At 34.5% G+C, this 69,485-nt stretch overlaps 7 protein-coding genes and 1 non-coding gene across 15 annotated transcripts; 4 read left to right on the top strand and 4 right to left on the bottom strand.

Moving 5' to 3' along the window:
* Positions 1 to 15,115: 15,115 nt before the first annotated feature.
* On the bottom strand, positions 15,116 to 20,513 carry SPHK1 (sphingosine kinase 1). The gene is made up of 10 exons (XM_088208007.1): positions 20,068 to 20,513; positions 19,630 to 19,752; positions 19,440 to 19,540; positions 18,652 to 18,724; positions 17,912 to 17,998; positions 17,714 to 17,791; positions 17,472 to 17,542; positions 16,170 to 16,454; positions 15,806 to 15,928; positions 15,116 to 15,622 (listed from the first exon to the last, which is right to left on the bottom strand). Exons 1-10 carry the CDS (start codon positions 20,411 to 20,413, stop codon positions 15,431 to 15,433), a joined length of 1,479 nt encoding a protein of 492 aa, XP_088064133.1. The 5' UTR covers positions 20,414 to 20,513; the 3' UTR covers positions 15,116 to 15,430.
* A 1,252-nt stretch (positions 20,514 to 21,765) lies between these two features.
* LOC110817738 (ribosomal RNA-processing protein) lies at positions 21,766 to 25,226 on the top strand. The gene is made up of 4 exons (XM_088208067.1): positions 21,766 to 21,959; positions 22,094 to 22,199; positions 23,886 to 24,009; positions 24,665 to 25,226. The coding sequence occupies exons 1-4, from the start codon at positions 21,841 to 21,843 to the stop codon at positions 24,925 to 24,927; spliced, it is 612 nt and encodes a 203-aa protein (XP_088064193.1). The 5' UTR covers positions 21,766 to 21,840; the 3' UTR covers positions 24,928 to 25,226.
* Positions 25,227 to 28,082: 2,856 nt separating this feature from the next.
* LOC110817938 (calmodulin-binding protein 60 B-like) lies at positions 28,083 to 33,409 on the top strand. 2 transcript variants are annotated; one of them, XR_015813066.1, is made up of 9 exons: positions 28,083 to 28,671; positions 29,279 to 29,354; positions 29,628 to 29,686; positions 30,310 to 30,803; positions 30,899 to 31,059; positions 31,144 to 31,347; positions 31,652 to 31,868; positions 32,046 to 32,945; positions 33,082 to 33,409. XR_015813066.1 is itself a non-coding variant. In XM_088206929.1 (8 exons), exons 1-8 carry the CDS (start codon positions 28,559 to 28,561, stop codon positions 32,600 to 32,602), a joined length of 1,881 nt encoding a protein of 626 aa, XP_088063055.1. In that variant the 5' UTR covers positions 28,083 to 28,558; the 3' UTR covers positions 32,603 to 33,409. The 2 variants fall into 2 exon arrangements, 1 of the variants encoding a protein (XP_088063055.1); XM_088206929.1 differs by having other exon boundaries at positions 32,046 to 33,409.
* A 1,184-nt stretch (positions 33,410 to 34,593) lies between these two features.
* Positions 34,594 to 45,914, bottom strand: APC4 (Transducin/WD40 repeat-like superfamily protein). Its single transcript, XM_022046534.2, has 20 exons — positions 45,677 to 45,914; positions 45,508 to 45,578; positions 45,252 to 45,363; positions 44,777 to 44,868; positions 44,069 to 44,152; positions 43,408 to 43,647; positions 42,717 to 42,797; positions 42,471 to 42,592; positions 42,065 to 42,225; positions 41,870 to 41,970; positions 41,656 to 41,730; positions 41,095 to 41,274; positions 40,888 to 40,970; positions 40,720 to 40,818; positions 40,184 to 40,288; positions 39,691 to 39,829; positions 39,241 to 39,468; positions 39,007 to 39,159; positions 36,338 to 36,419; positions 34,594 to 34,829 (listed from the first exon to the last, which is right to left on the bottom strand). Exons 2-20 carry the CDS (start codon positions 45,574 to 45,576, stop codon positions 34,735 to 34,737), a joined length of 2,301 nt encoding a protein of 766 aa, XP_021902226.2. The 5' UTR covers positions 45,577 to 45,578; positions 45,677 to 45,914; the 3' UTR covers positions 34,594 to 34,734.
* A 131-nt stretch (positions 45,915 to 46,045) lies between these two features.
* TRNAD-GUC (transfer RNA aspartic acid (anticodon GUC)) lies at positions 46,046 to 46,117 on the bottom strand. The gene has a single exon. It is a non-coding gene; the product is annotated as a tRNA-Asp (tRNA).
* A 530-nt stretch (positions 46,118 to 46,647) lies between these two features.
* LOC110817866 (fumarate hydratase 1, mitochondrial-like) lies at positions 46,648 to 53,624 on the bottom strand. Its single transcript, XM_088206778.1, has 19 exons — positions 53,483 to 53,624; positions 52,929 to 53,093; positions 52,631 to 52,791; positions 52,294 to 52,411; positions 51,925 to 52,074; positions 51,055 to 51,165; positions 50,778 to 50,861; positions 50,288 to 50,386; positions 50,141 to 50,191; positions 50,001 to 50,050; positions 49,111 to 49,192; positions 48,880 to 48,974; positions 48,732 to 48,798; positions 48,605 to 48,655; positions 48,343 to 48,438; positions 47,727 to 47,825; positions 47,587 to 47,616; positions 47,436 to 47,501; positions 46,648 to 47,091 (listed from the first exon to the last, which is right to left on the bottom strand). Exons 3-19 carry the CDS (start codon positions 52,771 to 52,773, stop codon positions 47,005 to 47,007), a joined length of 1,479 nt encoding a protein of 492 aa, XP_088062904.1. The 5' UTR covers positions 52,774 to 52,791; positions 52,929 to 53,093; positions 53,483 to 53,624; the 3' UTR covers positions 46,648 to 47,004.
* Positions 53,624 to 57,983, top strand: FMN/FHY (riboflavin kinase/FMN hydrolase). 5 transcript variants are annotated; one of them, XM_088206780.1, is made up of 12 exons: positions 53,634 to 53,765; positions 53,855 to 54,198; positions 54,739 to 54,858; positions 55,116 to 55,302; positions 55,708 to 55,838; positions 55,935 to 56,004; positions 56,103 to 56,168; positions 56,310 to 56,464; positions 56,556 to 56,651; positions 57,150 to 57,301; positions 57,380 to 57,463; positions 57,580 to 57,983. In XM_088206780.1, exons 3-12 carry the CDS (start codon positions 54,771 to 54,773, stop codon positions 57,727 to 57,729), a joined length of 1,179 nt encoding a protein of 392 aa, XP_088062906.1. In that variant the 5' UTR covers positions 53,634 to 53,765; positions 53,855 to 54,198; positions 54,739 to 54,770; the 3' UTR covers positions 57,730 to 57,983. The 5 variants fall into 5 exon arrangements, with proteins under 5 accessions (XP_088062909.1, XP_088062907.1, XP_088062906.1 ...); XM_088206783.1 differs by lacking the exon at positions 53,855 to 54,198 and having other exon boundaries at positions 53,624 to 53,765; positions 54,745 to 54,858; XM_088206781.1 differs by lacking the exon at positions 53,855 to 54,198 and having other exon boundaries at positions 53,625 to 53,765.
* A 3,043-nt stretch (positions 57,984 to 61,026) lies between these two features.
* On the top strand, positions 61,027 to 67,480 carry LOC110817805 (Transducin/WD40 repeat-like superfamily protein). 3 transcript variants are annotated; one of them, XR_015813017.1, is made up of 15 exons: positions 61,027 to 61,391; positions 61,486 to 61,548; positions 61,788 to 61,843; positions 62,142 to 62,222; positions 62,334 to 62,407; positions 62,670 to 62,752; positions 63,361 to 63,467; positions 63,645 to 63,787; positions 63,861 to 63,908; positions 65,431 to 65,483; positions 65,885 to 65,969; positions 66,072 to 66,138; positions 66,240 to 66,350; positions 66,943 to 67,039; positions 67,184 to 67,480. XR_015813017.1 is itself a non-coding variant. In XM_088206779.1 (14 exons), exons 1-14 carry the CDS (start codon positions 61,171 to 61,173, stop codon positions 67,282 to 67,284), a joined length of 1,287 nt encoding a protein of 428 aa, XP_088062905.1. In that variant the 5' UTR covers positions 61,028 to 61,170; the 3' UTR covers positions 67,285 to 67,480. The 3 variants fall into 3 exon arrangements, 2 of the variants coding, with proteins under 2 accessions (XP_088062905.1, XP_021902199.1); XM_088206779.1 differs by lacking the exon at positions 66,943 to 67,039 and having other exon boundaries at positions 61,028 to 61,391; positions 63,867 to 63,908; XM_022046507.2 differs by lacking the exon at positions 66,943 to 67,039 and having other exon boundaries at positions 61,030 to 61,391.
* The last annotated feature ends 2,005 nt before the right edge of the window (positions 67,481 to 69,485 follow it).

Raw genomic sequence — 69,485 nt, 5'->3', positions numbered from 1 at the left:
ATATTGGACATTTGTCAGAAATTTACTTTTTTATATATATAGATTCCCAACTTTTGATATTTTTTTAAATTGATTATTCACTTTTCATTTTATTTATAATATAAAGTTATTCTATTAATATATTCTATTAAATATTAATAAAAATTGTTACATGATTCTCACGTTATGAATTCTATAGTTAGTCAAAGAAAAATAAAAATTAATAAATTTCTTATCAACTTATGCAAGCATAATTTTTATAAATAACAGGGATGAAACTCTAGGTTAAGACGCACGTATATATATATATATATACATTCATGTATTTATTATATTATCTAAGTTACAAAAAATATTTTAATTTAATATATATATCAATCATTTTGATATTTGTGTGCATGGATGAAAGAATTTGAAATAATATATAATTTTAAATTTAGTTATTGAACCTAAATATATGATTCTTCTATTTTTTTCTTATTTTTTATTTTTAAATTTTAATATATATATATAAATAAATTATATATTTTATAAGTTAGCAGTAACCAATTTATAATATTACATTTAGTAAAATTAAAATTTTAATTTATTAATGTATTAATAAAATCTGAATAATTAAATTGGATTAAATTTATTAAATTTACGGATAAAAATAATATTTTATGACAACTAAATTTTTTTATTTAAATCGTTATAATAGATCAAAAATTTTATTTAATATTTTTAATTATCAAAAGCAAATATACCCAAATTTATTGGTAAAATATTCATAGTGTAAAAGTTAAAACTACTTTTTATATTATTTATGTTTTTTAATTTTTTTTTTAAAAGATCAAATTAGATTTAAATGATATAAAATATTTTTTTATTTAAAAATATAATTTAATTTAATCACTGCATAATATCATAGGTGCTAGTTTTATATATATTAGAACACTGTAAGTAAATAGTTTTGTTTTTATTATTATTATTTAAATAATTATAAGGATGAAAGGAAACATGTCATACACTGGAGCTTGAGCTGAACTTAGCAGAATTGCAATGGAGTCTGCTCTTTCATTAACTCTGTCTCTTCAAGTATGGAAGGCAGCCAGTACTCTGTTCGCGTTGTAAAAGAAATAAAATGATACGATGTGATTTGAATCTCTTTTTTATATTTTATAATTCGATTCAATCGATCATAGTATTTTTATTAATATTATTTTATAGAATTCACAATAATTTAATGTTTAAAAGAATTTCGACTATTTTAATTTTATGAAAAATACTATAATATCTTGTATTTATTTATTACAAAATATGTTAATGTTATACGATAGAAAATATATCTTAAAATATTTCAACCCTTAATTTTGAAAAAGATATAAAAAGTTATTTCATTTTTACAAAATTAAGTTTGTACTTAAATATGCATGTATATATATATATACACACACATATTGTTATGTTCTATGATTTCTTTGAATATAAAATTTTAGTTATTAGCAGCATTTTAAGCTTTAAAATACTCCTCCCATATAAGTATATACATATATATATATATGTTGATCAATATGCAAGCCTGTGTGTGTGTGTATACGATTGTGATGATCATCATATATAACTTTTGTTTTCTTATTTCATTGGTTTTATTTGAAAGAGGCATATGATCATCGTGCTTCATTTAGATCGTGTGGGTGTGTGTATATATATATAATATATGTATAATTCAAGACAAAAGTACACAAAGAATGAACTAGTTACGTCGAGAATTTGAACAACTATATAATTATCATTGACAGTTTATAATTTGCAAAGAATGTTTGAGTAAAAAATCGAGTAATTAAAAAAAAAGAGAGAGATAAGAAAAAACGAGAAAATTTCAGCGTGATATAGATTGCATGAAATTAACTAAGCAGAAAATTTCACTTACTAAGTAATTATATGTGCACTGTTCATATATATACATATATATATATATATGTAGATGCACCCATGCAGTACACGTATCTTACTGGCTTTAAGATAAGCTTTGTGGCAACACAAAGTGATCGGCAGAGCAAGGAAAGTTTCATCTACTCGCCCTCAGGGCTTCACACCTCGCCATCCCATGTATGTATATATAATATACATACATATACGCATATACGCAGGTGGGATCGGTCACGAGGGGGAAGCCCTTGAGGGAGAGTACATGCAAAATGCCTTGTAACTCCATGAAAGCTTTTTCTTCTTCTTCTTCTTCTTCTTCTTTGGCTGATCATCTTCAAATTCAGAATGAAAATTTTGGACCCAATCACTTGCTTTTATAGTTGGAGAATTGCACCTCATCAAGTAGGTAATTGATCATAAGGGAAGCTTTCAATTCAATCCAAGATAGTTTTCAGATCACATGCATAAAGAATAGATTCTTTGGATCACCTACTAGTAATAAATCTGAGCATATATCATAATTTTATGCCAAATGACATGACCATATATTGTATGTAACACATATATGTAAATAATTATTGAATTAGGGCAACAGTTATCCATTTTGTCTGTAACTCTATGTATTGTGTTATTCTTTTTGTTATATGTATAAATATTTTTATCACACTCTTACTAAGATATTTTAAAAATTATTTTACTTGTATTTATAGTGTTGTTTTTATACAACATTATTTATATAATAATAATAATATTTACGAAAAAGATATATATCATATAGTCCCAACATGTCTTAGCATTTTTCTAAAAGGTAACGAGAATCAAAAAATAATCTGTGGCTCATAACCTATCTCCATTACCTTCAAATTGTATGTATGATGAATTTATATGGTAAGTTCAAGACCAACACTACAAGAAAAATATCTTTTAGTAATTTATAATATAAATATAATAATTAAATTTTGATAATAGAAAATATGTATAAAGATACAAAATATTTTTATCACAGACTATCTATTTGTATAGATCTAATTTATACAAACTATATATATTATTAGACAAAGTGAATAATTTTTACTAGTAAATAAGTTCTATTTGTATATAACTTATATAAATCATGTGAAATAAATGAACCTAAGAAATCAACATTGTTATTATGATCTAATTATTATCGTAATTTTTTTCATACTCTTATATATAAGATATTTCGTCATACGTAAATAATAAATAAAAATAAAACACAAACAAATGAAATTAAAGTCTATATTATTAATTGAATAATAATTATTCATAAGTATACAAGCAATGCTATAGTTATGCCATGGAACTAGCATGAAGATATATAACCTCTACCCGAGCTACACCAAAATTAATTAATACATATATACCACACATGATACAAGATATATACAGACCTGATACATTGATATAAATAATTAATTACACGACAGTCTCCAGACCTTATGCAAAAGTTGAATATCAACAACAATCGCATCAAGAATTTGTTTGTTTTAAATTACGTATAATTAAAATAAGAGTTAAACTTAATTTATTAAATTTTAATATTAAAGAATTTTAGTGTCAAATCCAATTCATATCTTTTCTATTTTATATAATTTAATATAATAATAAATATACGTACATAAAAATATAATTCTACAGTTTATGTATTTGAGAATTGTACCGTATTATACGATAAATATAAATACGTAAATATATTAACCTATCTTTTTAGATTCAATATAATGTAATTATTTGTTTAGATTTGTTGGAATCTCATTTGAAATTCTACTAATTTGGAAGGTCGGTTTGCCTCTTGAACGAGCTTAGAAGCTGGTAGGGAATATATAAAGGGTGAGAATACTAAGTTGACATTCCAATTTAAATCTCCATTATTGACAATAGGTACATTTGGAAATGTGATAATAGATTCTATGCTTAATCAAGGACCACAATGTAAAAAGATAATGTAATTATTTTTGTATTTATTACAACCATGCATGCTTTTAGTTTCCATATATATTATCATATATATACATATATGTTGAGGACTTGGGAAGTCAATGCACATTGAATTAGTGGTACCAAATTATGAACATATTCCTCCAACTAGAACTACTAAAAAAGTCAAATAAAAGGCCATTTGAGAAATAACAAAAATGGAATTTTTTGATATCATAGAATGAGCAAGCATCATATACATATACATATACATATACATATATGTATGTATAAGCCAAAAAGATGTACTTGGTCTAAGCAAAAGGTCAAGTAGGAAAGAGCCTTAATTAATTCAAGGAAGCACAATCACGCCTAGTTTCCCGTGTAGATTCTAAATTTTTCAATATATATATATATATATATATATATATATGTATATGGCTTGCTCCTAATCCTCGGCATGAATTTTGTTTAAATTTCAATTTGATAAAAATATAATAAAAATAGAAATATTTTAATAAAAATAAAATTTGAATTAGGTCAATGATATGTTTGTGTACTTCATTTTATAGGGAGGAACATAAATTTATTATTTTCAAACTAAAAATATGAGTAGATTTATGTATCTTAATTATAATTAACTTCTACATATTAAATTTAAAACTTTAAACATTAAATTGGAAGAATAAACTTGAACCAATGAAATATTTTTTTTTTTAAATATATTTTTCTACCACAACTAAATGTAATATTAAAATTTTTTTAAGGTAAAATACACTACTGAAAATAGTTTTATGTTTCCTATATGGTTTAAAACAACTAATTATAAAGGTTTTTCTTAATATTTTTTTTAATTATAATTTAATCTTTTAGATTTTTCAAATGTTTCAAATAACTTATTTCTTTTTATTTTTTAATAAAAAATTAAAATAATTAAATTATATTTAGATGCTTTAAAAAAGTAAATTTAACAATTTAATTATATTAATAATGGGTTTTTTTTATTTTTTAATAAAATAATTAAGTTATATTTAAATACTTTAAAATAATTCAAAATAATAAATTAATAATAAAAAAATATATTATTAATTTATTCATTTAATTAAACAACTATACTCATTCTTCTGAGTTGTTTTATAAAGCATTAAGACATAATTTAATTATTTTAGTTTTTTATATTATAAAAAAAAAATTAATGTTTAAAATAAATATAAAAATGTTAAAAATCAAATTTAAGATTGTAACGGCCCCATAAATTAAAAGAAAATGTATATATTTATTTTAAGTGCGGAAGCGAAATAAAATAAATTATGATTAACATCCCTTACACAATAACCAAAACAAATTAAACGTATGAAAGAATAAACTAACTTAAAGAAAATCCTATGAATAAATGTTATAAGGAAAACTAATAAATTCTTTAGCTTCTACTCGCCGTCTTCCTGCAGAACGGGCTCAGAAATCAAGTCCTCCTGATCTGAAATGGTTAAGTAAGGAATGAGCTACACTATCCCAGTAAAGACATCACACTATCTCACTCTCACATAAGTAAAGATTGGTAGAAAACAAAAACGACCAATTGAGCATAATTTATAACAAACTCATTTATCAATAATAAAAATCTTTACTGTCTACTTACCTCAATGAGATTCATGAAAACAACTTATGAGAAACAATAATATCATAAATATCATAAGATCATGCACACTCTGTAACATAACACATATTATACTTTTGTATTTCAATTATCAGACAACAAATTTCCTCTTTTATCAGCCTACTAGTATCCATGGGGATCCATAGGGGGGTCTCCGCTACACGTGAACCATTCACATTAATAACTTCATTCTAGGGCTATCCCCATACTCCGTCCGGTATGAGCGCCAAAACCATAAACCTCAATACCCTATTCAGTATGAGGGTGAAACGGGCCGTCCCCATACTCCGTCTGGTATGGGCGCCAAAACACATAAAGTCTCTATACCCCGTCTAATATGAGAGACCACGTTCTCGGTAGGATTTTCTATGGACCCGGTGCGTCCACCATCTCCTAGGATATCTAGTCAGACTGTCGAACATTATCAATTTATCAATTCACATACCTTTTTTTTCTATTTTTTCTTAATCACAATTATCCAATCAAACATAAACACGTAAACCAGTAATAGACACCAAACAAGGCAACACAATATCAGGTTCACAATAATTCAAACCATAATAAATAAAACCGTGATTCATGCATTCAAAACCAGAAAATAAATAGATCAGATACCATAATGCATTTAAAACTATAAAATAAATCAAACAAGAACAGACCAACAAATACATTAGGTTCGGGCCCCATTAACAATCTTAATTAATTATACATATCTATTAATTCATAAAATACAATTTTATCATTTATTAAACTTTAATGTCGTGATAGGAAATAAAATGAGGGATCCTTACTTGTTTCGGAGTCTGAAATCGAGTTCTTACTGCGCCTACGGGCAGTCTCTAGATTTCCTGAAATTTTTCTTGGAAACTGAAACACACTTTCGGTACCTGCACATGTCCCCAAAAAATCTCAAATCAGACCAAGGGCCCTTTCGGCCAATTTCAGAATTCCAGCATGGCGGCTCCGCCGTGCTCCGGCGATGGCGCCGTTGCCAACGGCGGCAATCCGCCTCGGGTTGGCCGTTTCTAGCCATTTTTGGCCGAATTTGGCAAAACTTGCATTGGTTACTATGATAAAACACCCCTATGGCCCTCGGTGGGCCAAAAAAATTTTACAAAATCGAGACTTACCAGCGGCGAAGCTCTCGGGTGCGGCAGCTCCTCCGGCGCGAGTTACGATTTGGTATTTTGCTCCGGTCAACCTGTAGAGAAAAGGACAGTAGTCATAGTAGTATAAAAATTACATCAAACGGGAACCGGAGAATGCCTCATTGGAGGCAAAAACTGAGGAAACCCGCGGCGGCACCGCTAGACTTCAGCGGTATTTTTCGGCCAACAGCCGGTAGTTTGGCTCCAATTTGACCACAGGAAGGTTCAGCATCAAAAAATGAGCCAATTGGAGAAATTTTACCTCGTTTGGCGGCCGAAAAATCCTCCGGTGCGACAGCGGGTGGCGGCGGCGGCGGGTTCCTCAGGTGGCTGGGTCATCTTCTCCGGCGAGGGTTCTGGCGGCTAGGGTTTGGGGTTGGGTGTAGATGTAATTATTTATAACCTTCTCCTTTTAATCTGAGCCATCCATCATGATTTAATCTGGACCATCCGATCGCGATTAAATTAGAAATAAATCTGGACCGTCCATGCGTGATCAAATCTGGATCATCCGCACGCGTGAGATTTGGGCCGTCCATGCACGTTTTTTATCTGGGCCGTCCGTGCGCGCGGAAACGAATATGGACCGTCCGATCGCGATCACGCGGATCGTCCACGTGTCTTCATCCCGCATGGCTTCCCGCGTCAGCGTCCCTGCCACGCGGCGTGTCCTGGTTGGCCGGGGCTGCTGACATGGTACTATTTTTCTAAATTGCGTTTTGACCTCCAGTTTTCGATTTTCTTTTCAAAAACACCCCCAGAATCCAAATTTTCACCCCATTTTCCCAAAATCAATTTTAATTAAATTCTAAAAATAATTTTACCCTATTTTATTATTATTATTTTTATTTCTATTAAATTAAATTAAAACTTTATAAATTAGTTATTAAAATAGAATAAAATTAATCAAAATTCTAATAAAAATAAAAATAAAATAAAAATAAAAATAAAATAAAATAAAATAAAAATTTTGGGTGTTACAACTCTCCCTCCCTTAAAGAAATTTGGTCCCCCAAATTTGTCTCTTACTCTTGGTCGAATAAATGGGGATATTGCGCTCTAAAGTCTGATTTTAGCTCTCATGTAGCCTCCCTTGGCAAGTGGTTATGCCACACTACCTTTACAAATGATATTTCTCGGTTGCAAAGTATTCTGCTCTTTCGGTCCATGATACCGACTGATACTTCCTCATAAGATAAGTCCTCTTGGAGTGGAAGCGGTTCATGAGCCAAGACATGAGAGGGGTTGGGGCTGTACTTACGTAGCATGGATACATGGAACACATTGTGGACATTGGAGAGCTCTTGAGGCAGTGCTAGTCTGTAGGCAGCAGTACCAATCCTGTCTAAAACTTCATATGATCCAATAAATCGGGGGTTCAGTTTTCCCCTCCTGCCGAATCTACTAATTCCTTTGAAAGGAGTTACCTTAAGGAACACCTGGTCGCCTTGTTCAAATGCTAATTCTCTCCTCCGGGTGTCCGCATAACTCTTCTACCTGCTCTGAGCCATCTGAATATTCTTTCTGATTTTAACTATCTTAGACGTGGTCTCCTCTACTAACTCCGGGCCGAACAATTTTCTGTCGCCCACTTCTTCCCAACAAATCGGTGATCTGCATGGGCGCCCATATAACGCCTTATACGAAGTCATGCCAATGCTCGCTTGATAGTTGTTGTTGTAGGTAAATTCTATCAGGGGTAGATGGTCGTCCTAATGGCCCCTAGAGTCAATGACGCAAGCTCGAAGCATATCCTCATGTGTACGGATTGTCCTTTCTGACTGTCCATCAGTCTAAGGATGGAAATGAGTACTGAGAGACAGTTTTGTTCCCATGGCCTGTTGAAAGCTACTCCAAAACCGAGAAGTGAATCTGGGGTCCCTGTCGGATACCACTGTCACTGGAACTCCATACAATCTGACTATTTCCCGGATATACATTCTTGTCAACTTGTCCAAGGGATCAGTCATTCTGATGGTTAGGAAGTGGGAAGACTTAGTAAGCCGGTCAACAATTACCCAGATGGCGTCATGTTCTGAATGTGCCTTGGGTAATCTCGTTACGAAATCCATGGCGATATGTTCCCACTTCCACTCTGGGATCGGTAAGGGCTGAAGTAACCCGGCTGGGCGTTGATACTCTGCCTTGACCTGCTGACATACCAAGCATTTAAATACAAAGTCAGCTATATCCCTCTTCATCCCATTCCACCAAAACCGGGGTCGCATGCTTTGGTATATTTTGATGCTTCCGAGATGTATGGCAAACTTGGAGCTATGGGACTCTGTCATGATGTCTCTCTTTAACTCACTGTCGTTTGGGACGCACACTCTGTCCTGAAACCGAAGTAACCCATCGGCAGATATTCGAAATTCTGAACTCACTCCCTGTTCTGCATCATTCTTGCGAGCTACTAGGGCGGGGTCGACTGATTGGGCTTCCCTTATTCTCTGTATTAACTCGGGCTGGACGATCAAACGGCCCAAAAATGCGACTCTCTTCAGGTCCTGAAGCCGAACTTGTTGTGTGGCCCCAATTTGTCTGCGTTCTGAAACCATTAAATGACTTAAGATACCTGCACTTTTCCTGCTGAGAACATCTGCCATCACGTTGCCCTTACCCCGATAATACAAGATATCACAATCATAGTATTTAAGGAGTTCCATCCACCTTCTCTGACGCATGTTGAGATCCTTTTGAGTGAATATGTGCTTCAGACTCTTATGATCAGTATAGATCTGGAAGGTCTCTCCGTATAAATAATGGCGCCAGGTTTTCAAGGCGTGTATGATTGCGGCAAGTTCCAAGTCATGGGTGGGGTAATTCTTCTCATGATTCTTTAACTGTCTGGACCCATAGGCTATGATATTCCCGTGCTGCATCAGGACACAACCCAGGCCTAGATAAGAGGCATCACTATAAACTGTATATCCCCCCGATCCACTCGGTAAAGCAAGTACGGGTGCAGTGGTCAGCCATTCCTTTAATTCTGAAAAACTCCTCTCACAGTCCTCATTCCACTCAAACTTGGCATTCTTATTTGTGAGCCGGGTTAGGGGGGCCGCTAGACTAGAGAATCCATCGACAAACCTGCGGTAATAACTTGCTATTCTCAAGAAGCTACGGATCTCCTTAACTGATGTCAACTTCTCTCAGCCAAGTACCGCTTCAACCTTTTCGGAATTTACTGATACTCCTTCCTTCGATATGATGTGTCCTAGGAAGGCAGTCTGCTCAAGCCAGAATCCATACTTACTCAACTTTGCATATAGCTTCTTTTTTCTGAGGACTTGCAAAACTTGGGCTAGATGGTGAGTATGCTCTTCTCTGCTTTTTGAGTATACCAAGATGTCATCGATGAACACAATAACAAATTGATCCAAGAATCCTCTGAAGACCCTGTTCATCAGATCCATAAAGATGGTCGGGGCGTTGGTATGCCCAAATGGCATGACCAGGAACTCATAGTGTCCGTACCTGGTTCGAAAGGCCATTTTGAGGATGTCTTTTGTTCTTACTTTCACCTGATGGTAACCTGATCGTAGGTCTATTTTGGAGAAGACCTGCACACCCTGCAGCTAATCGAAGAGGTCGTCAATTCTGGAAAGGGGATATTTGTTCTTGATTGTGATATTGTTCAATCCTTTGTAATTAATACACAGTCTTAACGTTCCATCTCCCTTTTTGGCAAATGTGACTCCGGCACCCCGAGGAGACACACTGTGTCTAATAAAACCACTGTCCTGCAATTTAGTGATCTGTTTCCTCAATTCTTCCATCTCAACGTGGCTCATGCGGTAAGGAGCAACCGAAATGGGATGGGTGCCTGGTTGCAAGTTTATAGTGAAATCAACTTCCCTGTCCACTGGTAATCCGGGCAGTTCGTCCGGATACATATCTGTAAAGTCTCGAACTACCAGAATTTCTTGGATACAAATTTCCTTCTTGGGCTTGCCTAGTTAGAGAAAATAACAAGGTTAAAGTACTTGAAAACTAAGAAAACTTGCCATTAAGGAATAAGTATCAAATGATTTTATTAATTTGTAAATGGCTCCTCATTAGGAGGATTAAATACAACCTTCTTGTTAAAGTAATCTATAGTGGCGTGATACACCGCTAGCCAATCCATCCCTAAAATTACATCAAAATCCCCCGTGTCTAACCCTATTAGGTCTACACTCAGTTTTCTATTTGTAATTCCCACGGCACAAGCCCTGTAGACAACTTCCCCTAATAGTGTTTTACCCCCAGCAGTAGACATAAACAACATTGAATCAAGTTTATCAGGTGATACATTAAGTTTGGATACAAAAACATGTGAAACAAATGAATGCGATGCACCAGTGTCAAATAAAACATGAGCAATATGGTCACAGATAGTGTACATACCATGTACCACGTCCGGGTCGGCATCGGCATCCTGCTGTGTGAGGTTGTAAACCCTGCCCTGAAAAGGAGATCTTCCTTGGTTCTGGTTCCTTAGGCACTCTCTCGCGTAGTGCTGGGCACTACCATATATGCGACAGATGTTGTTGAGGCGATAACATGGTTGGTCCCCGTGATCCCTGCCGCAGTGCTGACAGATCTTACTACGTGCTGCCCCTGGAGCCTGAGGGGGGGCCTGGATTGCCGGTCTGGGCCTCTTATTTTGTTGGACAGGCGCAGTAGGTGCTGGTCTGCGAGGTGGAGCTGAGGGTCTGTGACTCCCTGCTGACTGGAAAAGGGTGTTGAAACTCCTGTCCACGATCTGCGCGTTTGACAGAACGGCTGAATATGTCTTAAGCTCTAGTACCAATAAGTGTCGTTTGATCTCTGGGCGGAGGCCCCACTGGAACCTCCTGGCCTTTCTACCCTCATCCATCAATGTCTTAGGGGAGTATCAGCCCAGCTCTAGGAACTTACAAGCATATTCCGACATCGTCATGTTTCTCTGGACTAGCTGAACAAACTCTGTCTCCTTTAAATGTCGGATGTGCTCGGGGAGGTACTCCGCATGAAAGACTGCTAAGAACTGTTCCCAAGTGACTGGCGTAGGCAGGGTGGTCTGCTTGAGCTCCCACTAACGATATGCTTGCCCCACCAGCATGTAGGAAGCAAAAGTAACCCTCTGCTCAGGAACTACTCCTATGGTCTTGAAAGCCTTCTCTGTTTCAGCCAACCAGTACTCGGCATCTTCGAAAGAGGACTCCCCTGCAAAAGTGGAAGGGTTTAGTCTCCTGTACCTCTCTACGTAGCCCGGGTCAATTAGGGAAGGAGCTGGGTCCCGTGGAAGAGGGACTGGGCCGGGCTGAGGATATATGGGGGGCTCTATGGTGGCACCTACTGATATAGTGGGGGCACCGGATCATATTGTGGCGGTGTCGGGCAATACTGTGGCTGAGGCACCGGATTATACTGCGGCAGTGGTGCCGGGTGGTACTGTGGAGGAACAGGCTCTTGTCGGGGTGGCTCGGGATCTGCTCGTTGCAGCGGTGGCTCAAACTGTGGTAGTGGGGGAGGGTCGGGTAATTCTCTTCTCTCCTCTCGACCTTGTTGAGCAGCAATAATCCTTTCGAGCATCTCAAATATTCCGTCAACATCCTCCCGAAGCGAATCATCTCAGGCTACTCGGTTTAGTGGGGGTCTTCCTCTCCTCATATCTCTGCACCTGCATTTCATAAGGAATGGTTGAGTAATAAGTCTCAGTTTGGTATTCCTCTAAGTATTATTGTGTAAGGGACGGGTCCGAAGAACCTGTCTCTAATACCAACTGTAACAGCCCCGGAAATTAAAAGGAAATGTATATATTTATTTTAAGTGCGGAAGCAAAATAAAATAGATTATGATTAACATCCCTTACACAATAACCAAAACAAATTAAATGTATGAAAGAATAAACTAACTTAAAGAAAATCCTATGAATAAATGCTATAAGGAAAACTAATAAATTCTTTATCTTCTACTCGCCGTCTTCCTGCAGAACGGGCTCGAGAACCCAGTCCTCCTGATCTGAAATTGTTAAGTAAGGAATGAGCTACACTACCCCAGTAAAGACATCACACTATCTCACTGTCACAGAAGTAAATGTTGGTAGAAAACAAAAATGATCAATTGAGCATAATTTATAACAAACTCATTTATCAATAATAAAAACCTTTACTGTCTACTTATCTCAGTGAGATTCATGAAAACAACTTATGAGAAACAATAACATCATAAACATCATAAGATCATGCACACTCTGTAACATAACACATATCATACTTTTGTATTTCAATCATCAAGCAACAAATTTTCTCTTTTATCAGCCTACTAGTATCCATGGGGATCCATAGGGGGTCCCCGCTACACGTGAACCATTCACATTAATAACTTAATTTCAAAGCCGTCCCCATACCACGTCCGGTATGGGCGCCAAAACACATAAAGTCTCCATACCCCGTCCGATATGAGAGACCACGTTCCCGGTAGGGTTCTCTATGGACCCGGTCCGTCCACCATCTCCCAGGATATCTAGTCAGGCTGTCGAATATTATCCATTTATCAATTCACATACCTTTTTTTTTCCATTTTTTCTTAATCTCAATTATCCAATCAAATATAAACACGTAAACCAGTAATGGACACCAAACAAGGCAACACAACATCGGGTTTACAATAATTCAAACCATAATAAATGAAACCATGATTCATGCATTCAAAATCAGAAAATAAATAGATCAGATACCATAATGTATTTAAAACTGTAAAATAAATCAAACAAGAACAGACCAACAAATACATCAGGTTCGGGCCCCATTAACAATCTTAATTAATTATACATATCTGTTAATTCATAAAATACCGTTTTATCAGTTAAGCTTTAATGCCGTGATAGAAAATAGGGTGAGGGATCCTTACTTATTTCGGAGTCTGAAATCGGGTTCTCACTGCACCTATGGGCAGTTCCTAGATTCCCTGAATTTTTTTTCAGAAATTGAAACACACTTCCGGTACCTGCACATGTCCCCAAAAAACTCCAAATCGGACCTAGGGCCCTTTCGGCCAATTTCGGAATTCCAGCACGGCGGCTTTGCCGTGCTCCGATGACGGTGCCGCCGCCCATAGCGGCAATCCGCCTTGGGTTGGCCGTTTTCGGCCGAATTCAGCTAAACTTGCATTGGTTCCTGTAATAAAACACCCATAGGGCCCTTGATGGGCCAAAATAATTTCAGAAAACTGAGACTTACCGGCGGCGAAGCTCTCGGGTGCGGCAGCTCCTCCGACGCGAATTGCAATTTGGTGTTTTGCTCTGGTTAATCTATAGAGAAAATGACGGTAGTCACAGTGGTATAAAAATTACATCGAACGGGAATCGGGGAGGGCCTCATCGGAGGCAAAAATCGAGGAAACCTGCGGCAGCGCCGCTGGACTTCGGTGGTGTTTTTCAGCCAATCGACCGGTGGTTTGGCTTCGATTTGGCCACATAAAAGTTCAGTATCGAAAAACGAGCCAAGAGGAGAAATTTTACCTCTTTTGGTGGCTAAAAAATCCTTCGGTGCAGCGGCGGCCGGTTCCTCCGGTGGCTGGGTCGTCTTCTCCGGCGAGAGTTCTGGCGACTAGGGTTTGGAGTTGGGTGTGGATGCGATTATTTATAACATTTTTCTTTTAATCTGAACCGTCCATCATGGTTTAATCTGAGCCGTCCGACCGCGATTAAATTGAAAATAAATCTGGATTGTCCATCGCGATGCGATTTGGGCTGTCCGTGCGCGTGGAAACGGATCTGGGCCGTCCGATCGCGCGCACGTAGATCGCCCACATGTCTTCGTCCTGGATGGTTTCCCGCATCAGCATTCCTACCACACGGCGTGTCCTGGTTGGCCGGGGCTGCTGACCGGACTGCTGACGTGACACTATTTTTCTAAATTACGTTTTGATTCCCGATTTTCGATTTTCTTTTCAAAAACACTCTCATAATTTAAATTTTCACTTTTTTTTTTTCAAAATCAATTTCAATTAAATCCTAAAAATAATTTTACTCTATTTTATTATTATTATTATTTTTATTTTTATTAAATTAAATTAAAACCTTATAAATTAATTATTAAAATAAAATAAAATTAAACAAAATTCTAATAAAAATTAAAATAAAATTAAAGAAAAATTTTGAGTATTACAAAGATAAAAAAAACAATAGTAATAAAATTATAATCAATATCAAATTTCGAAAACTAATTTAATAATTTGTCCAAACAAGAGGTGAAAATATCGATAAACAAGAAATATAAACTAAATGCTTAGTAGTAAACAATAAAAGATCAAATATCAAAACTTCAGCTTTAACTGGCAAAGAAAAAGCTTGTGCTCGTCGCCGAGTGTTGACTACGAAGTAGACAACATCAGTTCTCGAACTCAAGTTTATAATCTGCCTAACAGGCATCAATCATACTACTGAACAAGGCTTTTGACACGTTTTTGTGCTAAGAAGATGAACCCAGAATTTGACATAATAAACAAATGCTTACACACAGATCGGCTGCTTAAGCTCCGTATTCATGTCAAAAGTATAGTAATACTGGAGTACAACCACTTGAAAATCTTTTCATCTGACAAGACAAAATAATCAACTTGGTATTACTTTGATCGTATACCATAAAATACTCACAAGTAACACTTGCACATCAATGTTTTTTCGGTTTCCCTCTATTTTCAGTTCTCTTCTTCATGTTTTGTTGGTTTTGTACATAGGAAAATAAAAGAAAGAAAACCTGTGGAAATTCGTCTTTGTAATTCAGTATGTGGAACTGTAAATTCAAATTTGAGATAATTGGCAATCTTATATCGGGGAAAACAGAGTAGCTAAACCTTGCTCCACTGTAATCTGAAGCTTGTCGTAAGACATGATGCCCTTTTGGACAAACTTGTATGTTCCCTTTCCTCTGGCCAGAACTTCGCCATCTGAATCTATAATACCTTCTCTGTTAGGATCCTCTGTGCATGGACCAGGCTCCAAAATAAACGCTTTTACCTTCAGTTTGTTGCAGAACAAAGAGAATAGGTTTCACAAATTAAATAGGCATACTAAAATCTTGGAATAACAGATAAGGAAACTAAACACCAGCCAACAAGAAGCAAGAATATAGATTTTTTATACAACTAACAGGTGAAGTGTGAGAACAAGCCCAGATGGTCATCATCTAAACGTACTCACCTTAATGTAGATAACATATGGTGATTTGACATGATCTCCGGTCTTCAACTCCGTCATCAATGCTAGCAAGGACAACTTAGGGCAGTCTCTAATCATGATCAAGTCTAGAAAACCATCAGAGAACTGCACCCAAAGAAAAACGAGAAAAAAAAATATCCTTTATACTCGAAGAAAGATAAGTAATTGAGATGTCAATATCTACAGTGTGTTTTCAAGAGTTTGTAAACAGCTTTCAGATGGCAAGAGGATGAATGAAACAGACCCTATTCAAAGAAGAGTCAGGGGAGGAGGGGGGGATGAGAGGAGGGTGGTGAAATTATTTAGCACTATTATACACTCAAAGGTGAGTACAAAGTAAAACAACCTTAGCATTAGGTGCAGCCATGGTGTCTTCACCACCCCATGGAACATTATGAATCCATATGGAAATAAATGGACCACTAATTGTCCTCCAACCAAGATTCTCCAAATTAATATCAGCTCCCTGATAGCCCTGCTGTTGAACTTTAACTGGAAGTTCCTTGCTTGTATTGTCTCCAGTAGGATCAACATCATAATTAGTTGGCTCCCCATAAGCTTCAAAGCCAGGTGCAGGCACAAATGAAATGTGGCCATCATAATGCCTCAGGTGAAATATTCTTTGAAGAGCCTACACAGAAGGAGGCGGAGGAGATATCAATAGTTATTCCTCTAATGATCTTTAGCCCATAACCTTGCATATATTGAACGCATAATGGAAACAAAAATTTTCTAAACGATCATAATCATTTGCCTTCAGTTTCCACCTACAGAGATGAGGATGACCACAACTTTTTACCTTGCCTAATAAGCAGAAAATTAAATATGAAAATCAAACTATGGTGAAATTAAAGAGAAGCAAACAGAAAGTTAAATGGTTAATCCATAGGCTGAAGCCTTAGAATACATATGACAGAAATTGCTTGGAGCTGTTGGTGATTTTACGAAATTAGCCTTGTAAATTTACCATTATAGATTGCTTTTAATTAGGTTTAAATGTTCCAATAGCACAACACAGAGTCAGCAGCCAAGTGGCATCTCTTCCACCTTAAAACAGTTCAAACCATTAAGTAATTTGTTCCCCCTAGAGTTGTTTTTTTTTTTTTGCATGGGAAGCAAGTAGAGAATGCATTTTGACAATTGACAATTTAATTGTGGGGGCTGGATATTCCCAACAGATGTTACTTATGTATGGCTGACGCAGAAAGCTGCAGGCAAGTTTTGTTGTGGTGTCCGGTGGCCTTTGGGTTGTGGAGTGCTATTTATAGTATGATTGGAGTTTGTTAGGTGATGGCTGGGTATATTAGGGAGGAATTGTGGGCTTGGGAAGGGATACAATTAGATAGAAAATTGAAATATATTATTCCATTGTCCTTATTTTGGATTCTATGGAAGGAAAGAAATTTTAGAGTTTTTGAGGGTAAACCAACTGATTATGAAAGGAAAGAAATTCTCGAGTTTTTGAAGGTAAACCAACTGATTTGGTTCAATGCATCCTGCCACTGCCAATGTTCAAAAAAATGAAAAAAAAAAAAATAACAATGCAGACATGCAAAACTGATATGAATGAGGAAGTACACATGCGAATGGGTGCGAAAGTTGTACTATCTGAAAAGATAAAGAACAGTGATGTCTAAGTGAACATTACATAGAAGTCGATACGAGCACTTCCCATGCACCTATATTTTTCAGACTCAATGTCTATATCTGCCACCAGTCCTGAAATGAAATAAAATGTGTTCATGAGATTTTAAAAATGTTACAAACTAATTGCAATGGTCTAAATCACTCTCATCTATCATAATACGTCTGCCAACAATTACCAAAGTGAGTAGCAAAATGTAGAAATTTAATCACAAATCTGGCAAACATAAATTTCTATCTATATACCCCATGCAAGCATCAAGATGCTGAAGAATCTAGTCTTCCCTTGTAAAATAGTTGCCACATCCAGAGAACATTTGTGACCTGTTAGTAAGAAAAACATGAAGTAGAAAAACTTATCAAAGAGAAAGAACAATATTGGATATAAAAGGCAAAAGTCCTTCTATTCAGAAACCAATTCTACTAATTAAAATTATCATTTACCTCGAATAATTGACAGAATGGCATTAAATGCAGTGCAGGAATGACCAACTAAATGCAGTAATGATTTCGCCATACCATTTCCAGTGCCTGCATAAAGGAAAAACCGGTGTCAGACATCAAGGGGAATGGAGAGAAGTTTACATTGTTGAGAATTTTGAAGAAAATAATGAAGGGTCTAGAGTCCAAAGTCAAAACAAGCACAATGAAGACCATTGAACAATTATGAATGATAAGTTTGGCGATAAAAAATTATCGAAAACATTTTCATAGGATGCCATGTTGTCATTGAGAGAAATGAATGAAAATCAATTCAGGAAGGAAGATCCGAAAAGTATGGCATCATGACAACAAGGAGCCTTGTTTCAACCAATGTGATGAGTAAAATATGCATGCCAAATATCCAAATATTACTCAAGCACAGCACTGATCATTTTTTCTTTGACGGTAACAAGAAGACAGCAGTCACAGTAACTATCATACAGTATAAGGAAACGAAGGGTATACAATTTAATCTTTCACCAGCATTATCTTCATGAATATTTAATCTTCTCATCATTATATAGTTACATGTTGTAGAAAGACACAAATAACAAGATTTCTTTTTCTTTTGCTTTGAACTTCAGATTGTGTATGTAAGCAGAGAAGGGCTTCTAGGGGGCAACTACTCCCAATCCTCTGACCCTCAACAGAGCACTTGTGCGAATAAAATAAATATACAAATACAATAAAGAGAAATAAACCTGCAGGAACAATGCCAAGCGGAATTTTTATGGCATCTCTCCAATCATCTCTTTCAAGCAATCCATTTACCACCTACTAAAATGTGCAAAAATTGTAAAGGAAATGTATTACAATAAATTCAAGGTTTAAGAAAACAAATGGAAAACAAATATTCTGAACAGAAAATCAAAAAGGCAGACTTGTGTGATCCCAAATGATAACCATGGTTTAGCTTAGTAATTTCACCTAAATTTATAGGTTTGTCAATGCTAGAAATCTCCAGGGCCAAATTCACACAAGTTGGCCAATAAATAGGTCTATTTTTTCTCTCTGTTTTTTTTTTTTTCCTTTCAGAGAAAGCTAGAAAAGTCAGAATGAGGAATAACGAATGATGGACCCTAGTTGAAGTCCCATAAACAGCATTCCTTTTAAAGAACGTAACTACAGTTTACTCTGAGGTAAATACAACACAGGGAACATAACTTGGGAGCCGCAGATTCTGCAAAGTTTCTGACCAGAAGCAAAGCAACTATAAAAGGAATATATTCATAGAAGTTTAAGAAATAAAAAATGTACATCAAAGTAGATTTCTTTCCTTTTTTGTGGAAAAGTAAAAGAGACTTCTAACTTAGACCTAGTAGAGTTTGAATGAACTTATTCTCCTCAACATGCTGAATCACAACCATCCCATTCACAGTCATCATAATAAAACCCACAACCATTCCCCCTTCCTCCATTATCATTGGAACATTAAAAATGAAAAAGCACATGATACTACTCGTACAACAACTGAGTATAGCCAACTGACCTCACCAAGGACACCATCTCCACTAACACAAACAATACCATCATATTTGGAGAGGTCCAGATTGTCAACAACTTCCTTTGCATGCAGCTGGTGCTTAGTTTCTGAAAGTCACATAGCCTCAAAATGCATAACAACAGTTCTTAACCGAGGTAAAAAATCGAAACTCTGTTCACATAGAAAGAGACCGAACCTTGCAAAGTAAAATTGACATCTGCGTCTTCAAGGAGTGGCTTCACTTCATTAAAGAAAAGCTTGGATGCCGATTTCTTCCCACCAAAAGGGTTCAAAATTATAAACAACCTCTTTGGTCGACCTGATAAATAGCAGCAACAACAATAAAAAATGCAACCGATTCAGTGTCTACACAAGATATCGCATTAAACTGGTGTCTTTTGACCAGATGGAGTTTCATAAGCTCTTAATTATTCAAAGAGACAGAATAGTTTCACGCCTTTAAGATTAACATGTTGACGAGCATACATAATTATACTATACTCTGCTGATTTAACATTGGAGCAAACAAAGACTGAGAAATTTCCATGAATTTCTCTTCCGTTCCATATTTGAACATCAACCAAACAAAAGTAAGTCAATTGAAACCAGAAATTAGTAATAAGCAAAAATATACCGAGGGAATCAATATATTCACGGAGTTTTTGAGACCATAGCGTCCGAGAATCGTGAGAAAGAGGCTCGAAAATGAAGTCCTTCCTCACCAAATCCCCCGTGCTGCCCACGCAGCAGATTCCATTTCCTCCCTCGACAAGAGCCCTGACTCTCACCGTATTACCATCCATAGAGAATCCGAGAACCTCCTTCTCCACAGACAAACATCGTTGTCCCTTCTCCGTCCATCGGAGCAACCCGTCGCCGGTTAGCGTCAATGGTGTTACAACTCCGTTGACGATAACTCTGTCAGCTATTATCGCCGGTTGTTGCCGCAGCTGCTGTTGGTTCTCGGATTGATGAGCCATGTTTGGCTGCTTCAAAATCGGGAGAGCAGGGCCCAGAGTGGTGAGCCTTTGACTTTGGCGCTATGTTCATACAAATGTTCAATGGAGGATATTTGGGTTCTGGAAAGTTGACGGTTCGGTCCGGTTCGGTTAGGTAGAGAATCGAACAGTTGGTGTTGAATATTAGTGCGACCTTGGTTGGTACGACTGACCCCTCTGTCGTTTTTGTTATCGTAATCAATCGCGTTGTTGTTACCGCCACGCGCCTTGTAGGAATTTTTTTAAAATTTAATCCTATGTCCTCTTTAATTACTACTATTTAATTATACTTTATTACTTTTTTATATATTTGTTAATTTATTAAGTACCAAATTTAATTATAATAAATATATAATTAAATTAGCAATAAATAGTGATTAAAGTGTCATTAAGATTAACTTTATATTAAATTTAATGCTAAATTAAAATAATACACACTATAAATTTTGATCAAATTTTTATTTGAATTTATCTTTCTATTAATTTTTATATTATTTTAGTTAATCTTTTACATAATTATTCTAAATAAATCTATCAATAATTTTCACATAATCCCAATCTAAACTTGGATTAAAAAAAATAAAACAATGTAAGTTGTACAAGTGTGGAATCATCATTATGTGGAATGTCACATGACTATCTTTTGCTTTGAGATAAGGCTTTACATAACATGGTGTGGTTATTAGTAATTTAATTATAAGTTTGTTTGCTATATATTTTTAGTAAATAAATTATTAAAATATTTATGTCTATATTAGTATTTTTTTTTTCTTACAAAACAAAAAGAAAAATAATGTATAGTTAAACAAAGATAAAATATCATAATCAAAGTACGTTTTTAGTCTTATTTAACTATAAAAATAATATATATATGTATAAAATCTCTAATAATTATTCGCATATGTAATAATGGACGATAATAAATAAAAATAATGATAATGATAATAAATTCGGTGATAATAATAACAATTTTAGTAATTATAACGATAGAAGTGATAGAAAAAGACGATAAGAATGTTAAATATGAAAATACGGAGAGACGATAATATTTATATTAGTAGTAACAGTAATAAAATTAAAAATAAAGATAAATAATTGTAATTGTAGTAATAATTTATCGATGGTGGAAAAAATATTCTTATTAAGATATGATGGTGGAAAAAAATATAAATGACATTTTATATAATAATTATCTTTGAAATATTAATAGGAAAAAAAATTAAGTATTTCTTACCCATAATACTTGAATTGGGCCTTAGAAGTATCCGGAACTGGGCCCAAATAATCCACGAAGGCCCAATAGAACAAAAGAACCGCCTTTTCGGGAAAAACATAACAGAAAGAGAGATGAGAAACCTAGCGATGGTGGTCAGAAACCTCCCGGACCAAAAACCTCTGACACAGCTGTAATGGAGGAAGACTTGGAGGAGGGAGCACCACAACTTCCACGACCCAGAGGTCGTCATATAAGGAAGAGAGCTCTCAAGAACAAAGCTCTATCGGTTTCGTTCAATGAGAAAGATCTCAGGTGCTGCATCAAATTTCTTCAAGTATAGTCATAGCACTTGTTTTCTTCCCTGCAAAAATCATAGTTAATAAACTAAACTGGAAGTGGCTCTTGTTTTTCTTGTTCTATTTTTGCTTTGTTTTGGGTTTTGGAAGGGATTATGTGGGTGGATTTCACAAGAGGAAGAAGAAAAGGAGAAAGGAAGCCCATAAGAAGCAAGAGGAAGCGCAACGTCGCAAGCGTATTGAAGGGCGTAAAAAGGTTTGGATTCTACTTAACTGTGTTTTGTTGTTGTTGCTCCTGTATTATGCGGAATTAGAATCAGTAAGTAGCCATAGTTTATAGTAATAATTCTTATGGTTCTAATTGCTATAATTTTCTTTGTATGCGGCTTAGAATCAGTCAGTAGCCATAGTTTTTTTTTAAATTTTTTTTCTATATTATGTTTTATCTTTTTATGATATAAATGTATAATGGAGATGATGATGATGATGATGATTGGCTAGTTATATTGCAGAGTGACTGTGGAGTACAGTGGGCGGCTACAAAACAATGAATTCTTTATCTTGGATTCAATTTTGAGATCTTGGTGAGAGTTGAAGTTTGGATTTATCAGATTAAGTGGGAGGAAACACTGTTTATTGCTTAATATGTAAACTTTGTTGTAGCTTGGAATGATTAGATGATTGAATCATTATAAGGCCATTTTCTCTATATAAAAAAGGAGTCTGCTTGAGGGTTTTATTTTGGCTTCTATTCACTATTCAGTTTTCCATTGTATCAAGTGAACTCAAAGCATCAGGATACCAAGATAGTCTACATTACAGTGAAATGGCATTTGGAGTTGCTACTGACTCAGCATTTAGGTTTCCATATAACAAAGTTTGCACTGTCTTTTCGCACGTAGGCAACACAGCATGCTATTGGTAATGATTCTACCACAGTGGCACAACTTTGCAAGTCCTAAGTGATTGTTGTTGTTCACCACTGGGTTCTGGAGGAACTATTTCATCAGGATTGGGGAATTGCTGTGATTCTTCTTGAATAGCATGGGAGGATGTGACATAGATAGTTGTGGTTGCCTTCACTTGGGAGCTCTATGCCCCCTATTATAGTAAGGCATGCTTTCAAAACTAGATTCACTCAGTTTTTGTCTCTGGAAATTAACCTATTCCAGAACAGTCTGGTTATTGGCCATTTAGGTAAAGTAAATGTTAATATGTATGGGCAGTATTATCAAGAGAATGCTAGTGTTCTTTTGATATAGTCCCTGTTCTGAGTTTTTCTTTTTATGGTTAAGCCAAGACATTTCCTCGGTTATCCTCAGATGTGTGGTGAAGCTTCTGTTTAACAAATGAGTCAAACCAATCAAATTCAATTTTTGCCTGACCTCTACAATCAGGAAGAGAAAATTCCTGAAAATGCTGCATGCTAGCATAAGAAAAATCAATGACTATCGATATTATTTCTCTAATATGAAGGGGATAACAGATCGCAAATTCTATTTTTTATCCAATTGAGAAGAAAAAGCCAACGCACTGATTCTTTTTTTCTTTCATGCCACTTGATCCAAAATAGCTTTCGTCTGTGCTTCGTTGATCTGTGAATTGAAATCGCATGGTCTAATATTAAGATTCAACTTATATCAAACTGTTCATCTTAGGGGGCAAGTGAACAAATTAGGTGATTTATAATGTAGTGTATTTAACTGAGAAATGTATTGAAATAATATCGATCTGTGATATATATTAAACCTTGTTTTACTGATTGCTTTAACTGCACAGGTATGCTTCCCTGGCATGGTGATACTAATTACAGATTAATGCCTGTTTCTCCATATTTGCAAAGGAATGCTGGTTTCCTCAAATAATTTGAACGCAAATAGAATAGGTTTGAACCAAACCCAAAGTTATTTGCTTAACTATTGGCATTTTATTAATGCTGCAGAGGAAACTAGAAAGAGAATTTGTTCTATACGGTGGAGCTCCACCAGCCTCTGGCATGATGCCTGATGAAAATGATGAGGACAATGGGCAGGACAAAGAAAGAGAACCGATTCCATCAGTTACTGGTATTCCTCAAAAACTGTAATACTACTAGATTGAAATATGTATGATATACTTTAAGTTATCATCAAAGCCTCTGTTGCTGGCTTTCAAGCTGGTACTCACCAAGTTCCAGCTTCACTTTCCAATTTCCTTAGATGGGAGTCTCACATATTAATGTCCTTGCTGCCAATTAGTTGATGTGATAGTGATATTTATATTGCTGAATTATCCTCTCAAATGGACGAGATATTTCCACACACCGGTTTGATGTTTCCTCACTGCAGGACATGATGAATAAGACTTGAATAATTGTTGTCTAGATAATTTTAGGCTTTAAAGAAAAAAATGTGGAATAGAATTTAAATAATTTCTTGTTCTAAAAAAGTTAATAGGCTTTAAATAATTTCTTGTTCTACATATAGGATTTGTTTTTTTATAATAATAACCTGGCTATCCACATTATGTCATCTAATGCGGATGCAGGAAGTAATTATTTTGTATGCTTTGCATAATTGTAGTACATACGTAATTAATGAATTCTCTGTAGGTGTATGGAAGACATGAACCTGCAGTTTTTCATGCATGTGCTTATTATGTCCCTGGTTATATTTTTCATACAAGCTTAACTTCATGATTATTTTGTTGTAAAAATTCACTCTTCTTTTGAATCTATGCAAGGAACAACAATGTACGATAATGGCGACATGAAAGTCACTGTTACCACTAGTGAAATTTCCCGGGAGGAAGAGGACTTTACCAACGAAGAAAGGACATGGGCAGCAGTGCCTAGATTAACTGAAGCCTCAGCAAAGGACAAGAGCTCTATACCTATGAGTAAGAGTACATCGTTCAAGAAAGTTGCGAAGCACAAATCACGAGGAAAGCCACGCAATAAAAGAGACAAAACAAAAGGGAGGAAGAACAAAAAAAAATCACGTTAGCTGTCATTCCTTCAACCCGAATCTTCCAACTGATGGGCGCCTACAGTTTTGCAATCCAGAATCTGAACATAAACGCCTGATTCTACAATTTTTAGTGCTTATGGAGTTGTATAATGTTCAAATTCTACAATTTTGGTTGCCAACCTGATAGGAAGAGGTTGGTTTTGTTGTCTAGTTCATGTGAGTGACTGTAATATTAAGTGATTTTAATATTTTTTTAGTAAAATTTTATACATTTTGATGTAAAATGGTAAAAAGAAATTATTGCAGGCAATGGATTAAAAAACAAATTTCATACATTTTAGTAAAAGTCAAAGAGATGGGATGTGAAGCCACAATGATTGATTTCTGGATGTATTGAAGAAATTCAGTGAGTTCATCATGGACCCAAATTATTACTTGTGAAATTCATGCATATAATCTTCTGAATACAGAAGCTTCATGGGGTAAAGGTGCTAGAGTACAATACTTTATTGTATTTGTCTTCTAATGCACAATGATGTAATCTCTTAAAAGATAAATTATCTGTATGTTTTTTTTTTTTTTTTTTTAATAAAATAGAGGATCAATTATTATATTAATTTTATTTTTATATTTTAAAATTTGAGTGAATTATATATAAAATTTTATCTCACTATAACATATATAATTATAGTTATCACATTAATTTTACTTTATACTTTAAAAATTGAATGATAATGTCTAAAATTTTATCTTTATGTAATATATATTTATAATTAGTATTAACGTGTTATTTTTATTTTTCATTTAAAAGAAAAAAAGCATCATGTGACTTTTTTATATTACTTATATATATATAGACACCTAAAAGCTACCTAAAAAGTTTGTGTACGATTTTAATTTGCATTAAATTAAATATATGCTAAGTATGATATATACATTTAATTATAATATTGTATATCATGTATTATTATATTATTAATAAAGTAACTCTTTAATTTAAAATTTTTGTTGGTTTCTCGTGATACATAACATTCTTGGCGATGACTATATCTACTTGTGTACAAATAAATATTTAATTCCAAAACTTTATATAATGTTTAAAAATAACAAAAAATAAATAAAAAAGAAATGCATTAAAACCATATCTACCTTATCTTCTCACCTTATCTTATACATGCACACCAACAACAATATTTTCAATTTCTTTTTTCATATCAATTTATTTATTTTCAAATATTTTATGTGTTGCATGGTCTTATAAGTAAAGAAAATTTTAGATTCATTATCATTAATACGATGCTCATTGTATATTAAAAATGTATTGTGTAATTTAATACAAATATGAAAATATCATAAGTTTTAGATATATTATCTTTCATTTTTCTATTAATAATTTGATCAGATTTTAATACGATCAATAAAATTTATGAGATAAATTATAAACAAACAAGAAAATATTGGATAAGCAAATATCTATTATACAAAATACTTTTTATATTTTTAGCTACCTTAAATTTATAAGTTTTATAATAAGTCTTTCTTTAAATGACATAATAACTTAATAATTTATATGTAGATGACTTTTCAATATAGTTTAGATAAATCGAAGTAGAAGAAAGAATACATGTTATAAAGATATGCACAGTAACTCTTTCTGCATTTCTCGATCACTCATTTATTATTTGATGATAATAATATCATTTTCAATAAAGTTATAACAGAGAATTACGAAAATTTTAAAAACTATATTAATAGATTATATGTCAGCTTCTAACATAATTGATTAATCTGTAAAAATTAGTCATAACTTTTTCAAAAGGAATTTAAGTCTCAAGACATAGTTACATCAAATAACGATTGGCGGTAAATATAGTCAATTAACATAGTAAATATTTGAGCTTATTTACTGTGTTGGGTAAGTATTTAAAAGACACATTTAGTTTTTTTTAATAGACCAATTAGCCAAAGTTGGAAAACGAAAAGATGCAAGTAATTTTATCTTATACTATGAGTATATTGATACCTAACTTGCTATGCTTATTTTAAGTTAAGTTTTTAACCCTGTTTTAATTAAGAAAATTTCGATTGTATAGAATGTTTTTTTCGTCTTAATATGTCGTGTCTTCTTGGAGATTAAATCCATAACCTTACTGAATTAATAATTATAAATTAACTACTATCATTTTGTAATACATATATATTTTCAGTAAATTTTAAATCATAATTTTTAAATAAAATGTAAAAAATTTTAACAATTAGTTGTATATTTTGTAATTCAATTATGATTAGCAGATGTAATTTTTTAATTTTTATAAATTTAACATTTCATAATATTTGAAATACATTTTAACTCGAGTGTAATTTAAATTTTAATAAAAAATATTTTATAATTCTAACTAATTCTAAATACGAATGTATTTATTTATTTTTATAGATAAATTACAAAAAGAATTTTAGGAGTTCAATAATTGTAGAGAGTAGAGTTTGAAAATGCTGCCTTTTAAACAGCTACAAACGTTAAATCAAACGTGGGATAAGTTCCATTCCGGGCCTTAAAATAGATAATACATTTTCTTTTTTGATAAATAAAATATATAAAACTTTATGGGAAAATATTTTGACATTATATACATAAATATTAAAAAAATTAATTATATCACCACTGAATGGATAGTTGTCTCTGTCATTTTTGTAGTCACATCATTGTCTATGGCGACGACAAAGTAAACAAAAAAATAAAAAAGATAATTTATAACAATATATCTTTTAAATTAAATAAAGATTAGGGTTTTATAAAATAATTATAATTTATTTTAAAAAATATTTTATAATAATTAAATTTATTTAAAAATATGTGCATATAATTGTATAAAGGCTTAATTATATATAATTATTTTATTTTAAAAATATATTGATAATATATTGTACATAATCTGCGGACATTTCTCTATCGACTTGAATTGAAAGGCGGTACAGAGGAAAAAAACAATAATAATAATAATACTGAACTGCCAATCCAACGGCTGACACCGACAACGCCGAGATGTGCTCTGACGTGGCAATCCCATACAGAGGCATCGGGAAAGATTCCCCAAATAAAAGTCATTAAAACGGACGGCTGAGATGAAAGATTAAAGCAGACCATCAGGATGGATCGCTCGCATCGGTGACATAAGATTCGGATTGTCGTAAGTTGGTGACCGTCACTGTAGCAGCTGTAGACGGCGACAAAATATATCACCACCCCAAACAAACTCTCGAAATCTCCAAGTTACTTCCACGAACCTTCTTTCTCTGGCATCTTCATTTTTCTTTTTGGCTGCTTTTCACTTTCCCGCTTGCTCTTTTTTTTTTTTTTTTTTTTTTTCCAAGTTCTTTTCTTTTTTCTTTTCAGAGTAAATCCATGTTGATTCTGTTATTCTCTTCGGAGCTTCTTTTTTGGAAAATTATTCTTCTGGTTATTCTGTAAATTACTTGAAAAGGGAGAGAGAAGACGAATAGGAGGAAGAAGGGGACGTTTTGTTGAGGTTCATGTCTGTGTTTTAAGAAATGGAAGTTAGAGAATCAAAATGATGTAATTCCTACAGTGTGTTTGTGTCTGCGTTAGTTTTTAATTTGTTTTCTTTCGTTTTCTTGGGAACCAAACGTTGTGGTGAGGGTGGTGAGGATGCAGGCGAAGTACGTGAAGAGATCCAATAGCATGGCGAGAGAGAAGAGAGGATTAGATTCGAGCTCCAGTGAAGAAGGGCAGCCTGATAGGAAACGGCCTGCTTTAGCTAGGTAAATATTTCCTTCACGTTACTTATTGTTCCAAATTCATCCTGAAGTTGAAGGGAACTTGGTTTTTCTTCCGTGGTAGTGGATAGTTTAATTGTTAATTCAACTAAGTAGTTGCTGGTTAGAGCTACCTGTGTATTCTTATAAACAGCATTACGTTAAATCTGACTTGTCAGCTTCATTGCTGTCTCTACTCTTTTCACTTCAACTGAAGTACAAAGTTTCTATGTACAGTGAAGCTTTGAGCAAGGAAGCATGCGATCAACTGGTATAGTCATGAGAATGTTCTGTGAAAGAGAAATAATTCTTTCCTGACTGTTTCCTGAACTTAAAACAGAAAAGGAAGAAAATAAGTTGGTCTTTTATTTGTTTCAAAGTTTTTGGACGTTCACTGATTATATAAGTCGAGTTCAAAAATAGTAGTATGATAATTTAAACTCATGAAGAGCAATTGGATGAAGTTTTGAGTTTTTGTTGCTTCAGCAGGTTTTTGTTTTTTCATATAATCCGCTATTCTCTTTAAGGCAAAGTCTTCCATTCATTTTCTGTATACTACTTCATGTGGCCATGAATTATATATGTTTTTCTAAGTTACTCAATTCTGATGCAGTGTAATTGTAGAAGCTCTTAAGGTGGATAGTCTACAGAAACTTTGTTCATCCTTGGAGCCAATTCTTCGCAGAGTTGTAAGTTTGATAAGTTTCTTATGCATTTTGTTTCTTTCCATGAGCTTTTGTGATAGTTGTCTTTGTTCGATTTAGCAAATCATATTAATTATGCTTTTTTGGTCAGTCAGAAAATAAATAATCCCTTTTCCATCCATATAGAGGATGTCTGTTTGACTAGTTCATGTTTTTAGCAAACCAAATGAAGACCGGAATGCATGTCTTGTCAGTTATTTTGGACAAGCATTTGATGCTTCAGATGTTTTCTTATTTTATTATCTTAATTCTAAACAGGTAAGTGAAGAAGTGGAACGGGCTTTAACAAAATTAGGCCCTGCAAAACTTACAGGGAGGTATGGCAACTAACTTCTCTCCCATAAAAAAAAAAAAAAAAAAAAAAAAGAAAAAGTTGCCTTTTGACTGTTTGGTGTTCCCTTGCTGGAACTTGTAGAACTTTTATTTTGAAGTTTGGTATGGGTGGTTGTGATGTTGGAATATGATCATTATCCTTGTTGTATCACCAACATTGATTCATCATTAAGATAAAAAGGCTAAAAATAACTTGTTTGCTACTTTATTTACCATCAAGATAAAACATTTTTTTTTTTTGAAATAAAACTATCAAGATAAAACATTCTAATTTTATTATCTTGATGGTAGGTTTTGTTCTAATATTTTGGAAATTAGATGTTCTAGCATTAAGTTGTTTCTAATATTTTACAAATTAGATGTGCTTTATATTGTCATTATTAGTGTCTACTTAGAATTTATGGTGATGTATTTTTTTTCCTTTTCAAATAATAAGTGTAAAATGTATATTAATGAGCACCAAGAAGGTACTGCTCATATATACAATGTAGTAGTAGTATCTATGACATTTCTAAAATCATCGCACCTGTACATGTCATGACCTAACATCACTGATAATTTATGGTGATGTCTACCATCACTTGTCTGTCCATTCAACAAAATGCAGGTCTTCGTCTAAATGCATTGAAGGGCCTGACGGAAGAAACTTGCAGCTGCAATTTAGGTCCAGGTTGTCCCTCCCTCTGTTTACAGGAGGGAAAATCGAGGGAGAGCAGGGAGCTGTGATTCACATTGTCTTGATTGATTCAGGCACAGGCCATGTTGTCACCACTGGCCCTGAGTCCTCAGCAAAACTAGACGTTGTTGTGCTTGAAGGTGATTTCAATAATGAAGATGATGATAATTGGTCTCAAGAAGAATTTGAAAGCCATGTGGTTAAAGAGCGAGAAGGGAAGAGGCCGCTGCTGACTGGGGATTTGCAAGTGACTTTGAAGGAAGGTGTAGGAACACTAGGTGAATTGACATTTACTGACAATTCTAGCTGGATCAGGAGCAGAAAGTTCAGGTTAGGGGTGAAGGTTGCCTCAGGTTGTTGTGAAGGAATTCGTATTCGTGAAGCAAAAACAGATGCCTTCACTGTTAAGGATCACAGAGGAGAATGTCAGTTCTTACCTAATGCCAAACCTCTCTTCTTTGTACCTGTTTTTCCTTTCAATTTATGTACCATAGATTATTAAATTTTCACTCTATCGCAGTGTACAAAAAACACTATCCACCTGCATTAAATGATGAGGTTTGGAGATTGGAAAAGATTGGCAAAGATGGTTCATTTCACAAGAGACTGAATAAAGCTGGCATATTTACAGTTGAAGACTTTCTGCGGCTTGTAGTCAGGGATGCACAGAGATTGCGAAATGTAAGGATGTAGAATTTGGTCGGTCTATTGGAATTAATTAATATACTAATACCTTTAATTCTTTTCCTAATAAATTTGTTGCAGATTCTTGGAAGTGGAATGTCAAATAAAATGTGGGATGTCCTTATAGAGCATGCAAAAACTTGTGTACTAAGTGGGAAACTTTATGTGTACTATCCTGATGATGCAAGGAATGTTGGTGTTGTTTTTAACAATATCTATGAGCTGAGTGGGTTGATTGCAAATGGACAGTATTACTCAGCTGATTCTCTTTCTGATAATCAGAAGGTATATTATTCCTTATGTTCTCTTTCTTTCTTGACCATTGTGTATCTGATATTTTTTTAATACTATGTGGTGTTCTTTCCAAAGCCATTTCATGTTTTTCAAGCTTGCTTAAGAAGACATTAAAATCAACATTCTGTTGTATGTGGATACAGCATACAAAATTATGAATAGCATTTTTTTGTTTGGAAAAATCAGAATCATTACAAATTAAAAAGTTCCTTGAAAAACAACATGAAATAGGCAATGGTCCAGAATAAGCCGGTAAATTAAATATTGCTGGGATTAAAACTATGATATTTTGCAGGTCTATGTGGATACCTTGGTGAAGAAGGCATATGAGAATTGGATGCATGTCATAGAATATGACAGTGAATCTCTTTTAGGCTTTAAGGAAGGTAAGAGCACCGGTACTTCACAAATTGATGTTCCTATCAACACGCAAGATTATCCAAATACATTCGAGCATCAGGTTGCTCTTCCAACTATTTCAGTTCCTTCAGAACAACCTTCTATGGATTCAGGTAGAACTTTTGGAGCTATATACTTATTACGTTTCCTTTCTGCATCAAGGGAATATATGCATGTGCATGTTCACACAGATACATCCAGCTGCATTAGAGCTTTTAACTAATGCTGCCCTTCTTAAGATGAAATTGGACATTCTCATATTTTTGGTTGCTGTTGTTAATTCTCTCCAGGGTATAACGAAAGTATGGCTGCCAGCTACTCAATCCAGCCACAGAATATTAATCTCAATACTTCTCTTCGATATGATAGCACTTCATTCCCTCAACAAAACCCAATGGTCAGTTCTTTGCATCAACCTCATTTTCCAAGAGGTGATAGCATGGTGGGCCTTGGACCAGCACAATCATCCTTACCAGCTTTCCAGGCTACTAGCTCATCAAATTCTGCTACTTTTAGGGGGATTGAGGAGTTTTTTACAGAAGAGGAAATACGAATGAGAAGCCATGAAATGCTTGAAACTGAAGATATGCAGCATCTGCTTCACATATTTAACATGGGGGGACAGAACCAACCCTCCTTTAATCTTACAGGAGATGGATACCCTTATTCATCTATGTCTATGCCCAACCCATCTCAAAGCTACAACTTTGACGATGGTGCTTCCCGTTCATCAGGAAAAGCTGTTGCCGGGTGGCTTAAGCTCAAGGCAGCCCTGAGATGGGGCATCTTTGTCAGGAAGAAGGCTGCCGAGAGGCGGGCACAACTCATTGAGTTGGATGATGCATAGACACTTGTGAAAGCAAAATCTGTTTGCTCTTGGTATTAATAGGGCTCGAGCTGCTTCATTGCTTGAATCTAAAGGTTATGTTTGGAATAAATGAATTTATCTGCATAATTTATTTGAAAATCTATTTTTAATTTAAAAATGAGAGGATAAATATCTATTCCAAAATTACAAAAATTGAGTCTAGTTCTAAGTAGAACTATCTAGAATGTCAATTTTTATAATTTTGGAAGGCATAACCTGTTGTACTTTAAAAAAATGTAGATTTTCAAATAAATTTTCTTTGTTCTAAACATAACCTAAGTAAGTTGGAGCAGGGGCTAGTATAATGAGCTCGAATTGTCAGGTAATGTCTTTTCTTTTTAAGCTCCTGCTGTTGACAGCGGAGAACAACTCTGCTTGTACAGTTCTTGCCTGTACATTGAACTTTACATTAACAACTGTAAGACAGTTGTTTCTACCCATGAAGTTCTTCCCTACAGGTTATGGAAATCAATGGTGCTGAGCTGCTAAACAGGAGATTCCTGCAGACCGTGGAGAAACTTTCGGATGACACCTCTTCCGAAGCAGGAAAAAATCAGCACGGTAGAATGTCATCTGTTTCTTCGTTACTTAGACATTTTGGCTATAGCCCTTTCTCTCCCTATTTTACTGTGCTTTCTAAATTGATGTTTGTTAAGATATCTGAATCAACATAATAATGTAAGTTGTAGCATTGTAACGTGAGAAATGCAAGTTAAAATTTGTTGTAGTAGTGACATTGCTGGAGCAAAAACTGAAGTGCTCCATAATAAAGTCATATTTTGATTAGCAGATGCTTTTATAATTTATAATCAAAATTAAAAATCATCTCCTGCTTGATTACTTTAAGTTATTTTTGCTGGAAATATTACCAGCATTTTCATCGTGCAACGGTGTAAGTGGGTTACAACGTGACATCCGCTTACATTTTAAGTGATTAAACTTGGAATTCAGTTGTCAGCTTTGAGCGGTTACTTTGATTGCGGCTTCGATTCAACTGCTTGAACTTGAAGTGAACTGGCAAAGAGAAGTTATTTTGCCTTTTTTTTTTCTCTCTTAATTTTGTCTATAATGAAGAGGAGTTTATTTCTAAAAAAAAAGGTAAAAAATTTATGGTTCCAATTAGTAAAAACATGTGATCAAGTAAACACTTCTTAAAATTTTTGTTCTCAAAATTTGCTAACCGAAAAAAAAAAAAAAAAAAAAGAAGCTATCCTCCTTGATTAGATTGACCGCACTCTCATGAGGTTGGTCTGATTCCACTTTAGTTTTTATTTCTAATTTTGTATTAATCCTTAATTATAGATGTTATATCTTTGGTCTTACATTTAGATCTTTAGTTCAAAATTAATCTCACTTTTAACTCCTCAATTAAAAATTTCACCTAAAAAAAGCCCCCATTATGGAGTATTGAGAGTAAAAACATACAAAGTTATAAACTAGAGAAAACTAACAAAAAGTTGTAAGACCATTGTTGTAATTAAGCCATTCTAATTCATGTTAAAATTTGTTTGAAATAAAATAAAAATTAATATTAATATTAATACTGAAATTGAAATTATGTTCAATTCACATTAAAATTGATAATAAAATAATAAAATAAAAATTACAGTCTAACAGTTACACCCCCCCGTGTCCCATGGTATAGATTTTTCATAATTTTTCTTCTATGAATTGTTAGACCAAAACAAAAAAAAAAAAAAAAAAAAAGAAAAACACAACAGATCTAGTAAGTTTCCTATCTTCTTAAAATTAGTATTGACGTATATATGTTACTTTCTTTATTTTTTCTAGAAAGACCTTTAGAAGCCTTATCAGCACATTCAAGAAATAATTTGGTCATTCCTTAGTCCTTAAAATCAGTTATTACTTCCGACGTTTACCATGCAAATTATGCATCTTAGTTCCTACACAAAGTAATTTTTTTTTTTAAAAAAAATTACATATTTTTCCCTTTTTTGTTGTTTTTATGGTTGACAATAATAAATTAGATTTATATTTGTTTGAAATTATGTTACCGCTACAACAAAGTACCAAAAAGATCAAATCCAATAATACAAGATACCTTATCCTCTGCACTGTCAGTGAAAATGTGCAAAGTTCAAGAAAGATGCTTATTCGCTACCTGAAACTTCATCCTCGTCTTCCTCTAAAATGTAGACGAGGGCCCGCTTTCTTGCAGCAAAAACACAAGCAACACCCCTGGATGCTGTTAAAAGTAAAGTCCAATAAGAGGGTCAGCATATAAAAAATATGACCCGCCAATTGCCCTCCAGCCAAATGGCAGTCGGCAATCATGACAACCGAGTTCAAGCCATGCAAGTCTAAACCTCACTTGAATATATTCCCCAATAGGGCCCTCAGGGAACGTATATCAGATACTTCAGCTCGTACGGTCAGTTCCACTTGTGAGATTTTATTGTCCTTAAATCAGATAACTTTTTCTTTTTCCAAACACAGAGAATCTCATAAAGTATATATAACCATATATGGTCCTAAGATAACTTTTTAAAGAAAGGTAGTACTAAATATTTTCTTAATATATTATAACATTTTCAAACAATATGATTATATTTGCCACTTATAGAAAAAACTCCAAAAACACAAGCCATGTTGATTAATCTCATTCAACTGCTTCTCTTTTTTAATTTTTTTATATTTTACTTCTGGAACCTCTTTAATTATCTTTGCATATTTATAGGAACAGGTACTTATTAGTTTACTTCTAAACTTCTCTAATTTTTTCTTCAAAAGCCATTTTTTTATATTATTCTAAACTTTAAGAAATATCAAAGAGTAACATTTAAAAAACTAATAAAGACAGTCACAATTAATATAGAATTTAAGTTTATTTATAAAATATAAATTTCCATTACCTAAAACTACATTGATTAATGAAACTCTTATTATTATTCTGGATATTGTTATTTTAATGTTTAATGAGTCCTCAAAAGCAATAGAAAATATAATTGAAGTGTATTTCTAACACTAAAAACAATTTCTATTTGATACCTTTAAAACACTGTTTGCTAATTTAACAACTAAACACTTTGTAAGAAAATAAAAGGAGAACAAATGAAAAAAAAAATAGTTTCCTCTAACTACGTTGGACTTGGTTTTTCTCCATTCTCTTAGAGAGAAATTCCTTCTCCACAGATGCGTTAATTTGTATAACCCCTATCTTAAGCTATTGTCTATACCTTCAGATGTATAGTAGGTTAATATGCGGAATATGTTGTGACATGAAAAACAAGATGATAGTATTAGTGGCATCAACTAAAATGATGTAAACCCTGCAAAAGTGTAACTGATGCCTTAAACTACTATTAAGACTTAAGAGTGAGTCCCATGCATAAAGTAAGACAGCTCGAACCAGAACAAGATTATAATTTTACCTAAAGGTGTTTATAGACATCCTATGTAATTTTCTAAAATACTACATATAGCAGTCCAACTATTTTTCCCACCGCTATAACTCTCTCAAGTCTATGAATATCCAGTGAGTGAAAGTTAAAAACATACTATTATATTCAGAAGTTTTTAGGTTACACGCAAGCAAATGCATATACCCAAGCAGTTGGAAAGTCAGGGTAGCCCAGCAATTTGATTAGTCAAATGGTATTTAGATCTATGAACAGAACCTTTGTGCACTATTATTCACTATAGAAATTTTCAAAGGAACAGTAGCGTAATGGTAGAAAAATGAGAGGCACTTACCACTGACTGCCAATGGAGAGACGGCAGAGTGGGAAATCCTGCGGACCTTTTCATTTTCCATTTGAAGATGAAAAATGGAGTCCTAAACAAACATAGTTCATGGTAAGAATAGCAGCACGTAAGAACTTGAAAGTGAAAATTTGCTACATAACTAAAATTCTTCACACAGAATAGACTTGAACTATAAATATGTCAACTTGAGAGTGAATTCATAGAAGATGATTTCTTTCTTTGCTTGTTTCTTCTTTATTGCTTTTATAGGAGGATATTTTGTCTTCCGTCTCTTCCTACTTTCTTACTTGTATAGGCAAGGCAGAGTTTCACCCTTGTGATTTGACCGTATTGCAACTTAAACTTACTGTTTTCGTTGGTAATCTACATAGGGTTCTTGATTCTACAACTGAATATTTTTTCAGAAGTAACAACCTACATAAACTAAAATACCATTTTTTACTTGTTTGCACAATATGTTTGTAAACATTTTCAGTTCTTCTTACACTCCATATCATTTATTCTTTACCATATACCATACTTGTGTTTTACCAAGTAGTTGCTTGTATTGGAGTACATAGTATTTCACAATCATGTGATTAGTGAGCGATAAATTTAACTATTATTTAACATCTATTAAAATTTTTAACTGAAACTGACATATTTGTTTTCTATGCATTATATACCCAAATGTTGAGAACTCCATATAATTTACCATAGGAGAAAATTTGTTTTTAATTTTCCTGTTCTAATTGAGACTTATCAATTGGTATCAGAACAGGTTACCATGATAACAAACAAAGAGAGACTTAAAAACTTGGAGATCAGTGTTTTTAATTTTCCTGTTCTAATTGAGACTTATCACAATTGGTATCAGAACAGGTTACCATGATAACAAACAAAGAGAGACTTAAAAACTTGGAGATCAGTGTAGGCAGTCTGCAGGATGGCTTGAGACGCATGGAGGCAGGTATAGCCGACAAGCTCCACCAGATCGAAACTACCCTCCAATGACTAACGGAAGCCTTGGAATTGAACACAAAAGGCTCCAGCAGCCATGCTGCGAGCCAAACTGGCCAAGTGCGGCCAAACAAAGATGACGGAATGGAGCTCATCAACTCCACATCTCTTCCCAACTATGGGAATCCTTTAACAAAGAGATCAGAAAACCAGATGGATAACACTTATTTGATGGAATTAAGTACGGGATCAGTTCTAGTGAGTCATAGTCCAATTTTGGCGATGTTTTGCACAGTGGCGAGTCCTAGCCGCAGCCAAATGATGATGGGGAGTGATAATGCGTGGCTGTTCTTATCTGTGAGTAGTAGCACTATTCCTAGTGGCGTGCATTTCATAAACTTTCCTACTCCTATTGCTTTGTTGTCTGGACAGCAACTTGGCTCTGCAACGAGTCATAATAACTCAGTTGGTGGCGATAGTCATTTAGGCATGTTTGGCGCGTTAAATGTGTATCGTCTAGTTCCCTCCAACACTATCAAAATCTCTGGTTCGATTAGGCCAGGGGATCCCATCATCAGCATCATGGAGGAGGAGAAGAGAGAGCATGACGCAAGTCATAATTCTTCTCAACCAATTAGAATATATATATGTGCAAGTATAATTTTACAAAAGAAAAAAAAAAGTTCAATGACTAGAACCTTGAAGATAAGGTTCCTATAAAGAGGGGAGTAATGATACACCGCAAATATCAAATAGACACTGGGTACCCAATCCAAGATATTTTAACAACCGCCTCCCATGACTGGGTCAACCAGCAAGCAGTTGAGGAAGCAGTTTCCTAACAAGTAGTTGCAGAAGCAGTTCTCCCATGATCACCATGCAGTGTCTCCAAAATAGTTTTTTTTATTTCTAACTTCTTAGATCATGCCCCTGCTTATCAGGGAGCAGTTATGTTATCTATTTTATTTAAGCATGTATGCAGTAAGGAAAGGAAGAAAATTTAGTAATCAAACTTATAGTTTTTTTCTCACCCTAAGGGAAAATTTGTTTTTAATTTTCCTGTTCTGACTGGGACCTATAATTTTCATTATAGTTTTAGTCTTGCATTTGCTTTCATTTCGAATAAGATCTTAGTTTTTTATAAACTATTGTACATGTTTAGGCTTCTTAATACAAACATGGAAATTCAAGACAATAAATCAAAGTTAGAGAAAACATCTTAAAAACTGCAACATAATAGTTTAAAAACAAAGAATTTTAGTAAAATAACAAAACACCAACCAACAAAGACTGAAGTGCTACGAAAAGTAAATGGTTTTAATTGATATAAAGTCAAACCGCAAGCAATAATACTATAATTGTTCATCTTACAAGTAATATTTCTTTTATGGAAAAAAATTATAGAAGATGAAAAGATGATTGACATGTTATTCAAAACAACTAAAGACAATTTCTCGACTATCTTATTTACAAGGGAGTTTTAGTCTAATAATGAAGGGTAGCATATCCTCCCTTAATTTAGAAGAACAATCATTAAAAAAGGATTGGTCCGACTATAAAAACTATGAATATAAGAATAGGATTAAGAATCTCAAGACATCAAAACTACAGAATTATAATTAAATGATACTGAGATAAAAGAACCTATGAAGTGAGCATGTATTATTATAAAATGTTCAACCCTAGAATGTGGACCATAACGGGAAAATGAAATTTACCTTTAGATGATCCAACGTCCAACAATCCAGATAACAGGATCTTGCAATTGATACAAATGGAAGGTCACTAGTTTGCACAATCATCAAATAAGCCTCTCCAGAACTTTCAGAAGGTATAGTTGCTCCATTCAATAGGAGAACAATTTGATTCTCCTGTTTCAAACAACTGTGGTTACATGAAATCCGGAAAACAATCCTGAAACTAGAAGATGAACAAGTAACTTAAGTTTTCACCTTATATAGAGACAAATCAACACAATGGTAACCATCAGGTATAGATAATAATACAGCTTCAAATGAAGTATAGCCTTTTTTAACATTGCTAGAATTTTGCATATATCCCCTCGCAATGCTTATGCAGTTAGCAACATCTCGACAAGAATCTTCTGATATCTGGAAAGATACATAATCAATCAAGCCACTCTGACAACTTTGACAAGAAGAATCAGCTCGGGTTGTATCCTAGAAGTGGACATAGAAAAAGAAAAAAACATGACATAATCAAATGAACGTACCATGCAAGAAAAAAAGAGTGCTGCATTCCGATGTTAAGATGCTGAAACTGAATACTAAAGTTAGAAATTTAACTAAGTCAAGATGAATTATAAATTGTATAGATCACTGGATCACCATACAAACATGACCTATGACTTAAAGAGGGTCTTGTGTCTTATCTGGAGATACCTCATAGTAAGACACTGACACGGGAATGTCGATAGATGTGGATATTGTCGATGATGGAACAGGGAAGAGTGGCCGTAAATCCTCACAAACTATCTTCCGAGATATTGTTGCAAATGGCACCAGGAATGCGTCCTTGAAACTAAAATTTTAAAGCCAAATAAAGTGCTTTATATCTTCTGAGAAATTAGCAATGAAGATGAGAGTATAAGAGATGGTGCAGGGAAATTTCAGAAGAAAGTTAAGCAAAAATGAAGAGGCAAAATCTAACAATTTTTTAAATGCTACTAATGAAATGGGGTTAACTTGGTGTATGTGCTCCGGAAAAGAAAAAAATACCCTCAATACTTCATCTGGATTTATTCAACAATTCAGAGTGCTTATAACTCATTAGCACCTTATACAAGCTTTCTTTTGGTCCTAAACTCATGTTACATTGAATTCTAATTTTGAGTATAAAGTAAAAGACAGAGGCAGTTTAGAACAAAAGGCATACCTACTCTCCACCTGTTGAAATTCCTTGGCTAAAGTCCTCCGGAGAAACTCGGAATCTGAAAATCCTCCAAATAGAGCTAATTCCCTAACCCTTTGCATGGTTTCTCTGGAAGATAAACAAACTATAAATGGTCAGAGAGGATTAAGAATCAGACCATAAGCTTCCATGCAGATGTGTGCTTGTAGCATGTATTTCTATACATATATATTCCACCAGAAGATATGAATTTATTGGACATGTATCCCACAGAAAACAGCCCTTCTTAACAAGCAGTGACATGCATCCAAGAACTTGGGAAGTGCCTCAGTCGTTTCGATATCAGTCAGTTTACGTTCAAATTTCAAACATAAATTCATTTCTTTTATAACAGGTAACTTCTCCTAAATCCTTTCCAAGGACCTGTTCATTTGCTTAAGCCACTCCATGAAATTTAATGATCCAAAATGTCCATATAAAAAAATATTGTTATACAGTAGGCACGATTGCCACACAAAAGAGTTGCATTTAAACAAGCACTGGTTGGAAAGACCACTTACAAGTCAATTTCAATATCATAATCAGCTTCAGATAGGTCCAGTAACTGCCTTACAGGATCTTGATCATATAAAAACTTCAAGAATATAACAAGAAGTTCGCTGCAAAAACAGAAATGTGAAAATATTTCAGCTACCAGAATGAATTTGAAGAATGTCTGAAGGACATACCTGTTGTATGGTAGAAGCTGATCACTGGGTTCTTGCATAAGTAGCTTTATGCATTTGAGCAGCCAATTAAAAAAATTTGAAAACTGGCGGGAAAAGACAATGTTAAGTTGTTAACGATCTAAACTTAAACATCAGTAACCAAAAAAGAAGCCCTACAGCTCAATTCAAAGATTTTAAAACAGACTAAGGAATACCAAATTAGGGCACCTGCTGCACCACAGAAGATAGAATCCTCATAAACCGTTCAACTTGTATTAGTAGCATGCCAGATTTTTCAGTTGCATCACTCATAAGTGTCTCATCCAAACCAATACCCTGATAACGTGCACGCCATCTTGAAAGACCTCTAAGTTCCCCTATCCTGAATCCAATAATTTCTGCAGCAGGCTGGGAAATGGATGTTTATCTTTAGTTTCCTCTCAACAGGAAAAAAAGGTGTCATCAGGGAAGAATTACGCAATTCACAATGGTTTTCATAGAACAAAGAAAGAAATGAACTTAAAAGTACGATAAATAACACACAACTCCAAGTTAGGAAATAGATTAGAGATTGTCTAGAATAAAAATAAGATTGGACCTGTTTCTAACAGGAATTTATTGGGGTGGAGGGCTTAGCTTTTAGTGCCACAATACAACTATATACCTAGCAAGCAATTTCCAACTCCAACAGATGGTCCCCCAAGGCCCCAACTTTACTTCCTAACATAAATTAACTGTTCCCAATAGTTGATATAATATTAATGATTAGAACAAGGGAAAATAGTGCACCTGGAGATGATTGAGGACAATATTTTGAAGTTCTTTTCCAGCACCACAAACAACCTTTGAGACCCGCTTCATGCCCTACCAAATGAAAAACTCATTGGATAAGATATAATATGATCACAGTGTCTTTTTCTGAAATGCACACACCCACACATATATATCTATGTATCTACATGCAAACACATAAAACACACAAGTAAAATATCAAGACACTCACTGCTTCACCAAGAGAGTTGACTAAAAATTGATGAACTGGTGGACTGGTTCGAGCACCACCTAAAAGGCTCAGAAACTCCTCTTGGGGTGATGAGTCTAGCCCTGATGAAAATGAAACAAAACCAATGAATATGAAAATGAGAAACTACAAAAGATATCAAGTAAAATGAATTTTATTGCTATAATCAGCAGTTACCATGGTCAATGATCAAAGTAGATAGTGAATCGAACTTATCATGAAAAATTTTCATGGCATCTGACCACTGCTTAGACATAACTGATAATGAAGCTCGGGTAACCTCAGTTAAGTCCTGGATGTTAGAAGCTTGTTGGGCCACTTGATGGAGTTCATTTTTTCTAAAGTTGACAGAAAGGGAAACAATGAGGGGCAGACCTAGGGGTAAAGAAAGAATGCCTATACAGCATGTTCAGTAATTTCAAATTTTAAAATAAAGTAATCTTTAGAATGTAACTAAAACAGTGAAAAGGCATATACAGAAGATAAAGGTGAAGAAACTCAAATGAAATAGTCTAGGATTACAAAGATTAAGCATAAGTTCAAATTAGCGAGTGAATTGCCATAGTCTGTCCAGCAAACTTGCCTCTTACAAAATATGGAAGTATTGAGTACCAGGCAGTGCAAACCATGCATACCCTGCCCATTCCCCTCAAGTTCTCCTGTGCACATGATTATTAAACGACAAAGGTCTTTTGATAAAGCAACCTAATGAATTCAAATAACACAATAAAGTCAGTTGTCTTTACAAAGCTATTGTCCTTGCTAATTATAATGGATCCATCCTTCCAAATTTTGAAAATGTGGCCACCTGAAGGAAGGATGAACAGACCTTGTTAATTGAAGCATTCAGAAGTCGATGAGTGGCTTGCTTGTCCACAGAGGAACCAGGAACAGAAAGCTCATGTATGTTCTGGCACATTGTTTTGAAGGTGTAAGAGTTTACATGGAAAACAACAATTAAGTGGAAGATCAAACATAAAACTGAAAAAGAAGTTATCTATTACAGCTGATAAATTAAAAATAAAAAATCTAGCAATAAATGTAATAAAATACAGAAAAGGAGAAAAATAGAACAACTTCCATAAACACAAAATTTCTTTAGACATCAGCGGACTATAAACATTGAACAATTTTCTAGCAGTTTGGTTCAGAGTGTTTCCAGGCTTTATACTAAAGCATATAACTCCAAGAAGAGATTCATATAAACTTGCAAAAGTGTATGCCCTGGAAACAACCAGAGCCAGTGGTTGTAAATTAAAACTATAACAGCAAGACAAACACAGAAACAAATATTCATAGGTTAATAGCACAACCATGCACAAAAAGCCTTTTTGAGAAAAGAAATAACTTTTAAATAGGATATACACAAAATAATAAACACAAATTTAAATAAAATAAAAAGAAAAAATTTCTATAGCATTCATAATTCAAAGGCCACTAGCAAATAGAGAAAATATCACCAAAATGAATCAGTAATAAGTATTGTTTAACATATTTGCAGGAAAAGATAAATAACTTACAATTTTCCCGATCTGAAATATTCCAAATATACTAAAACATATGCCTCCATCTTTGTCTCCACTACATAGAATGTTAAACCGCTGGTGTGAAGAGTTTGACAACTCTTGAAATGAATCTTCGCTATCATCCATGAAGCTGGAATCTCCAGAAACAAGTCCAGGCATCTGTGGAGCTCTGGGAGCAGGAGGAAAGAAACGAGAAGTACGGTCTTCATATGCAGAAAAGTTACTAAATTCATCCTGAAACCCAAGTTATAAATAAGTGGGAGAAGTGTAATAGATATGAGAACAGATATTACAAGTCATCAAGAACAAAAATGTCTCCAGAACTAAATAGAAGTAGTCCAAACACAAGCGGAAGCAACATAAACACACTGCAAAAATAGTAGACATTTTCGGAGAAGAAAACAGTACCTTATGCTTTTATTTTCAATTTGTATGACATTAAATGAAATGAGAAAAAAAATAAAAAAATAAAAAAAATAAAAAGAACTCATTCCAAAATAATTGATCTTTGGAGAAAAGCTTAATGCTAAAAATAATCCACTTAATAGCCATGCAAAACACAGCTGGTCAAATATACAGGAAAAAAGTTAGGTGATGAGCAAATGCTTCAATCAAGAATTTATCAATTCTAAATTAATAAATAAAAAATACCTACTCTATTAAGTTGCCCATCCTCCTCCCAGTTAAGACACAGAACAGCTACAGCATGGGGTTTCAGGCTTCTTAACAACTTTCCATTCTGCTTCATCCATAAAAAGAGTCTTGAGAAGTAATAAGACCAGAGTATTGAAGGATGAAAAGAAGAAACATTTGGGATCAGGCTAGAGCCCTTAAATTATATGTAGATAAGCTTCTCCATATTTGAGCATGCATAAAGCAACAATTATGCAATGAACACAGTAAAAGACAATCATTTAAATATTGAAGAAAACTTTAAACAATCATTTCCTAGAAGGTCACTTTTAAAAGATTGAAGATACTGCTTGATTTCTCAATCAACAACCAAATCGTGCATTGGTGGATGGAGAAGGATTCTCAAACTTCAACTACCTTAACAACGATATGCAGAACTACCCATCCTTCATGGAAAGGGAAGAAGATCATTGCGAAATTTAAAATTGAGATTGGTGACAGGATGACAGTTATCATAAAAATTTCTGAGATTATTAAAATATTTGGAAATCCATAAAGGACATAGAAGGACAAAATCACAGGTTATAGTGTAGAGAAGTACTGTTCACTACTAATAAGCTGCAATAAGCAAATTAACTAGCTTACAGAATTAAATTAATTATTGCCAATTAAAAGAAATCCAACCAACTAGTGAGTAACATGAACCAAGGTAACTGAACAGGCCACTTACTTCAACATCATGTAAAGAAACAGTTCCATCCTCGAGCCCGACAGCTATTGCTTTACCATCGGGACGCCAGCATAAGGATGTAATACTCTTCCCTGAAGGACCCAAAAACACAGAAAGGCACAAGTAACACCAGACAGCCACAGAAAGTATACAAATTGCCTATATGTATTCCTTGAGATGCCAAATTTTAACAGGTTTTAGAACCCAAGTCACAATTAATTGAAGGATCCACGGCATATCATACAAGAGAAATCTTATAGATAACTAGAGCTAGAATTTGCCTGTATACTTCTTTTTCCTTCAACTTTTGTTAAGATTTGAAAAAGAGAAAATAGGCAATCAACAATGAAATAGAACTAAGCCAGGTAATTGTGAAAGTAGAACCTAAAGTCTACATTTCAAGCTATATACAACTTCATCATATCCATTTTAGTGATTCATGAGGTTAAGAGAGAGAGAGAGAGAGAGAGAGTACCAAGAGAAATCGTCCACAACCGCTGCCAATTGAATCGATGCAGCAAAATCTTGGAGTCCTCTGTGACCATTGCAAGTAAATCCTTCTCTGGATTCCATTCCGCAATTTTAATCTATCAATTGAAAGAATGTTTAACAATGAAGACAGTCAATCCATATAATCCAAATATCTTGACACATCTATGCGCGCGCACGCACACAAACAAACATATTGGGGAGGGAAGAAAGCAGTGGAGTGACTAGAGCATAAAACATACCTGAGAGGGGATAGGTTTGTCGAACTGTAGCTGGAATGGAATTACGCGCTGATCCTCGTCAGTTTCCATGGCTAGAACCCGCAGCAAAACAGTGGAATTAGGAAAGGTTATAGGAATAAAAGTAAAGCAGTGGATTTTGTTGAAGCTGTAGAAAGTAAAGCAGAAAAACCTAAAGAACTGAAGCAATTATAGTTAATTTCTGAGGAAGAAGAAAGAGAAGACAGCAAGTAGGAGGAGCAGCTGGCTCTGGCACTTGCTAGTGTAGGCGCTGATGCTTATGATGAGAAGAAAAGAAGAACACAGGAGGGCGGGCTTTTTGTTTGAGGTTAATGTCACTTCCGAGTAAGTCCCTCAAATTTGAAAAATAAATCTCTCCTTTGAGATTTCTCCAATGTGCACATAAGTTTTTCTAAAAATATAAATGGTTTAATATTAATATGATAAAGAACGAAAATAATATTTTTCAAAGGAAATTGACCACGAACGAAACAATGAGTTGGCCTTCAAAACCTTTTTTTTTTTGTTCTCAAGAAGGTAGCGCCGTTGCCGGGGATCGAACCCGGGTCGCCCGCGTGACAGGCGGGAATACTCACCACTATACTACAACGACCTGTTGTTAATTTAAGCAACAAAATTTAAGTATTCTCTTTTTTTTTGTTTTTCTTTCGGACTTTATGCTTTTGCTTCACTTGTTTCCTGTATTTTCAAGTTCTGTGTTTTATGGGTTTGTGTTTGAATGTCTTTGCAAATGCTTCTAAGGACGTATACGGTACTATTTAGAGTTGGGACTGCATCCAATTCCAATGGTGATTTCTTCCTAACCCAGTCGTCTAACTGAGTCTCAACAGGAAGCTATGCATCTCCCATCTTTCCCTCAATCTGATCCAATCCACCTATCTACTTCTTTTCTGGTATGCAGGCTGCATATGGAAATTTTTTTTGATGGTTAGGCGTTAATAGGTATGATAAAGAGCTTATAGAAAAGGCAGTTCCCTGTCTAAAGGTGGTGGAGGGGATGGAGCATCTCAGCAGGATTCAATGTTTTCATACTGAAATTTGTTTTCTTCGTATTTATGATCTTCTCCGAAGTATATGAAACGAAGTTGCTTGTGTGCATTACAGTTGCTCTTCTCAAAAGAGTTGGATAAGAAGCTACTGAATAATTTGACACATTAACTATATCTAGTTACAACAATTATCCCACTCTGTTGTGGTATGGAGCTTCCTCCACTTCCAGCATAATGTCTTCCTTACAGAATGCGAGAGGCTTTTCCCGCTTATAGCTGATTACCATCTATTTATCTAACAAAAATCTTGTCATAGAGAAGCCAGCCACGGGAGAACCTCAAGAACATTATTTTGTAAAGAACTAAAATAAAATTACTCTAGGATCATTATTTTCTAATCCGGCTGATGAGGAGAAAGTGCAAAAATTCAAACCCCGCTGTTCAAGTCAATGAATCCAGTTTCAGGAACTTGAAGATCTTTGGTAGCTTGTCAATCAGATGGTCCAATCATTTTCCCTGGCACAACAAGACTATCAAAATCTTCACTTGACAGCACTCCAAGTTCCAAAGCAGCTTCCTGCAAGATTTCAGTTTTGTTTAGAATATGCCCCTCCAGACATCAAAATGAATCCAACGATGGTGTTCTTTAGCTACACCAGCAATTAGCAACTACGGCAACGAAAAAGTACATGAATTTTGAGTACATGAATTTTAAGTCTTCCCCAGCACACGCATGCTATAATTCAGTGTTTTAAGAAGAGGGAAGGGTAGCCTATCAGAATTGCTTCACATGTGTCTTAACAAGCACAGGTATCATGGAATAGTTTCGCTTACGCACAGTTAACAATTTAATAAATGCCAATCACCGGGTATCCAAAAACTGAACTGCATCCTAGAATAAAATAGAGAAAGAAGTTTTACCTTCAAAGTAGTTCCCTCTTTATGGGCTTTTTTGGCAACTGCTGCGGCATTATCATAACCAATTTTCTGGAACATAAAGAGCCCAGATGAGACATTATCTCAGAGCAAAAAATTTGGGAGGATGTGAGTATTTAAGTGTTTTATAACTTACTGGATTCAATGATGTGACGAGCATCAGAGACTGCATTTAGATGCAAAAATGTCAGAGAGTCAGCAAGAAACTACCAGGTATACTGGTATGCATTGCATAGCGCTAAGAGATTTTATACAGTCGATAAAAAGAGTTACGACCTCATGAAGTAATTTTGAAATCCTTTCCCGGTTAGCTTGAATTCCTCTGACACAGTTCTTTTCAAATGAAGCAGATGCATCGCCTAACAATCGCAGTGACTGTTGGTAAGGAAATGAAATGAGATGGAGTCAATAGATGATATCTAACTAATAGTATAATATGATATTAACATAGTAGTAACTAGCAAGAATAACCCAATCAGGTCTAAAAAATGCTTATTCAATGTATCCAATAATGCAAGATGAGAAGGAACTGATGATAATCATAAACTTGAACATTGTTTGAAACACATCCTAAGACCTATTTCCACAACAGAAATCTAATTTAATTCAAACTCCTCAAACCATGAAATGTTTACCAGGAGGGCTTTCCCTTCAAATTTTTACAACTTCCTACCTTTTAACTTTCCAAAATAAAAATCACTTGGACAGAAGCACTTTTCCTGATCAGTACACATCACCGCAAGATTTAGCAACCAGTCACTAACAATATGGTTTGATCATTGACCCAAACAATTAGACAAATGCTATAAGGAACTTGAACTTTGGAATTGCATAAAGCTACTTCTCCAGTGAAGATCGAAAATGATAATTGTTACTCATAAAAAGAACATACATGTAGGAGAGCACTGGCAATCATTGGTTTAAATACATTCAATTCGAAGTGGCCATTTGACCCGCCCACTGTGATGGCCATATGGTTTCCCATGACCTGCAAGGAATATTAACTGCTATAAAAGAATGGTTTAAATTAATTGCATCAACAAGAGGCTATCTATTTAAAATTATATTTCATAAGCATTTTACTGACTCCTTCTAAAGATGCTTTCCAGTTGATCTGTATTGTCTTTGTGAAACAAAATTGAAGTATAGTTTACCTGAGCACAAACCATTGTTAGAGCCTCGCACTGTGTAGGATTGACCTTCCCCTGGAACAGTAAAAGCTTGATGAACATGATATAGATTTTCAGTAAATAAAGAAGAATGGACAACGTGGGATTATACAGGCATAATACTGCTGCCCGGCTCATTTTCAGGAAGAACAAGTTCGCCAAGGCCACATCTTGGGCCACTGAGGAAGGAAAACAAAGAAAGCAATAAGTACAGGGCAGAATAAAAGCAAAGGAAAAGTTTTTGAAATAATATAGCAAACCTTCCTAAAAACCGAATATCATTCGCAATCTTCATGAGGGAAGTAGCGACGGTGTTAAGAGCTCCACTACTTTCAACAAAAGCATCATGTGCAGCCTGGAAAAAGCATAATATTTCACCATGTAAAATGGTAAGCTTGCTCTCATATATAAGCCAGAGCAACTTCATTAATTGCCACCCAAACTATATTCTATATGAAAAGATGACAAACAAATGTGGTTAAGAGCCTAACCAAACTTTCGAACTTGTTTTCTGCTGTGACAAATGGTAAGTTTGTTTCTTCTGCCACTGCACCAGCTATCTTTACATCAAACCTAGATGAAGGTTGCACATTGAACACTGTTACAGCAATCAAGATACAAACAAAAAATTGGACAGAGTTTTATGCAATAGATGATATATCTGAGTTAGTTTGCTATGAGGCATGGAGATTTTAACAGAAAATGACAAGTAACTTAGTCGTAAAGAATTAGGGAAAACTCTCCACAAATAGCAGTAAGCTAAATAAAAATCTATGATTAATAGGTAATGACACAAAGGACCATGGTTTAACAATGATAAAGGATATACCAAAGATGATATGCGGGTACACAACTATAAAGACATGAATTTGCTGAATTGTGGAATTAAATAAATTGACTGAGTGATTTAGTTATAAAGAAGCTTAACTTGGGGAAAAAAGTATTCAATCGACCCTCTGTTAACTTTTTCACATAGCTATATTTGTCTCATAAGCGAAGTCGGCAAAATTGTTAGATAGTTGCTCACACAAGTCTTGGAGGAAAATCATGCAGAAGAAGTTTAGTTATTTTAGTTTTCTAAATAGATCAGGAATTTTAATTCTATCAAATTAGTACTTATTGCAATGGTCTGGTAAAATTTGGGATTATTAGGATTTTAAAAGTGCACCTTTCCACCTACAGTTTTGAAGCATCTGGTACAGCAGAAACAGAAATGAAAGGTAGACTGACTAGTGGCCTTGGATGTTTACACATCTTATGTCAATTAGTCAATAGACACAGACAGGCACACAAACATATGTGTAAGGCAATAGTGTCATGCTTAGATCAAAATATGCACATTATGTAGAAAAATTCCCATAAAACTCAAAATAATGTGTACCCTTTCTTTGTGTTTAATCCTGTCCCAACAGCAGTTCCACCCTGTGCAAGCTGCTCAAATGATATCGCCAATCCGTCAGAACCCAGAAATAATAGAAAACATGAAACTGAGTGATCTGTTCCAAAGTATGCACTTCAAACCTGATACATGCGAGGTAAAGTGACCATGACTCTGTCAATTCCATATTTCACCTGTAGACAAAGTGCTAACCCATTAGAAGTGATTCCCACGTGATTTCAAGTTTGCCTTCCAATCACTATGAAATTTGAAAGTTTCAAGAGGCTTACCTGTGTAGTGTAGCCACTAAACTCTTGACCAAGAGTCAAAGGTGTTGCATCTTGAGTGTGAGTCCGGCCAATTTTAATAATATCTTTAAATTCAACAGACTAGTGATGACAAACCAAGCAAAAAAATACCCAGTGAGTATGTGACAGAAGCGAACTTTTAAAATGGATTATGTGCTAATGCAAATAAAATGCCAGCTGCCAGAGACCAGATATAAGAGACAAAAGCATGTGCATCAAAAAGGAGTGCGGCACATGATCAAACTAGGAATGACAGACCTTCAACAAAAGTAACAGCTAAAGAGCTCAAAAAAAAAAAAATAATAACCATAAAACTCTCATCAGAAGAGGAAAAAAGAGTGTAAGGAATGGCTATGTAGATAAACAAAGTTGATAGTACAAATGTCTTGGACTTCCACTATATTCCTTGTTTAACTATTTTTAGTAAGTTGCACAATAACTAATCAGGGATATAAATAGAAATGTATCAAACCTTTGAATGCAGTGAAGTGTACAAATGTTTCAAATTCGGTATCAATCTTGAATTAATTTCCATGGCAGCTGCAATGTGCATTACCTAGATAACCAAGAAAAACATACAAAATAAACAGCTAGCATAAGATCTGTGCCACCTGGTCATGTTAGCAAGGAAATTGCACTATAACAGTTTAGTAGACAGGTAGCCTATCAGTTTCAGTAACTATAACTGAAGCATGAAAAGTGAATCAATTAAAATGAAGAATTTATTAGTCAAATAGAAGCCAACTTACAGTTGGGAATGTGTCATTAGAAGACTGTGATCTGTTCACATGGTCATTGGGGTGCACAAATTTTTCTCCACGCTTGTGCCCAAGGATCTCAGCAGCTCTATTTGCAATTACCTGGAAGTCCATAATAACGAAATAAATGAAACTATAATATGTATGTGATGATTAAAGGTTTCACCCTTAAATCTTTAAGTAGACAAATATTATCCTAATTTATCCTATATCAGGGAGGTTCTAATTCATAATCAAGAATGGCAGTTCACAATCATATAGATTTAGAAAAATAACAACCACAATCATAAAGTTGTCAAAAATTGGCAAGAGAATATCAATGTACTTCATTCATTGCCAATTTTATATCGATAAAGAAGTATCCATTATAGGGTGTCCACAAAAACTAATATGATTTTTTTTAGACAAACAAAAACTAGTATGATAAACATGAAACTATTAACCGCACAATAATTCTAACTAAAAAAGAAATAAAAATCCTCAAATATAATAACTCTATACTAATAACGCTATACTATTTTAGAAAACTACGCTAAATGAAGAGCAAGCAAATTGATATTATGCTTGTGCAAAACTTATGCCTAAAATAACCACAGTAAACAACTTTACATTTATATCTCACCATATGATACTGAAAACGTTAACTTCCTCAAATTTATGAGAGTCATGTAAAGCATGGGAAATGGCTTAAAATTCACAGAAGGCTTAATATATAGGAATACAACGAAATCAAACTCACAAGTATACGGTGAATTTCTGAATAGGTAGGAAACTTTAAGTTTCAAACTTATAACGCCAACAGCTATGCCAGCAACATAAAAAGACAGATGAAGACTATATGAGGAACTCAAAAGTACTGACCTCATTGGCATTCATGTTACTCTGAGTGCCACTGCCAGTTTGCCAGACAACAAGTGGAAAATGATCGTTGAGTTTCCCCTCAGCCACTTCTTGTGCTGCTTGCATTATAGCTCTTGCTATTGAGGGGTCAAGACCGTACTCCAGATTCACCTGCACATATGAAATTAAAGACATAATGTTCCTCCAGACATAGAAACCATAAACAATCACCATGTCATTAAGTGAAAAAAGACAGCATATTAACATTCCACAAAGAGCTGAAAAGAAGGCACCTCAAAAACTAAGCGTTGATATAAAATTAATCATGAATTTGCATTGATAATGCAAGTTTTATTATCCACATGAGAAGGAGAAAGAAAGAGAGACAACCTTAGCAGCACATTTCTTGAGAATGCCAAAGGCACGAATAATTGGTTCTGGCATTCTCTCACGTTCACCGCCGATATTGAAATTCTGCAACGATCTCTGAGTCTGAGCTCCCCACAGCCTGAAATGCTCAACGATGAAATAAATTATTTGGTGACAATAACGAGAATAAAAATTAGCAAAATAAACGTTGAACAACTCTTCGTTATGGTTGATTATGCAAATATTTCGGAAACTTCTAATGCTATCCAAGACATGATGAAATAGGAGAAGATTAAAGTAGAGAATGATGCATCTTGTAATATATCGAAAGAGAAAAGAGAAAGATCAAAGGACCAACTTATCGGAGGGAACAAGGATGGGACCAAAAGTGTCTCTCTCCTCCCTAAACGACGTCGAATAGGATCTCCAACAAGTGACAGAACGCAGCGCCCTTGTTGTGGATCCAGCCGAGAGCCGCCGTGCCACAATATACACTGCCATCTCTTTCCCTACCAAATCCTGAACCAAATAAAAACATCAGATAGTTATTACATAAATACAAATATTTATCCAAGCAAGCATATAGAAATCGTGTGTATTTATATATATATATAGATTGATACACATGTAATGAGAGAGAGACAGAGACGAGGAACCTAGTCAGTATACTGGAAATGAAGGATTTCAGGGATGGCGACGAAATTGCAGAAGCCAAGCTCCGAGATAGATGTAATGAGTTGATGCCGGGCAGCCGGAACTATGGAGAAATTTCAAATTCAGACCTCCTTGGGAATTTCCATGCGATGGCTCGTGGGTCATGGCTGCGTAAGAATAACGAATAATTGGTCATAGCTAGCAAGGTGACGAGGATTACTGGCTTTATTTTTTATATTAATTTTTTAATCCAATTAAATATATAAAAAATTTATAAAAGACCAAAAATAAAATTGAGCTTTCAAACATAAATAAAAAAAATAAGAATAAGCAAAAATTCATTAGTTTTTTTATCCAAACAAAACTCAACAACATCAGTTCGAACCATACCGTTGCATACCTTATAATTTCAAATTATAAAATACTTAATTTTTATCATAATTACAAAAAATACCCTTCCTCTTTTTATTCAATTACGTAAATATCTTTATGGCATTTATTTTTTTGCTTGCTAGTAGTTAGAAAAAGGCACAAGAAGCAAGACCGGTTAAGGAACCTGAATGTTTGGTGTCCGGTCGCGCCTCCTCCTCCTCCATTTCCAAGCACACAGACATCAACTCCTGATCTCCTTCTTTCTCTTACCTTGTTCACTCTTCCTCAAACGGCTCACGAACACATACGTTGAATCTCTGTTTCTCTCTCGCTTGCGAAGTCGACCCCATCGAATCAGCTCTCAGCACCGAGTTCGAAGAGTATCGTAGCGCAGTAAATTCTCCTTGCCTGTAGTATGCTCGAGATGTTGCTGCAAATCTGCCAGTCCTGTTGACATTCCCGCCCCGGTACTGGTTTTTGGTTTTCGATATCGAGAACTTGTGATTGCGATTTAAAAAATACGGGAAGGTCTGGAATATTTTCTTTTGTCTTGTAGGTTTGGTATTTGTGTAATTGTCCGATAAATTGTGAGGGTATTTTTGTCATTTAACCTACTCCTCCTAATTGGAATTGGGGCTGCCGAGGTGGTCCCCCCTCTCTCGCCAGCGGACAGGGGGAAGCACACAATTTTGCTTCTCGATTTCTCAGTCTCCTCCATAGCTGCTGTCTTCAAATACCGAACTTTTAATTCACTTCCTTCAACTTTCTCTGCCATACTCCTCATTTGATTGCACTTTCATTTACTTTATTTATCCTAATCCTTCGACTGTTTCGCTTTTCTGCAACAAGCCCAGGGATGAAACTTCGGTTCTTTTGTCACATTGCATGATTTGTTTAAGAGTATGATTTTAGTTGTTCGAATTTTATTATTTTGATTATTGTTGTTATTAATTTTGTATTTATATTAAGATTTTTATATAAAATTCTAAGTTTATGATGTGTCAGAAGTACTTTTACTTGTTAGTGGTCTTAGAATCTCTGTAAATCTGTGGCCTAAAGAGACATAAGACACAATTCATATTCATAGAGTTCTTAATATATAAGTTCAGTATTCCCTCGATTCTATGTAAACTGCATTTATATGTTTTTGCTTCAGGCACTTCGTTTAACTGTTTTTATCGGCTTAAGTCAAAGCTTTTAATCTATTTTCAAACTGGGTTTATAATAGAATTACCATATTTTCGAATATTGAAGAGTGTATACGTGATCAAAAGATACTAGAATGCTGAAATTAGGTCTTTTTTTTAGTGGTTTCTATGTCAATCTTAATGCTGGATTGTTAGTTAAATTTTGTTTTCTTTTTGTGAGTCTTTACTCTATTTTTTCTTTTATATGTTTGGTTTCTGTTGATGATTTCTGATTATATTCGACCGTGTGCAGGAACAGACCTGTCTTTTTAGGTTTTTCTTTTTATGAGCCCTAGAACATCCATGGCCAATCCCTTAAAGAAGCTAGCATCGTGTGTTATCCTTGATCTAGATGGTACACTACTCAATACAGGTCAGTCTCTGCTTTTATTCAATTTATTGTGCAATGTTACTATCACAGTGAAATCTGGATATTAACTATTTCCTAGTGTGCTCTGCTTATAGGGCTAGTATTTGTAATGTTCAATGCTGATGTTTTTTTTTTTATCGTTGGTTAGGAATGATGCTTCTTTTTACTGTTCGTTCTTTTTCTCTTACAATGATGAATCAGTATGTTTCTTGTTCCTCTATTATTTTTCCCTACCTATTGCTTTTTTTGTATTCTTGCAGATGGCATAGTAGGTGATATTTTAAGAGGTTTCTTAAGTAAATATGGAAAACAGTGGGACGGAAGAGAAGCTCATAAAATAGTTGGAAAAACACCAAAAGAAGCTGCAGTCGTTATTGTGGAAGAGTATGGGCTCCCATGTCTAGCAGATGAGTTTGCTGCAGAAGTTTACCCATTGTTTTCTTCTCAGTAATTTCCTAGACCTATATTTTGTTACTTTCATCTATCCTGCTATTTGCAAATCCAAAATGACTTTATTGAGAGGTTTATCTGACATTGATGACTTTATTGAAAGTTCTTGATGCCCATAGATGTTTTAGATTTTATCTAGATGGTAGATTCTATTACGAAAGATGGCTTTAGGAATCTAAATATGTATAATTGTTCCAGAATATAATTCCAAAAGGATGGTATTTAAAAATAAAAATAAAATTATCAATCTCATCTAAAGAGGATGGAATTTTTGAACTTGGGGGTGGATGCTGAAAACAAGTTGAGTGTCTTTATTTCAACCGTGTCTTTTCTGTGATGATGTTCAGACTGCTGCTATGATATGCTAAAGCTGTGAAAAACTGTTTATGAATCTCATTATAGGTTATGCAACATCAAAGCTCTTCCAGGTGCTAACCGGTTAATTAAACATCTTAGTTGTAATGGCATACCAATGGCATTGGCTTCAAATTCTTCACGAGCAAGCGTCGAAGCCAAAATTTCTTATCACCATGGTTGGTTTCTTGGAAATTACTACTATTTTTATCTCAGGTTTCTTGGATTAATATAGAGCAAAAATCATATTTGAGCATTTTTGGTTCCTTTTTTAGGGTGGAAAGAATCCTTCTCTGTCATCATTGGTGGTGATGAAGTGACAGCAGGGAAACCATCTCCTGAAATGTGAGATACACCCGCATATAGTTGATACCTCTTTGACTATTTTGACAATCTTTATTTAGGAATGATCAAATTGTAATGTTTGAGTTTTCCAACTTAAGATTCCTGGAAGCTGCTAAAAGACTAAAAAAGGAACCTTCAAGTTGTCTAGTAATTGAAGATTCTATGTAAGTGAATTCAACTTTTACAGTGTGGCTGTCTTTGATCTGTTTGCAACATGAATTTAAATTAAGTTTTGTTTATGATCCATATAAACATGCATAAAAAAGATCTTCAAACACCTGACATTGGGGTGTTGACTATGACAGTCCAGGTGTTACTGCTGGTAAAGCTGCTGGGATGGAAGTAGTTGCTGTACCTTCAATTCCAAAACAAACTCACCTTTATGAATCAGCTGATGATATACTCAACTCTCTGCTTGATTTGCAACCTGAAAAGTGGGGCTTACCTCCATTTAAAGATTGTAAACCTCGAGGACCTCTACCATCTAGCAGTTATTTTGGTTAAATTTTCACTGTGCAATTTTCGTCAGAAATTTTGATTAATGATTGCAGGGATAGAGTGTACTTTGCCAATAGAACCTTGGTATATTGGGGGTCCAGTTGTTAAAGGATTTGGCCGTGGCTCCAAGGTACTTGGGATCCCTACAGGTGAGTGAGAAGTCAGGTTAATTACTTAAGAGTATTTTTCCCCTTTTTCATTGATCATGTAGAAAAGGATTTAAAGACTTCTTTTTTTCACTTTTTGAGCAAACTTTTTATGTTTGTTTGATGTTGGAATTCTGAAATGAAAATCACAATCTATTTAGTTGTTGTAGCTTGCATTGGATCTTTAATTTTAGCTTAAGAGGTAGCTTCCTTTTCTTCTTCTGTTCTCTTTCTTTGGTTTCATTTGGATGGAAATGATGGCATAGCTATCCATGGTAAGGCATATTAGTAGAGCTAAGAAATGCTATCAGATACTTAACCTTTGAAGTTTCTTCTGATTTGTTTTTCTTGAAATAAAATGTGTATATCAGAAGTTGCTTCTGATTTAAACAGAAATTAGTTGGATGGTTAATATGTTGTTATGCATCATCTTTATCTCCTGTTTTGCGGAATAAGTATGTTCCCTATGAATTTTGCTAATGTGTTTATAATGTGGTTCAGCTAATTTATCGACGTCTAATTATGCATCTCTCCTGAGTGAACATGTATCCGGAGTATATTTTGGTTGGGCTGGATTATCATCACGGGGTGTTTTTAAGATGGTTATGAGTATTGGTTGGAATCCATACTTCAACAACACTGAAAAGACTATAGTAAGTTCAGATATTGAATTAGATTGTCTGGTCTCCAAGCTCTTTTTTTTTGCTTCTTACATTTATTTTGTGCGATAGGAGCCATGGCTACTCCATGAATTTGAGGAGGATTTCTATGGCGAGGAGCTAAATCTTGTAATAGTTGGCTATATCCGACCTGAGGTATTACTAATGGTTTTGATTATGAGTTTAAATTTGTATATCATGCTAATCCTTTGCTTAACCAAGTTGTAAGGTATAAATATCAATAAAATTAACTTGTTTTCCAAATGAGGCAGGCTAATTTCCCATCCCTTGAGAGCTTGATAACCAAGATTCAGGAGGATAGAAGAATTGCTGAAAGAGCCCTTGATCTGCCATTGTACTCCAAATACAAGGATGATCCATATCTATTGAGATGTTCGGATAGTGATTGTAATCATTTGTGAGATTAGTTTTCGAGTCTTTAGAGAACTTTTACCAGACACTCTCACTGGATGGACCTGTATAAGATGTGATAGTGCAATATTCTCGATAAGGAGAGATTTTCGTCTAGTCATATAAACACTGATATGTGGAGTCATCGCCCTTTTAAGGCAACAACTTAGATCTATAATTATGTCATGATTTTAAATCAATGAATAAATTGAGAGATGTAATTGTTGTCCAATCAATTACTCTTTCACCTTGCTGATGCTTAAAATTGCTCTTATTTTGTGCCTCAAGGGATTTTTGAGATTGGTTCCCCTCATTCAGCCCAATTCAGATTGAAGGATTTACTATTTGAATCGCCATAGCATGATGATTTATTTTGTAATAGTTCATTATTGTAAAGTCCCGGAAAATTCAAAAGGAAATAGATAATAACTTGAGTGCGAAAGTAAAATAAAAAAGTTAAAATTTACATTTTTTACACAATAACTTAAAAGTATTAAACATTACGAAATTTATTTTTTGAAAAAAAACATAATAAATAAGGAAACAAACGGAAAATAGAAAATATCTAGCATTTATTCACAATCTTCTTGCGGATCGGGTTTTAGAACCTAGTACTCTTGATTTGAAATGGTTAAATAAAGTATGAGTTATACTAGTTCAGTAAGGATATCACACTATATCACCGACACAAAAATAAAAGTTGGTATAAAATAAAAAACTATTAATGAAGTATTAAATTTAGTAAATTTATTTATCAATAATAAAATTATTTATCGTTCACTTACTATAGTGGAATTTATGAAAACAACCTGTAAGAACAATAATATCATACAGATCAATATTTCATGCATAATCAGCCATCATAGTATATATTATAAATCCATATTCATTATTAATAAACCCAACAATACTTACCACTCTTTTCACCAGCTTACTGGTATCCATGGGGTTTCATAGGGATGCCCTCGCTACACATGAACCCTTTCTTTATCATTCTCAATTATGGATTGTTCCCATACTTCGTCTGATATGAGTGCCAATTTATCAAACTTCAATATCTCGTCCGGTATGAGAGTGAAGCGAGTCGTCTCCATACTCCGTTCTGTATGAGCACCAAATTATTAAGCCTCCATACCCTATTCGGTATGAGACAACATTCACGGTAGGGTTCCTTATGTACCAACTCCGTCCACCATCTCTCAGCATATCCAGTAAGACTGCATTTTCATATAATTATTTAATCACACAATTTTTTTACCGTTTAAACTTTATTTTTTCCGATTCAGCAATAAACACATAAAATAAACCATGCATGCGTTCAAAATCATAAAATGAATAAATAAGATACCATCATGTAGGTAAACTGTAAAAACAATCAATAACAGTAGTGGGTAATTTTCGGTTCCGGCTACATTAACAATCCGTAATTAATTATGCATGTTTGTAAAAATCGTACAAAATACCACATTATTATTTATTTAAATTTTAGTTTTATGATAGAGAATAGGGTGAGAGATCCTTACTTGATTTGACGTCCGAAAAGCTAAACTGTTTACTACACCTATAAGCGGTCCTTGGTTTCCCTAAATTTTTCTCTGAAAACTGAAACACGCTAATAATACCTACAAATGTTTCAAATAAACCCAAAATCAGTCCCAAAGCCCACTCAGCCAATTTCGAAATTTCAGCACAGCGGCTCCGCCGTGCTTCAGCGACAGCACCACCGCGAGTGGAGATAGTCCGCTTCAGGTCAGCCGTTTTCGGCCATTTTCGGTTGATTTTGCATCGATCCTTCCGAGAAGATACGTTAAAGGGTCTCGGTTGCCTGAAAAAATACGAAAAATCGAAACTCACTAGCGGCGAGACTCTCTGGTGCGGCAGCTCCTTCGGCTCACGTTGCGGTTGAGTGTTTTGTTTCGGTCAACCTGTAGAAAAAAAAAACATTGATTACAACGGTGGAAAAATTATACGAAATGGGAATTGGGAAGGGTATCATCAGAGGTATTTTGTGAAATTTCCCACGGTGGCGCCGCCGGGCTTCATTGGTATTTTTTGGCCAATTGGCCAGTCTTTTTATTCCGATTTGGCCATGAATGAGGTTAAAATTGAATTTCATGCAAAAGAAAAAGTTTTTACTTTTTTTAGTGGTTGGAAAGGGTTCCGGTGTGGCGGTCGGTTCTTCGACGGCTGGGTTGTCTTCTCCGGTGAGGAGTTCTGGCGGCTAGAGTTAGAGATTGGTGCGGATGAAGGTTATTTATATCCATCCGCTTTTAATCTGAGCTGTCCCTCACGTTTGATCTGAACCATCCGATTGCGATTAAATAAGGAGTGAATCTGGATCGTTCATCGTGATCCAATCTGAATCGTCCATCACAATTCATTATGAACCGTCCGATTGTATTTAAATCTGTTCGTTCGATCGCGTTTGGGAGGGAGCGCATCCAGGTCGTACGTGCGCACGGGAACGGACCTCAACTGTTCGATCGCAGGCACGCAGATCGCCCACATGGCCTCTGACGTCAACGTCTCTACCACTTGGCGCGTCCTGGTTGGTCAGGGCTGCTAACCGGACGTTTGACGTGATGAAACTTCACAAAATTGCGTTTCGGGTTATGTTTTTCGATTTTTCTTTTAAAAATACTTACAGAATCTAAATTTTCTTTTTTTTTTAAATTATTTTCAATTTAATTCTCCATCAATTTTATTTTATTTTTATTTTAAATAAAATAATAAAGATTATATTTATCTTTTGTTTAATTTAAAAAAAAAAATTTGTGGGTGTTACAATTATTTTGAGATTTTGTAACTAAATGATGAAACAAACTTGTAACTTTAATTATTGAGATCGATTTTTGAAATGCATTTACTATTTGTCTTTTTCCTTGTTACAAACAATTATATCTGCAAAGTATACACCAACTTTTGTAGAATATTAAAACTCAATAAAATAATACTTATGTTGTATTTTACACTATAAAAATAGATATTTTTATAACATAATTTTATCACCTTTTCTGATTTTGTATCGCAAATTATTGTACATTGTCCAAAAATATCTTTTGACTTGCATAAAAATTCGAGTCATTCATAAATATGTATAGGTAATTCGGAATATTTATAAATGCATTTTGAGTACCTAAAATATTTAAAAATGAAAATTTAAAATAATATTTCTTTTTCTAGAATATATTTTTTGGAGAAATAAAAATTGAGAGATAAATGTTATTCCTGTTGATATTTCTAATAATTTTTTTTTTTAAACTATAAAAAAAGTGTCCCGTGTAAAATTTTGCACCGAAAAAAAGGTAAAATATCAGGCCGTACAATTCCGGTAATAAAAATTTCGGAAGGGCCCGAACATCGTCACTCTGCTCAGCAGCTGCTGAAACCTCCAAAGCTGAAAACACTACTTTTGGCGGCAACTTTGGGAACTTCTTTCTTTTTGAAAGCAAATGGGAGAAGAGGAAGAGCATCCTCCAGAAATTCAACAGCACCAAACAAATGATTCATTAATCGAAATTATTGAATCCACAGATACAGCACAACATAATCAGCAGGAAGTGTACTCATGGCCCTCGATGAGGTTTGATGTCCCTCCGCAGAGAACCTTCCATTTCTTTCAACAGTTCAGGACCGTCAGGAACCCTAACAATTTCCTCAAAGGCGTCAAATGGTGCGCAGTTGTTTTTTTTTTCTTTACTTCATTTTTTTTTTCGTTTCCTGAGTTTCTGGTTTTGAACTTTGTGTCATGGTTATCTGTTTGTTAGGTCACCAGATGGATCGTGTTTTCTCACGAGTTCAGAGGATAACACTTTTCGCGTATTCTATTTGTAAGTTCGTTGAGCATCACTAGATAATTTGGTTGATTTTGATATCTGCTTTGTATTTTGATAGTGCTTCTTTCGTTATTGATATCTGAAATGAGGCAACAGTCTTCTTAAGAAATGCAAGAACAATGAAATGGTTTGCTTTTTGTGATAATATTGTCTTTCTGCCTTGTATATATTGGATATGGAATGTTACGTCTTTACTTAGGGTTTTTTATTTTCCTTAATCAATTCTTCATCAGGCCAGAAAGTGGAAGCACTGGTTATGTTAATGATTGTTCCGTACTCCCTGAAGAAGGTTAGTCTGATTTTACAAGCTATTTATCAAAGAGTTTATCATATTTTGCCATAGATTCTAACTGAATTACGTCGTAACATGAAAACTAGGAAGGAATAGTGTTTATCTCAAAAAATTGGAAGGAATAGTGTATAGCTGCAAACTTTTCTTTGCATGGTATTCGGTCTAAGAGTGGCAGTGTTCACTAATCAATGTCCATACTAACCTGATTAAGCTACTTTTCTATAAGCTGTTCAGTTTGGTTCTCTCAAATTTTTAAAAATTTTGCTTTTATTTATGATAATCGTATATGGTACAGATTCCTACACTGCAAATCTTGTTGTAAATGAAGGAGAATCTGTCTATGACTTCTGTTGGTACCCTTTCATGTCTTCATCAGGTGTGAATGTGATCTTTCTTAGTCTAAATAAATGCAAATGACCTGTACATTCAAATAACTGAATATAATTTACGCTGACTGGAATTCAATGAAAATTGGTCGGCATTTCAGACCCCGGAACCTGTGTATTTGCAAGTACTACTCGAGACCATCCCATTCATCTTTGGGATGCTAATTCTGGCGAGGTACTGATTCTTCTTTCCCCTCAATTTATTTTTTTTCTTCGCTTTTTTCCTTTACAGATGAAATAGTGATATTCTGAACTCTCAATTGATTTTTTGGCCTTTTTTCTCTGCAGAAAGTGCATGGGCCTTTCTTAAGCCTTTAGATTTTCTTTATGGATTCTAGATGGCTATTTTGGAAATCTAGTATATGTTTTCAACATTTTTCTGCTCCTTTAATTGTTTTTAAATTGCTCTGTCATTTCACTGACACTCACACTTGCAGCTGCGTTGCACATACCGGGCTTATGATGCCATGGATGAGATCACTGCTGCATTTTCAATTGGGTTTAATCCTGCTGGCACAAAGTAAGCAAACTTTATCTGAAAAAGGTTAACTCGTTTCATATTGCTATAGTATGAGTTAGTTGTGTATTGCACCCAATTTTCAGTTTAGTATGGACAGATATAAGAAAAAGATAGTATGTTTCTTTAAAATTGAATATGAAGTATTGGATCTAAATAAATTCGATAATATGTATGTCATTAGATTTATGTCAGGAATCATAATAGGATCCAAGACAATCTATCTGTGCCCAAATGGTGCATGACATTTATTATGAATGAATTTGGTCATTGATGAATGTGTTATTCCAATCTGAAACAAATACCATTACCAATATTAACCCATAGTATTCACTCTTATGATTTTGAGCTGTCAGTATTATCTTTCAGGAGTTATTTTGTAAATGATAAGTTTTTCCTTAATAGAAAGTTCCCTTAGAGAGCTTCTCTATATTTTGAAAATTGAAGAGCACTTATGCTAGAAAACTTTTTCCATAGTGCTTTTTTTTATGTTTTCATATATCTTCTGTGCAATCAACTGGCTCATGGGTGGGATTTCCACATCATAGGAATAGTCACCAGTTGGAAGGTAGTTGATGATCCTACAATTTTTCTGTCCTATTTTTCTTCAGGATATTTGCTGGTTACAACAAATCTATTAGGGTATTTGATATACATCGCCCTGGTAGAGATTTTCAGCAGTATTCAACAATTAAAGGAAGTAAAGAGGGCCAAACAGGTATTGTTTGGAGTCTACTTCCTCAAGATGGGTTAGTGGATGACTAACGCAGAAGGCTCAAGTATATTCTACTCTACTGCCTTCTGTTTTGGGGCTATTATATTGGCTATTGCTTTCTCCAACTCTCACTTGAGGTTTTCATAAGTATATCTGGCTCTGCTGGTTTCTGTTTCACAGGTATTATATCTACAATTGCTTTTTGTTCAACTCAAACTGGAATGCTTGCTGCTGGTTCTTACAGCCAGACAACTGCAATTTATAGGGAGGATAATATGGAACTCTTGTATGTTTTACATGGTCAAGAAGGCGGTGTTACACATGTAAGCGAGCATGTATGGTCATTCTTTTGGATCTCATTTTACAATGAACCAACAAAATGTATTTTCCTTTTAGGTCCAGTTCTCAAGGGATGGAAACTATCTGTATACTGGAGGTCGAAAGGTAACATCTGTCAATATGTTTGTTGCTATCTGAGGAAGAACTTTTCTTTCTTTAGATTTTAGAAAAAGAAATTCCTTGATAGGTTGTCAACTTTAGGAGTGTCTTATCTGAGGAACTCTGTCAGTTAGCATTTGGTGGTAGAATTGCTACTTTATTTTCGTGTCATCAAAGAGGAATTGAAACTAAATATTTCACATAATAGCTAACTGTTATGCCTATCTGCCAAAGAGGAAAAATATCTAAAATGTGTTCAATATCCGGTCGTAAAGGACAAACCTTTATTACTAAGCCCTATCCATAACTTTTTTAAGACAAATTACACATGGGTAATTGATGTGTGGGGATAATTATAAGTGGGTTCATTATTTTCATAAGTAATATTTTAGTCAGTCTATAAACTAAATTTCTTTCTTGAGTTACTAATTTGCTCAAATATTTTCTCGTGCACACTTTCAGTTCTACATTTACTTTTGCTTTTTCTTTATTATAGAAACTAAAATTTGTGTTTTTACAAGCAAAACAGCTTACTATGTCGTTTTTTATTAATAGTCATGTGTTTAATATGTCATAAATATATTTTAACATCAGTTAAAAAATGGTTCAAATTGATATGTTTGATATGTTGGGACTACATTATTAATTTTGAAATTGTAGTTAAATCTAAACTTCATGTAATCTACTCCTATTTCTACCAATCTGCTAGAAGTAAGGTTTTGATTTACGGCAGCAGGGGATTTCTGCTGCAGTCTTTGTTTTCTGTTCTGACCTACCAAAAATTCCATAAGGTTTTAGCAGATGATTTTGCATGCTTGCATTTGGTGGGGTAGGGATGGTTCAGTTAGGTATGTCTGTTAATTTTAACACGTGCAAACTCAATCTTATACCACCTAAAATGATGCAAGTCACCTTAAAGAATTAAAAGAAATGATGATCGAATCTGATCCGCATACCCATTTTCTTTTAATGTTTTTAAAGAGAAGAGTTCATAATTGCATGGATAATGGATACAAGAAACCAAATTTTTTGTTCACTTTTGTCATTGGATCACTTAACCAACTATTTCAAGAATACCAGTTGGTATTGTTTTAAACTAAGGAATGGCGATATGGATACATATCATATTTATAGCAATATTTGCTGGCAGAAATCAAACAGATCCCCAATGGATGAGGCAGTGAGCTTTAATCCTACAATCTCATGAAGACAAGTTAAAACTTTCTAATCCTAACCCCCTAAAGTTTCCAGCCTTGCCTTTTGATTACCCTCCCCCCTATCACCCACCTTTGTGTGAGCTTCTTTTATTTACTTGCTAATTAATGGAAGGAGGATAGGACTCCTGTCTTGGAGCAAAAATTACTCTATCTAATGTCATATGCAATTTTTTGTACAGGCTTGTGGTTATTGACCATAATGCTCATTTTCTCATGAGCTCTTCAGATAGTTTGATTGCATGCATTACCATGCACTGTGAATATGCATTTTCTGACCCTGTATAGACTTAATTGTTTTCAAATTCTTCCAGGATCCTTACCTTCTATGTTGGGACTTGCGAAAAGCAGTCGAAGTAGTGTACAAGTATGTATGTTTAATGTTATCTTTTAACTAGTTTTTCTTTGTCAAATATGAACTACTATGATTTAATAAATAAGGCAAGTTGAAAGCCAATGCGGGCATAAAGCAAAATTTGGAAGCTTGAGCAACTAAAAGAGCTGAAACCTAGGACAACCTAAAAGTTAAATGGGATCTAAAAGAAAGCAAAAGTCATTCTTTAATTGCATTTAATATCTTGCAAACTTTAAGTTAAAACTAATGTCTGATCTTCGTATTAAATGCGGAAGAGTGCGTTAAATGGCATTTTCTGGCCATTTGCAGCTTGCACATGGCACTCCAAGCTGCATATTTTTAGCTTGCTAAAATAGCTTATTTGAATAAAGGCATTGACAACAATGAAATGCCATGTTTCTTTGTGTTGGTAGGTTATATAGATCTGCCGAGCACACAAACCAACGAATACTGTTTGATATCGAGCCCTGTGGCCAATATCTTGGCACTGGTGGTCAGGTATCATTTGAGTTTTCTACAATTACTGTAGCACAATAGAAAATGATAGCTTTATCAATAATTAACTTTGTTTGCTTTCCTTTTTGCTTCCAACTTTTCAAGGATGGTCTTGTTCATATATATGATTTACAAACTGGGCAATGGATATCAGGCTTCCAGGCTGCAGCAGGTAGTGGGCAACATCTTTTAATGATTTTCTTGATTATTTTCTCACGTTTTCCCTTTAGTTCTTCAATGCCTAACATTTTGCTTCCATTATACACCTTGCAGACACTGTTAACGGTTTTTCTTTCCATCCGTTCTTGCCAATGGCTGCCTCATCGTCAGGACACCGAAGATTTCTTATTCCAGATTATGGCAGTGAGGATTTGCATTTGAATGGTATTTTCTAACGCTCTATGCTTCAAAATATTTTCTGTAGATGATTTTAGTATTTAAGATATCTAAACTGTCTCTAAGTCTTGGACAACCTATTTTTGTCGAGTTGCACTTTACAGAGATGTCAATTATGTTGTTTATGGTAATAATTTGATGGAAGTGTGTAGACTTTTTTCCAATCCAAGAACGTTATTGTCGAGGACTTGAGAACTGATCTATAGTTTTGGCATTGGATAAATGGAAGCATGGAACTTTCTGGTTTCTAATGCTAGCCTGCTATGACCTTCATTACCTTAAAACAACCGTATGAAAAAATAATGTTTTATTTTATTTTCTTCTAAAAATGATGGGGCTTTCTTTCAATTTGTGGACACTGTTGATGAGAATTATCAGTTTAAGGAACTGATAGAAGATAAGTTACCACAAATTCTTTTCTTTATTGGGTTATTTCTTGAAGTTTCATCATCTAGCAGTGAAACTTCAGGAGTAATCCCTTCACTGGACATAAAAAACATAGTCGCTTTCATATGATACCCGCATATATAATCCCTTTAAGGATGACACTTGTGGCTAAAGTTTCCAGTTTACTTTGCAGTAAATTATCATCGAACAATGATGATTAATTGATTAACTGAAATCATCGAACAATGATGATTTCAAGTTTCAGCTTTGAAGGTTCAGTTTCTCTTTGGGTATGATTAATTGATTAGGTGGTTGTTATTTTGTTGAATGACAAAATTCCACAGCAAGAAAATCATTGATATTAAGATAGAAGCCATTCTTTAGCGAAACGAATGCATATAAATCATTTAACAAAGTGTCTTCCTCTCTTGTAGGCCATGAAAACTGTGCTTCTGTTTGGAGCTTCTCCTTGGCTTCCATGACGAGTGATTGTGAGGGGAACAGGGGTGATATTGATGGGCAACTCGAACAATGAAGCCTGCATGAAAATGCTTAATAGCTGCGATACCATTCACTCTTCGGATACAGATTGCAATTTTTTCTCACAAATGATTACAACAAGCTTCATTTGCCTATTTATTTGTACAATTCCTTATTCAACATAAATGTAACTCTGAACTCCTTGATAATTATTTAATACAATATAAGGCTTTCTTGTTGCCTGTCATCAATCTTTCTTGCATCTCAAAAATCATTGTAAGAAATCAAACACCTCGACGAAAATGAGAATCTGTCCAAGAGAAACTGTACTGTTGTTCAAGAATCTGTATAGAAAAATGCCTTAAGAGTATTGGTATAGAAAATTCTAGGACAGAATGTATGACAATTAGCATTAAGCTTGTGGATTATAGTTTTTCTAAATTATCAAGATAAAGTATATTATAGTTTTTTCCTAAAATAATATCCAACTTTTTCCTTCCTTTGGTTCAATTATGATCGAATTAAATTCTTGTTTTCATGTACATATCAAATACTAATAACGCTAGCTCGAGCTTTTAACAATGTTATTTTTTACTATAAACAATTAAATAACTCTAAGTAAGGGTGAATAAGAAAAAATATACCATTTTTTTACTAATCAACAGAAAAAAAATCACTAGACAAGCGTTAGAATTGTCATTTATGAGTAATACTATTGTGTTCTAGACCATTTTCTAACATTAGTAAAGTGGATTTAAATTTTTAATAATATTATTTCTTATTATAAAATATTAAGTTACTGCATATAAAGGTGAATTTAAGAAAGAAGATGATATTCTGGTACCAATTAACTATAAGTAACCCTAACGTTTTTTCTGTATATTTCTAGATATTCATCTCAATATCTTTTTTTTTTTTTGAATTGTTTTACAGTTTGCAAAATTTGGTATGCTAATTAATGTTAATTTTATAATACAATGTACATATGTGAATTTTATGGTAGGAAAAATTTGAAACTTAAATCTAATTAAGATTTGTCTTCATTCAAACAAAATCCACCACTTCCTGATAAAAAACTTTACAATAAATATTTCTAGTTAATGTAAAATATCTCTCAATTTTTTCACCATAAAAAATTATCTTTTGCAAATTATATCCGAAGAGGTAAATAGGTTTACTGGCTAAATACAAAATAGGTATATAAAACGACTCAACTTTTAAATATAACGCATGCAAAACGATGCTGGCGTTACCGGCTGACTCCGATCTACCACTACCAGCCACGTCAGCGTATTACTGATTCTTAGTATTTTATAATGATTGTTTGATCTAGAAAAGACAAACCAGCAGCATAATTTTGTATCCCTAAGAGCCTAATTTTTTTTTTTAAAACACATCAAATTTGATTTCGTAACCGGTGTAGCAGATGACGGAGAGAAATATATATCATGTGTAGTACTCTTTTTGTAATTCCTCACAATTTCTCTTGTTACTAAATCTAAGTATATCTAGCAGAATTTTCTTTCATTTCTCCTGTAATTTTGGTAAGAAAATTCTCAATCCAATCTATCAATGCTAGCTGTTCAAGGAAGGAAGAAGAAAACCGTGTCCGATCAGAAAACAAAGAGACACAGGCTTGACAAACATAGTGATAATAGTCTTGTTAATCCATATCACAACTCAATAATTTCTTACAATGTCCCCGGTGAAATTGTAGAGACTATTTTTACTTAACAGCCAAACAAGCAGTGAGATCAAATTTTCTTGTATCGAGATTCGAATATATTTTGAAGTATAACAAAAGCTTGATCTTTGAAGAAAAATTCGCTTGAAGGTACCACCGTGCAACACTTATCTCCATCATTGACCACATCTTCCGTCATCATGAAAGATCAAAAATCAAATCATTTCGTCTTTCCATAGATCCAAATGAGCCCATCATCCCAACCATTGAATCCTGGATCAAATAAACGATAAAAAAAGATGTTGAAGAGATTGAACTGAATTTTTTCAATGTAGGTACCACTCCTATCCTCTCTTCATATTGGCCTGATTCTGGAACAACTTTAAAAAGCTTGACAATCGATAACTGTGAACTCAATCTGTACCCATCAGAGCTTAAAAACTGGTGTTTCTTGAAGAATGTTGTTATGATATGTGTATATGTGAGTGTAGAATTCATTAGGGTTATTCTCGATTGTTGCATTTATATGGAGAGCTTGGAATTAGTCTAGTGCTATTCTATTATTATTTTGT

The sequence above is a fragment of the Carica papaya genome, chromosome 7 (assembly GCF_054855325.1).
Source record: "Carica papaya isolate Zhongbai chromosome 7, ASM5485532v1, whole genome shotgun sequence".
In the NCBI taxonomy this organism is placed as follows: Eukaryota; Viridiplantae; Streptophyta; class Magnoliopsida; order Brassicales; family Caricaceae; genus Carica; species Carica papaya.
The sequence above is the reverse complement of the archived record's forward strand: the minus strand, read 5'-3'. Positions and strand labels throughout refer to the sequence as shown.

Excerpts from the sequence above, each read along its gene's own strand:
- LOC110817866 (XM_088206778.1), bottom strand. The coding sequence starts at position 52,773 with ATGGCAGTGTATATTGTGGCACGGCGGCTCTCGGCTGGATCCACAACA. Across the intron at positions 50,387-50,777 it reads ACACTTCACTGCATTCAAAG|TCTGTTGAATTTAAAGATAT; the intron begins GTTTGATACATT and ends TGTCATCACTAG. Across the intron at positions 50,051-50,140 it reads CTTTACCTCGCATGTATCAG|CTTGCACAGGGTGGAACTGC; the intron begins GTTTGAAGTGCA and ends TCATTTGAGCAG.
- LOC110817805 (XM_022046507.2), top strand. The coding sequence starts at position 61,171 with ATGGGAGAAGAGGAAGAGCATCCTCCAGAAATTCAACAGCACCAAACA. Across the intron at positions 61,844-62,141 it reads TTCCGTACTCCCTGAAGAAG|ATTCCTACACTGCAAATCTT; the intron begins GTTAGTCTGATT and ends TATATGGTACAG. Across the intron at positions 63,468-63,644 it reads AAGTAAAGAGGGCCAAACAG|GTATTATATCTACAATTGCT; the intron begins GTATTGTTTGGA and ends TCTGTTTCACAG.
- APC4 (XM_022046534.2), bottom strand. The coding sequence starts at position 45,576 with ATGGAAACTGACGAGGATCAGCGCGTAATTCCATTCCAGCTACAGTTC. Across the intron at positions 41,971-42,064 it reads TACTTTGATCATTGACCATG|GGCTAGACTCATCACCCCAA; the intron begins GTAACTGCTGAT and ends CATTTTCATCAG. Across the intron at positions 39,160-39,240 it reads TTGATTTGTCTCTATATAAG|GAGAATCAAATTGTTCTCCT; the intron begins GTGAAAACTTAA and ends TGTTTGAAACAG.
- SPHK1 (XM_088208007.1), bottom strand. The coding sequence starts at position 20,413 with ATGGCTCATCAATCCGAGAACCAACAGCAGCTGCGGCAACAACCGGCG. Across the intron at positions 17,792-17,911 it reads CATTCTGTCAATTATTCGAG|GTCACAAATGTTCTCTGGAT; the intron begins GTAAATGATAAT and ends TCTTACTAACAG. Across the intron at positions 15,929-16,169 it reads TGGCTGCACCTAATGCTAAG|TTCTCTGATGGTTTTCTAGA; the intron begins GTTGTTTTACTT and ends CTTTGGGTGCAG.
- LOC110817738 (XM_088208067.1), top strand. The coding sequence starts at position 21,841 with ATGGAGGAAGACTTGGAGGAGGGAGCACCACAACTTCCACGACCCAGA. Across the intron at positions 22,200-23,885 it reads GTATTGAAGGGCGTAAAAAG|AGGAAACTAGAAAGAGAATT; the intron begins GTTTGGATTCTA and ends TTAATGCTGCAG. Across the intron at positions 24,010-24,664 it reads ACCGATTCCATCAGTTACTG|GAACAACAATGTACGATAAT; the intron begins GTATTCCTCAAA and ends AATCTATGCAAG.
- FMN/FHY (XM_088206783.1), top strand. The coding sequence starts at position 54,771 with ATGAGCCCTAGAACATCCATGGCCAATCCCTTAAAGAAGCTAGCATCG. Across the intron at positions 56,465-56,555 it reads CTTACCTCCATTTAAAGATT|GGATAGAGTGTACTTTGCCA; the intron begins GTAAACCTCGAG and ends TAATGATTGCAG. Across the intron at positions 56,652-57,149 it reads GGTACTTGGGATCCCTACAG|CTAATTTATCGACGTCTAAT; the intron begins GTGAGTGAGAAG and ends AATGTGGTTCAG.
- LOC110817938 (XM_088206929.1), top strand. The coding sequence starts at position 28,559 with ATGCAGGCGAAGTACGTGAAGAGATCCAATAGCATGGCGAGAGAGAAG. Across the intron at positions 31,060-31,143 it reads ATGCACAGAGATTGCGAAAT|ATTCTTGGAAGTGGAATGTC; the intron begins GTAAGGATGTAG and ends AATTTGTTGCAG. Across the intron at positions 31,348-31,651 it reads CTCTTTCTGATAATCAGAAG|GTCTATGTGGATACCTTGGT; the intron begins GTATATTATTCC and ends GATATTTTGCAG.